General features: G+C 34.1%; 1 pseudogene; it reads right to left on the bottom strand.

The window, feature by feature from the left end:
- Nucleotides 1-58,607: 58,607 nt before the first annotated feature.
- On the bottom strand, nucleotides 58,608-62,089 carry LOC110743362 (annotated as a pseudogene).
- Between the last annotated feature and the right edge of the window lie 10,000 nt (nucleotides 62,090-72,089).

The following is a 72,089-nucleotide window of genomic DNA, read 5'->3' as shown; positions in this document are numbered from 1 at the left end:
ATCTGTTGGATTGTGGAATGTTTAGAGTGGCATGTGAGTCAGTCAAACACCACTGAAACCGTAACATAGGAAATCAAACAGAGAGCAGAGCTATAAAATAACAGCTCTGACTTCTGGGAGAAATATTTGTGTATGAATTTGCAGGCCCTCCAGATTGACTGTTGAAACTAATGATAAATATCCAAGTGATAAGTAATATACATATTTGAATTTGGGTGTTTGGGACAAATAGAAATCTAAAATGAGGATATATACACACATATTCACACCGAGTTTCATACCTACATATGTATATTACGTATATTACATGCCTACATACATATACGTGAGTATATATATATGTTATGTATGTCTATACATTGTATATAAGGTATTAGGTATATATGTATTATGCATATAATGTACGTAATACATTATATGTGTTCTAATGTATATATGTATGATGTACATATATACATATTATATGTGTATACATTACATACATATGTAGTATATTATACTTATATAAATGTATAGTATTTCATATGCAATATATTTACATATGTAGGTTGTTACATAGGTATAAATGTATTACATATATAATTTTAGAAAAATCATTTTTGTCATTTTTTAAATTAAAGATCAAAATTCTTGAAAACAAATAATCTAACAATGTGTATAATGTTTGCTGGTATGAGATCATTATATGTAACTTGTTTGGGAATTAATTGAAAGAATTATATAATATTTTTGTCTTTAAGAAGTTCATATTACATTAACTAATTTCCAACATTTGCATCTGAAATTTGTCTCCCAAATCTAATATGGTTGTCTGTTGTAAAAACTATAAGTAAGCCATAAATAAAACAAAATTTTAAATGTAGATATTATTAATGACACGCCAGTTTTGATTATTTACTTTAAAATATGATTGAAAAATAACAGTGAGAAGATACCACAAGATTTAACAATTATAAATGGCTTTGAAAAAATAAAGTAATATGCTCACTGTTTTTATGAATATGTTTATATATTTACATTTAAACATGCTTTATATGAAAACTTACACACATATTTATATGCATGAATAATCTAAACAAAGTATAGTTTCATAATTTTGCACATAGTAATTTAGAACCAAAGTTTAGATGAAAAACTAAAATAAAGTTTCATAAAAATTTATCTAAATGTATAGCATCCTATAAATAATACATAAGTAGATGAAAGCAATTACTCAAATTGCTTTACAAAATTTTGCAGACAGAACCTGTGTGTGTGTATACATATATTTGCATTATTTGTTAGTTGCAGGATACCATAGAAGTTACTCACTTATTTCTAAGCCTTCTTTTTGTTCATATTTTATAAGAATGTTTAGGAGATTATCTCAACAAAATCCTACAACAACATTTTGAAACTCATACTCTCAGCACTTCTAGATTTCATGTTAGGGCAACAAAGAACATATTAAAAACTTACGTCTCTCAGTTGAAAAATTATAGAGCTACGTCTTGATATTAGACAATCTCATTTTAGAGACTTGTGTTGTTACCCACATTATTACAGTTAGAAAGTATCCAAAAATAATGCACAAGTAGAAATAAACTGTAGTTAGTGATTGACCATCAGTTCTTAACCAACAAGGCCATGATTAAATCTTTATCCTGGAATGCCACCATTCACATTTTTTTTGGATAAGCAGGTTGTTTCATTGTCAAATGTTTCTGGCTGTATGCTGTCACACTTGTTTTAGCTGTTGTCTTCATACGCTGTGTGTATGTGTTTAGTATCATCTTTGAATTTTATTCCAGTGTCAGTCCATTTCTTCCAGTTATTCCTGATAATCCATGCCAACATAATGGTCATTTCTCAATATCAGAGCTAATATATCGATTGCCATGAAGTCACAGCCTTTGTCCTCTATAGATGTTCAAAGTGCATTTGAAAGAGTGCAGAAATCTATCAACAAGCCTACTTTAGGCATTTCTATTCATGGTTGCTCTAATAATTTTTTGTAATTCATGAACTTCAGAAAATATGGCTCTCTCTCAGTACAACTCTGATGACAATATGATTTGAATTAGGAAAGGGGATTCTAGATAGAATGAATGTTCAGGAAAAAAAGGATAGAAAGTGGCCTGTATTGGATTTATGAGAGCAAATAGTAAACAAATTCAGATAAAATGGAGGTAGATTCATTCAGTGAATATTTATTTGAGACATGAATACATGGGAGATTAGAAGGAGCCTGTTTGGAAATTCTAGACTAAGCAAATTAAATGAGTTATAAAAGCAATGCGGGCCAGGTGCAGTGACTCACACCTGTAATCCCCGCACTTTGGGAGGCCGAGACAGGCAGATCAACTGAGGTCAGGAGTTTGAAACCAGCTTGGCCAACATGGTGAAACCCCATCTCTACTAAAGATACAAAAATTAGTCGGGCATGGTGGTGTGCACCTATAAATCCAGTTACTCGGGAGACTGAGGCAGGAAAATCACTTGAACCTGGGAGGCAGAGGTTGCAGGGAGTTGAGATCGCACCATTGCACTCCACCCTGGGCAACAAGAGCAAAACTCTGTCTCAAAAAAAAATAAAAAATAAAAATAAAAAACTAAAAGCGATGTGAATTGTTTCTTTTGTTCTACATAGGTTATAGGTTAGAGACATTTAACATAAAAATATAAATGAAGTGTTTTATAGTGAATTGAGGTGAGATGCCTGTGTAAGTCTCACTTGTGTAGCATAATCATTAGAATTAAAATGTTATTTGCTATTACATTGTCAGTCCTAACCATGGTCATTTTTTTTCTTGAGGATAGTGTTTAATGTGAAAATACTGGATTCTTAACACACCCATAATTTCCAAGATATATCTAGCGTTCAGGAAGTGTTCATTGTGTCACCTTATTTACTCTTTAAATGTTCTATCATCTCATAATAATCAAATAGTTGGCTAATCGAATTGTTAGAATTATTGTTTGAGGATAATTTAAATTCACTTAAATGCTAACATTTAAAATCAACCAAATGTTCCACAAATGTAGCCCCTTTATTAGTTGGACATTTTCAACATCACGATGGTAACAATGGTGTGTGTGTGTGTGTGTGTGTGTGTGTGTATATACACACTACATATCTCATATGATATGTAATCCAGGAGTATTCTGGAGCCATGTCTTACTTTTTAATTAGTTTTTAAATGTCTTCAGTTCAGTGATTTTCATTTGGGTGCCACTGCTTGCTCTCTCTCGCTCTCGCTCTCTCTCTCTCTCGCTCTCTTGCTCTCTCTTTCTCTCTCTCTTTGTGAGACAGGGTCGCACTTTGTATCCCAGCCTGGAGTGCAGTGACATGATTACCAGTTCACTGCAGCCTGGAACTCCAGGGCTCCAGCAATCCTCTGCTGTCAGCCTCTCGAGTAGCTGGAATTACAGGTGCACACAGTCATGCCCGGCTGACTTTTTTTCCTTTTCTTGTGGACATGGAGTCTGACTGTTTTAGCCAGGCTGATCTCAAATTCCTGAGCTCAAGCAATCCTCCCACTTCAGCCTTCCAAAGTGCTGAGATTACAGGCATGAGCCACCGTGCCTGGCAATTCTTTTTTTTATTTTGAATATTCTTGGAGAAGCTGGTTGATTGCCCTGTAGATTCTCCATAGTCTTCATTTTCCTAAAATTATGGCCATAATATTGTTTCACATATTATACATTTTCCTTCATGTACTGTAAGTCTATAGTTAAATCTAGAAGCTTGGCCAGATTCACATTCAAATCATTAGGGCAAGCCTAGCTGCTTCTGAGTACTTACTCAGAAGTACTCATCTAATCCTTATAATGTCTTGTTTCCTTTTCCTTCTTTCAATATTAGTGGACATTGGGGATCATAAGTTTTTGATTAATGGGTGTGAAAAAGTGATATTCTCATATATTTTTTTTTTATTTTTTCTTTGTTATCTGGGATGCTACTGAAATGAAAATATGTCCTTTCATTTGCCAGTTTTCAAGATAATGAGTTGATCCCTAACACCTTCCAAACATGATTTTTTTTAGAATAATGTTAGCAAATTTATGAATTCAACTCATTGTTGTAACTTTTCTTATTGATATTCACGTTTTCCCATCTATGGCCAAAGGGAGCTTCTTCAGTGTTCATTTCAATGGCCTTTTGATCCTACCCTATTAATCTTTAATACTCTCTTTGCTTTCTGGTATGATAAGATGTTCAGGTCAATTTTGTACATTTCCCGTTCAAGAATTATCATCAATGGAACATAGATAGAAATCATCAAAATTTATTCTATAATTTTATAGTTAGAAAAATAAGGCCCAAAGAGATTAACTGACACCCAGTTGGAAATACCGATATTATGTTCATTATACTTGCAGTCCAGAATATGACTGATGTTTAAGAAGATACAGAGGAAGAAGATGTCAAACTTAGACACTTCAATCTTGACTTGCTTGAGCAAAGGTCCCAGGAGAGAGATGAGAGTGAATATATTGATACATGTAAGTAAATTAAATGCTTAATTAAAAGTATGCTTGAAAATCATTACAACTTTAATGCTGAAACAATAAACTTTACATTAAACTATCATTACAAATTAAAGCTTTAAAGATAGAACAATGTTGTTCTTATGAAGTTTCATCACAATACACTTTTTAAAATCCTTACATTGTTTGTATAAAAAGATAAAATATTCAATCTCTGACTACTATTCATTTTACGGTATAGTCAAAAAGAGAAAATTAGACTGTGTATTGTCATATAAAGTAGAAAAGAAACTAGACAGATGAGGGCCAGGAGTGGTTGCTCACGCCTGTAATCCCAGCACTCTGGGAGGCTGAGGCGGGTGGATCACTGAGGTCAGGAGTTCGAGGACAGCTTGGCCAACATGGTGAAACCCCATCTTTACTAAAAATACAAAAACTAACTGGGTGTCATGGCAGGTGCCTGTAGTCCCAGCTACTTGGTAGACTGAGGCATGAAAATTACTAGAACCTGGGAGACGGAGGTTTCAGTGGGCCAAGGTCATGCCACTGCACTCCAGTCTGGGTAACAGAGCTAGACTCCATCTAAAAATAAAAAAAGAAAAAAGAAAAAGAAAATAGGTGAGACAAATGTGGGCATTTAGTAAAGCAAAATTTTAAATAAATTGTTGTATTCATTACTTGATTCCAAAGGAAAAGAAAAGGACTATCATAAACCTACAAACAGATTGATTGATATGTATGGGAATTTATTTTATTGTGTGAACCACAACAATGTTCATGTTTTAGACATTCATTTGTTCAAAGATGAATATAATATATTTTAACTATAGGAAGTTTGGAGAATACATATCAGGAACTTAAATCACAGGATGTAGAGAAAACTGATGTTACCATTTTGATGTATCATCTCTCTTAATAAATACATTAAAACAAAGTGATATATTACTAAAGATGCAACATTGTAACATATTATTTTTATTCATATAGTATTACATATATTTACCAAATATCTTTCTTTCATTAAATGTTTTCCAGCAGAATTATTTCTGATATCCTCAAAGTGTCTCATCATACAGAAATAATGTATATTTGATTGTTTCACTATTTGGGAACTTTCAAAGTATTTCTTGATTTTCATTCTAATAAATATTGAATATTCATATAATTAAATTTCTACACACGCTTTTTCAAATTATTTCTTTCTGATATATTTCTGGAAATAGAACCTTTAAGCTGAAAGGAGAGAGTCGAAAAGTTGAAAAGGTATCTTGGTTTCAAAAATCTATAATAACCAGTCATAAGTATATGTTTCCTAATAATACATCATGATGAGCGAGGGCAGTTTCTTTAAAAGATAGTATTTAGATGAGTGCTTTTCTAATAAGTAGTGAGAACCATAATGTCATTGTTGCAATCAGTTCCTTTGGAAATCCACATCATGCCCTAAATTATTTACATGTCTTAAGGTTCTTGTTGCTCTTGTTGCTAAAGCCGTACTTGATGCAAATTATTTGCGTTACAAACTCTATTCTCTAGAATAAATTTATATATAGTATAAGAAACATCAAAACAATGGGCTCTAAAAAATCACATGCATTGAACATGTCTAATCTCATTTTGTAAGTAGTTTCAATAGATTATTGTTTGCATTTCCAGGCTCTTACTTTCACTGCACTTTATAAATATTCCTGAATTTAAATTGATAGGCTAAATGACAGTTTTCCCTTTTGCTAAACAATTACCTCTTAAAATCTTAAGTTGACCTTTAAAGAGTTATTTCATTAAAAACATATATATATATATATATAGTTATTTGCTGGTAAGTAAACAACAGAAGACATATTTGTAGTTATTCTACAGAAATAGCAGTTTATTTCACTGAGTTACTCACATTTTAATGTCACTCAGCGTTGGACATCGGGCCACAGAGGGGAAAAATGACTCTAAGATTTTCCCTTCCTCCCCATTGAGGTCTTGGTAGAAGAGCCCCAGTAAGGCCTCTGCCTAAGGCTTCAGATGAGGCAGTGAATGAAGTTGCCAGGGCTAGGAGTGTAAATGTATGAAAGAAGACTGGTCAGGGGGCTGAGTCCTTGACTGCAGCTCCCTTCAAAGACTTCAATGCACTGGCTGTGCACTCAGTCTGGTGTGGGGAGGGCAACTTCCTCCATGAGGCCTTCCCAGGTAATGCCTTTGCTACTACCTATAGTCAGGCCTAAAAATCACATATAGGTTTTTAACCAGTGGTGGTCTCCTTACCATACAGAATTACGCCCAAATAAGCCTGATTTAAAAATGGACCACATCTGATCAAATGACTCCATTAGTGAACATATCTGATATGGTCATCAGTTATGTTATTTAAAACAATTCTGACTTTATTTATTTTAGTAGATTATCTTTTTTATACATTATAGTCCAATATATGATTTGGACTGAAAAATTTAGCCACTTTTTAATAATGTCTATTTATGAGGATCTTTTGAAGACAGATGGAATGTTTTGCTTTAACACACTGATAAAGCTACATGTTCATAGTACAGCAGTCATCAATATGGAATAGTCAACTATAGGTTTCATTTAAGAAAGGAGTACAGAGTAGTTTTAAATACATAGGCTTTTCAAATTACACAGATTTGAGATCAAGTCAAAAGGCTGAGATTAAAGTCTATAAGCCTCATTTTGATTATCAACAAACACATTTCATAAAATTGTTATGAAAAAGAGATGAAACAGAACATGACAGATAGCATATTCTTAGCATCTATAGTATGGTCAAATAAATGATTAAAAAATGCTTCGGTTTCAATGTGCACATTTTATACCTATCCATGGTCCTGAAGCCACTTATTAGCTACGAGTACAGAATTGTGAATATCAGTCATGTCATAAGGGTGGTGGGAGGGAGAGGGGAATAATGTATGATACCCTTAAGGCTTAGATTCTCTGATAAAAACTGGAGGAATGACTCGCTCTTCACTGCTTTTTGAAGTTTTTTAATGCTACACAGTTCTCTAAATGTTTAAAATTGTGACATAAAGACTGTTGACCTTTTTGTGATCTAAGGGGTTTTGCTGTGCATTCCTCTGTCAAGAAGAGATAAAATTCATAGCATATTCAGTTTTTGTTAAGAAATGTTTCACCAACATCATTAATATTCTTGGTATGTGATTTCCATACCTATTTGCTTACCCACAAAATGTGGGCATTGGTATTGAAGACACGTCAAAATATCATAAAGGCAACACAGATGGTCTTCTTTAACTTTCACACTTAGGATAGGTTATGGACTTACTACAATAGCCAAGCATGGCGTTTAAGTTGAATGCAGTTTAACTCAAATATTTTATCTGTCTTTAGTTGTTATCAGAAACTAGTGATTTTAAATATAAATATATTCTCTGGCTTTGAAAAACTGAAAATTAGATCACTATTTAGGTACATATTTAATCCAACATAATTCAATGGAATAAGGAGTATAACCAATAGAATAGTAACGTGACCTGAAAACAAAGAAGAAGGAGCTGTTAATTCTTTCTCTATTGATTGGAGAATACTCTGCTTATGAGGTCACAATTGACTTTGGCCTTGACAAATAGATACGCTTGTCCAGGAAAAGAAAATTGGAAAAAGTCATATAGAATGGAGGCAAGAACACAAGAAAAGACATAGATTTTTCAAAACTGCAAAAACAAGCTGAATTAGGCCACGTATATACATTTCTTCAATACAAATGTCCTTCAAGGTTTTAAAAATATATTCCAGGCTATGGAATTTCACAAAATATCAATTTAACAGAATTAGAAATTATAATGACTGAAAATTGGTATTTAATCATAAAGCCCACAGCACCTATAGATATTATCACTAATAAAGTAATTCTGACTATGAGATTATTTACCATTCACTGAGATCATACAGTCTATTTCTGCTATTTCTCTATGGGAACTGAGGTATCCCTGAATCTAAGGCCAAGATCTGTCAACTACATGTTGGGGCTTCTCCTTAGCTGTTCATATAGATACATAATAAAAGCAAAAACATTTATTTACAAAGAAATACACTGTTTATTTCCTGTTTGATAAAAGGTACTCAAGATATTTTAATAACAATTTTTAAAATGTTGTGTCCAGTCAGGCACTGAGCATAAATATATCCCTTGAAAAATTTCCTACAACACAATTTACTCATATTTTTATGTCACATTAATTTGCATGCTGTTTTGAGAAGTCATCCATGAAATCACAAAGAATTGTACATTTTTTTAATATAAATGTGATGCATGGCTGTTTTCTGAAGAAATGAACTCCCACATATCTAAAATATAGTATGTATCCGTGACAGCTAAATGAGAAATTTCAGTGAAATGCCAAACAACATTTAGTTTACTTTCTTTTTATACATTTTGTCCCAATTACTTGTGGATTTACTATTTCAACTTGAGTTTATTCTGTCACAAGCAAATTCATATTGTTTACATTTTAAAGCAGTTGGCATCTGGGTTCTTTTTAATACGCAGAACTTCGTAAATGTACTGTGATAGTACCCCTTGGTAGTACCATCCATGCTGGGCAATGATGGGACACTCGGCTAAATTATATACCACGGTGGAGCCACGCTGAAGTTGACAACTGATTTAACACAATGAGCTGTTTCAACTGAGATAGACTGTGTTTTCCACCTTCCGGAGACAGTTATTTTGAAAGATACATTTCTTTTGTTGAGCTGAAAAGTACACTTCATCTTAATTATACTTGACATTTCAAAGCTCATACCAAGAGCTTTCTCTAGGGAAAGAAACAAACCACTTGTATCCTCTAGAACAGAAGAATAAAATGAATAAACAGTGAGTGAATAAACATGTTTTATTGAATCGTGCAATTTTTCTGGTGTTCGTTTGTTTGCCTTTTGTTTGTATCATGTATTTCTGAAAAAAGAACTGGGTGGGTGTAGCTTAGTATTCTCAAGGATAAGGTATTGCTGGAAGAAATGTTTTCAAAAATTAAGTATAAAATTGTTCATGTAAAAAGCAAGACACTGTGTGTTCTTTGTTACCTTATTTTGTAATTTCCGTTTTTTATTTTGGTTTCAGGGGATTCATGTACAAGAGTTTTACAAGGGTATATTGTGTGATGCTGAATTTTGGGCTTCTATTGTTCCTGTCGCCCAGATAGTTAACATAGTACTGAATAGGAAGTATTTCAACCCTTGTTCCCTTCCTTTCTCCCTCTTTTTGGATTTCCTGGTGTCTATTGTTCTCATCCTTATGTCTGTGTGTACCCAAGATTTAGCTCCCACTTATAGGTGAGAATATGTGATATTTGATTTTCTGCTTCTGCATTAATTTGCTTAGGATAATGGCCTTCAGCTGCATCCATGTTGCTGCAAAGGACATGACTTCATTCTTTTTATGGCTGTATACTCTTCCATAGTTTATATGTATTGCATTTTCTTTATCCGGTTAAACATTGATGGGCACTTAGGTTGATTCCACATCTTTGCCATTAGGAATAGCATAGCAATGAATGCATGAGTGCATGTGTCTTTTTGGTAGAACAATTTGTTTTTATTTTTATTTACTTATTTTTTTTGTATATTTACCCAGTGATGGGATTGCTGAGTCAAATGGTAGTTCTGTGTTAGGTTCTATGAGTAATCTCTAAACTGCTTTCCACAGTGACTGAAATAATTTACATTCTCACCGACAGTGTCTAAGCATTCCCTTTTCTCTGCAGCCTCACCAGCATCTGTTGTTTCTTTGACTTTTTAATAGTAGCCATTCTGACTGGTATAAGATGGTATCTCATTGTGATTTGATTTGCATTGCTTTGATGATTAGTGATATTTTTACGTTTGTTAGAGCAATTTTTTTATGTTTGTCAGTCGCTTGCATGTCTTCTTTTGAGAAGTGTCTGTTCATGTCCTTTGCCCACTTTATAAAAGGGCTATTTTTTTTTTCTTACTGATTTATGTTCCTTATAGATTCTGGGCGTTAGTCCTTTGTCAGATGCATAGTTTGCAAATATTTTCTTCCATTCTGTAGGTTGTCTCTTTACTCTGTTGACATATTATTTTTCTGTGCAAATTATCTAGTTCAATTAGGTCCCAATTGTCAATTTTGTTTTTGTCACAATTGCTTTTGAGGACTTGGTCATAAATTATTTGCCAAGGCTGATGTACAGAAGGATATGTCCTAGGTTTTCCTCTAAGATTTTTAGCATATGAAGTCTTATATTTAAGTCTTTAATTCATCTTGAGTTAATTTTTGTATTTGGTGAGAGATAAAAGTCCAGTTTCATTCTTCTGCATATGATTAGCCAGTTTTCCCAGCACCATTTATTGAATAGAAAGCCCTTCCACCATTGTTTATTTTTGCTGACTTTAGTGATGAATAGTTAGTTGTATATATGCTGGTTTATTTCTGGGTTCTCCATTCTGTTCTATTTTTCTAGTGTCTATTGTTGCACTAATACCATATTGTTGTGGTTGCTGTAGCTTTGTAGTATAGTTTCATGTCAGGTAATGTGATGCCACAGGCTTTAGTTCTTTTTGATTAGGATTTATTTGGCTATTCAGATTCTTTTTTCATCGCATATGAATTTTAGAAGAGTATTTTCTAATTGAAAAATGACTTTGATAATTTGATAGAAATGTGTTCATTCACAGCAGTGCATTTTCTCCAACGGTCCAAGGGGGTGAAATAAAATAAGTAGTAATAGCATCTGCCAGTTTTATTCTTCAGGTTCTTGAAATCACTAGAGTTTAAAGGACTTCAACTTTCTCCAATTTTAATTTGTATTCAATGCATATCGTCATTTTCTTCAGAAATATTTAATTTATATGGTTCTTATCATGAAATGTTTCATGATACATGTTTATCTCTGATGACAAGAATATAAACACTTATAGAAGGAACATATGTGAATAATATAGTCTAGCAAAATTCAAGTGATTTAACTTACAATTGAAAATAATTTAATAAAATATATTATGTATTTTTCCAAAGAACAAAATAAATTCACATTTGTAGTTCTACAAACTAGAAAAGTGAGCAAATTACATTAAACAGCAGAAGTATAATTAGATATCTATAATTTGTTTTTAAAATAATATGACATAGATACAGCATCCCTTCAATCCAACAGTAATTTCAGTATATGAATATAAAATTACTTAAAATATTTTGAATTATATAAATGCAAACATTTTTTTCTGAAGGTATACTTGTAAGAATCAAATATATGCAAATAATTTCTCCTTTTTAACAATTAAAAATATATGGACATAAGCTGTTTTAGTATGAGAGTAATATTTTTGAGAAGTTTTAAAAAAGCAAGTTCCAGAAGGTATTGAATTGAGATGTTTGCTTAAATCATCATTTTAAAAAACTGAAGAACAAATTGTGATTGTGTTATTTTGTATGAGTACGTTATTTTAAAATGTATTCTATATGCCCTCTCTATAATTCCACACATACCAAATTTTCTCAACAGCACTATATGTTCTTTTATAAAAATTCTGCTTGTGTCTGTTTTTCTGGGTGTATTTTCCATATTTCATTGATATTATTAGCATGCTACTCCAAAAGTGAAAACATTTTTCAAATGAAAATTTATAAATATGATGACATATCAACAAAACCTAGGGGTTAATTTATTGATGACTTACTAATTATTAATGTTTGTTTTGGCACTAATTACTAATATTCATTAATTATTGCTTAGTAATGAATTAATACTAACTAGTTGATTTCTTACTAGGTGATTCAATTACTAATATTAATTATGAATATTACTAATAATAAATATTCATTAAATCAATGCATTACTAGTATTCATTACATCACTAATAGTCATCAAATTAATGGTGGCATTTTGTAACTTTATTGTACCTGGGATTATTCTTGTGCTGGGTAAAAACTATGACAGATATTAGTCCTTGTCCTTGTTGTGTGATCAGATATTTTTCATAATATTTACATTTTTATACAGTAGGTTTTTTTAATGACTTCGTACTAGGCAAAATATACAATCTTCATTATATTGTTATAAATATTAACATTTAAAATAAAATTATTATACTTCTCTTTGAAATAGTCCCATTGGAATCTAAATGACAAGGGAATTTGATAACTGACTGCTATCCATGAAGAAAAAATATACATGAATGAACTCTTCTTTACCAACCTAAAAATTTTGACTATGTCACTTTTTCTTCTTATACTCATGTTTAAATGCAGATTTTTCATAGATTATTACCCTAATATATAATATGTTTTCAGCTGGAAAGTCTTCTATTTATTATCATACCATAATGTTATTCTAAAAAATTATAGATGAATATCGACTTGTGTTTTTAGTTCTTCTGAACATGAGTCTGTGAGTGTTAAAATATTTCCTCAGAGCTGAATTGAATAACTTCAATTATTTTAGTATTGAATTAGTCAAAACATGTATATTAGAAATTTTAAGAAAATGTCAAGCTTGAAATCAAAGTTACATCTAAATATGGGTCTTATACTATCTCTTTCTATATATTTTTAAATCGAATAGTTCATGTATTTATGAATATTACCTGGTGCTAGAATTAAACTGGCATCATCATCAATTATATTTCTGTACTACATTCTCATGGAAGTAATGAGAAAACTGTGTACCTGAAAGTAAGTTGATGCAAATAGATGATGTTTTGTTATAGCAACATTAGCAAACTTTTCAATCGTTTCTATGTTACGAGACAAAGTTCACATAATGTTGCCTATTAAATATTAGAATTATTTTTAGAGATATAGTATTTAACTAGATGATCAAACCTTTCTCCTAATTTCTTAAAAGCAACTGGTTTGCAAAAGTTTTGGCAGGTAAGTCATATAATCATTCTCTTTTTAAACTTTTGAAAACCGTACCCAAACTGGTTTTACCTAGAGCTTCTAAATGACTATTAATGATACTCGCTGTTTTTTTATTCTGAGATGTTTGATAATTGAGATGCAATCAGATGAGATTAGATAGTGTATTTGCAAGTCATATGCATGAAAAGTGACTTGTAACCAGACTGTATAAATAATTCTAACAATGAAACCATAAGACAATAAACAATAAGATTAGGAAATGCACAAAATACTTGAACAGACACTTAATGAGTATCTGTGAAAACAAAGAAGCATGTGCAAAAGATCTCACATAATTAACCATTAGGATATACTACTTCAAGTTATAATGACATACCATCACACACCCTTTAGAATGTCTAATCTGAAAAATGCTGACAATACAAAGTACTGGTGAAGATAACAGGTAAATGCATCTTTCATGAATTGTTGGGGATGTAAATAATGCACCAATTCTGTCAAATAGCTTGTCAGTTTCATTTAAAACAAAAACTAAACATATTCTTACTATATGAGTTAGCAGTCAGAATGCTGCACATTTTCCCCAGAGAAATGAAGACATGTGCTTACATAATAATCTATACACAAATGTTTATGGTAGTTTTTAACTTTAGAAGCCAAAAAATGAAAAAAACTTAGATGCCCTTCACTGTGTAAATGGATAAACAATCTGTGGTTCATTCATACCATGAAATTCTACTCAGCAAATAATAATAATGATAATAGAGGGAGAATACAGTATTGATTCACTCAAATTGGATACATTTTAATAACATTATGCTCAGTGGAAAACAGTTAATCTCAAAAGGTTACATATTTATGATTCCACTTATATAACATTCTCAGAATGACAAAATTTGAGTGCTTAAGAACCAATCAGTGGATGCAGGGTTTAAGGTTGGGGCACGGCATGCCTTGAAAGAGGTAGCGTGAATAAGTTTCTTTGGAGAGAGAGAATAACATATCCTGATTGTGATGGTGATTACACATATCGATATGTGATAAAATTTTATAGAATTATACACCAAAAAATGAGGGTATATGAAAAATTAGTTTAATCTAAATTAGGTCTGCATTTTAGTTTATAATATTATATGACTATGAATTTCCTCCTTTTGATATGGTATGATAGTTATTTAAAATATTATCCTTGGGTGAAACTGGGTGATGGGTACATGGGTTCTTTCTCCATTATGTTTTGAACTTCCTACGAATCTATTTAAATGTAAAAGTCAAAGTATTTAAAATATTAAAACTAAATTAAATTATTTAAATTGATATAAATTATTTCTATTATATGAATGATAACATTAGCATCTAAAATCTTCACTGATATGATTTTGCTGACAATTATTTCTGCTTTCTCTTGCTCAGGGTTTAGTTTCCTTGTGTGTTTTGTAAATCTTAACTGTGTGCATAATGGATAAAAAACTATTACTGTCACAATTTTGGAAGGCCTCTTTTGAAAACAATTTTCTATCTTATCTGAAGGTTGGATACTACCAAGATAGTGCAGGTTAAAATGAAAACCCTTGTAAGGGCCAGGTTGTGATTACAAATTTTTAGAGATGTGCTAAAATTTGGGACAGCCTGTTTGCCTTGATTTTTCTCAGGCTTATTCACTTTTAGTAAAAATAATGCCATTTGCATGTCAGATTTATGGAGAGTATATATTAAATTAATCACCACAGACAATTCTTAAGCTTTATTTCCTGTCCTTTATGCCAGAGGAGGCTATAAAAACTGAAGCTCTGATGTTCAGTCTTTGCTCTGAGAGTAACATCTGTGTCCAGTATTTCGCTGAATTTCTATAGCTGATTTTTTACTAAATAGACTACAGTTTTCTTGATGCTTGTCAATGCATTTTTTTAAAAAGATACTCGTTATGTGAGATATTTTAGTTGTGTTATTTATAAAAAACAGTTGAATTCCTATAATCTCACAGGATATCTTATTTGCCATTTTGCTGGATACAGACTTTTCTATTAAATTTTAAAAATAACTTTCAGTTTTGATGTTCATATTTTGTTTTTGAGGAAACATCCTTGGTATGAAGCAACAGAAGCAATTCAAATCTGTAGGTAGGAAAAAAAGCAAAGCAAAAAATAAAATGCAGTTATATCAACCTAAAATATAAGTCAATCCCTCTTATATATTTTGACTATTTAAATAGTAAGTAGTTGTATTGCCTTATCTTTCATATTCTACAACTAAGTTCTTTTCTATAGTACTCAAGGAGCCACTCTCATGAGCAAAGCCTACGAAGTGTATTTTTGAAACTCTAAATACTATAAATAAACATGAAATAAACAATGAGAAACAATATTGCTTTGCATGTGCCTAATTTAAAAAAAAACTTGGTTGTATTCAAATAAGTAATATATGTAAATACCATTTAAAGTCAGGCTCCTACATTTGAATTACAACCTCTTGGGAATGTTCAAGCTCTCTTAACCTCAAATAATGAGAGGTATTATCATATTCAGTTGGTGTGAAATGAATAAAATGTAAAGTGCTGTCTCCAGTTTTGAAAAACAGTTATTTAGCAGTGTGATCGATTTAAGCTTTTATTTTATAAATACAATAAAAACCAGAGGTCAATTTAAGATCCTCTTTCTATATTCAGTAACAATGCTATTACACTAACGGAAGGAAAAATGATCCTTTAAATGCCCACCGTCTATTTCCACTAAGCTCTCTGTGTATTAATTTAATGTTTAATTTTACTGCTTAAATTGCCTTTATACGTTCATTGATATTAGTATCTATATTAAGTCATGTATTTTTGGAAGGAATAAATTGGCTAGAGTATATTTTGTGACAGGTTGACAGGATGTGTGGTTGACAGGATGATCTTTGGATAATTAATAATTGGTATTGATATATATCCTAAATAATTACTAGTCGAAGTATGAAAAAATTGGTATGTCCTTTGGGAATTTGTGCTATACATGTAAAAGTGCATCTTTGGCATAAAATTTGCACTCTTAATATCTATACATATTCTTGAATGTAAATCAATTATTCCCAGTACCTTCAAATGGAATGTTTGAAAAGATTACCTGCAATTTTGTTTAATATAATGGTTTAGGTCTTTAAACTCCACAGTAGGAAAGCACTGATATCAGAGCAATTGCCACTGTCATTCAGCAAAGTATATTTTGTTTTTGCAGTAGTATAGAAAGAAACAGTGGGGCGACGTATCTCTCGTTATTACAGTCATTGAACTTTATCCAATCCTCAATACTAGAACCCTGTTACTTTTCAGTCTGTGAATATGAATGAATACAGTGTGCTTATTTTTTTGTTCTTTATTATTTACTATGTTAAAACTAACTAAACATTAGCAGTGAAAACTATGTGAATAATCTGTGCATGCATTATAGTAACCACAAACCCATTCCAGTGCAATGAGATGAATGAATTCAGTGAGAATGAGACAACAGACACAGCGTGGCAACAATTGAGAATATTACCATTGTCTTGTCTGCCATTTCCTATTGAGATGACTTAGGTTGAAGTCGAAGTCTGAGTTTTGTGCATTCCAAGATTGAAATATTTTGCTTTTCCAATTAAATAGACTTTTACAGCCTCTGCTTCTATTACAAATCTTAGGACAATGAGATGTCTGAAAAGCAATCTGGGAAGGCAGTTTCCTTAAGGTTACCAAAAGATTGCATTGCTTAACTTGAGTAATTTTGTATTTTCATAGACTATATGTATATATGACATTCATGAATAAAAGTTTTTTGTGACTCTAACATCATATTAATATAATGCAGATAAAATTGTGTTTCAAAGTCAATATGAGCATTTGTGTGAAGCCAGTGTGCGGGTCTGTGTGTGTTTGGATGCTTGACTTTTCCCTCAGCTAATTACCTGGTAAAAAGTTTGTGCTTTTATGGGTCTTTACAAAGTTGCCCAGATTCAAAGGGTACAGTGATAAGAGCTTGGACCTTACAGACAGAGATTTGTTCAAACATGGAGCTAAAAAATGTCAGTAATTTATTTAAGCCTTCTTTGTTCCAATACACTAGAAAATGGGCTCAATAAGAACAAGTTCTCAGAGTATGAAATCAGTGTGAAAGTGCTCAAAGCTAACTAATGCTTAGAATATAGTAAGGATTAAGTAAATATTAATTACCATATTTTCTCACATAAATGTGCAGAACAATTCTTCAGCTCTTGGACTGACCCAGTTATTTCCCCTTTCTCACTTGTAGTTTTCCAGAATAGTTGCAGAACATGCTGGAAAAGCCACATCTTGTAATAAGCTGGAACTGGCCAAAATAGGCCAGGCTCTGTTCCAGTCTTTCCTATAACAAGATGTCCCACAATGCTTTAGCCCAACATTTCATGTCACCCTGGGGGGTGAAATCCAAGGCAGGCTGCTTTCCGAGGTCCATCAGCTGCGGTGAAATAGGGCACACACAGATGAGAATCCATCCATTCTCCATGGGCAGTGTGCCTGAGCCTTGGGTGATCAACTTGCCATAAATTCTAGACTTCTATTTTCCCTTGCTGCATATCTGTGAGTAATAAAGTTGCATGGCTTTCTGTAAGCACTGTGTAAATGCTCAACCTCATCATACTAGTACGAGTAGTAGAAATTGCAACCCAAGATGCAATGGACTGAAGTGGCAACCAGAATACAGTGAACCTGATTCCCAAAATGTTAGAAATTTGGTGAAAAACTGAACAACCTATTCCTGCTATGACTCAGAGTAGCAGTCTACAAAACTGTTACATTATGACATTAGTCTTTATAATAGATTTTTTTCTTTTTAAGGATTTTAGTGCTATTTGACAAACTGCAGTGCACTACTTGAGATCAGAAAAAAATGTAGTAAATATTTTCTTATTATTCATAATATTTAATATAGGAATAGTTGAGCAATTTGTTATTCATGAATATGCATATATATCTTCCAGGTTACCTCAAAATAAAAATTGAATATAATTTTTACTAAATCATATAAGTGCTTTTGGAATTTATTTTAAATAAAATATTTATATAATCCTCTTGAATTTATTGACTCAAGAGAACATATTTAATTAAGTAAGAGTGATGTTTTCTCTGTTAAGATTAGAAAAGTATATTTTAGAAAACAGGATTTTATGTGGAAGATATATTTAAAATGAATATTTCAAAGTAAAAAACATTGTAAATTATAAATTCAAGATTTTTAGTTTGCAAAAAATGAGAAATATGTATAATGCAAAACCTTAGTCTGAGGAAAGGAACAGTAATTTAAAAAATTTAAAGAATATTATATACAGTTTTAAACTCAATTTTGGATTATGTATTTTCCCCCAATTTATGCCAATGCAATGCATGAGCTCATTAAAATTGACAATTTCAGAAACTTGTTACTGGGCTTTGTTACTATTTCTCTGTGGAGTCTCTCTATTCATTATGTATCCGTGTCAAGTCCTTTAAATATCATCTACAAACTGGAAATTCCAAAAATTACTGATCAGTCCAGTGATGTTCCTTCCCTGTGTTGCAAATCCAATGACCTAGTCAGCATCTACACACCAAGGTCCTGTAAGGTCTTGAAAGTAACATTTCCAAACCAAACTACTGGTTGTTATATTAGTTTTCTAGGGTCATCACAAAATACTACAGATTGTGTAACAAAAATATATTTGTATATATACAACAAAAATATATTTTCCCCCAGTTCTGGAGGCTGCAAGTCTATGTTCAAGGTGCTGGCATGGGTGGTTTTCTCCGGGGCCTCTCTTCTTGGCCTGAGGACGGCTTCCCTCTGGCTGCCTCTTCATATGGTCATCTGTCTGTGTGCACACACCTCTGAGGTCTCCATGTCTTACCTCCTCTTCTTTTAAGGAGTCCAGTCAGAGCGAATCGGGGCCCACCCCAAAGATCTCATATTAATTTAGTTACCTCTTTAAAGGCCGTAGCTCTAAATACAGTCATATCCTAAGATACTTGTAATTAAGGCTTCAACATATCAATTTGGGCATAGACACAATTTAGTCCATAACAATTTGTCTTCCTGATATATATATATATATTTTTAATCTACCAATCTACTTCTCACAAATTGACATACATTCAACTCAATTGCAAGCCAGAAACCTAAAATCATCTTGTATTCGCACTCTTCCTCAACCCGAGCATCTGATGTATGAAAAATTCGTATTGGTTTTACCACCAAGATATGTCTCAAGTATCTTCATTTTTCTTCCTCTCTGTTGCTGTAACCCTTTTATGAGTTACCCAAAACAATCAGCTAAATTATAATAATGTTTTCTATCTAGTGCTTGATGTTTTCCCTCCATGATCCACAATTGTTCTCCTGGAAAAAAATTATCTATGCAGCAAAAATCGTATTTCTCCCCTTGACTTCTTCTCCAGATCATACTGGCCTTCTTTGTTGAACTCAGAGCCTTTCAATTATTGTCCCCTTGCTGAAATACCTATTCCCTCATATTCCCTAGGTCTGTCTGGTTCTCTCTCTCTCTCTCTCTCTCTCTCTCAATCTCTGTCTCTCGCTGGCCATTTTCCTTACCTTCCTAGGTATCCTTTTAAATGTCACCAGGCCTCCTCCCTCTTTTTGGTCACTCTAAAGGACATCCCATGATGATTCTCTATGAAAGACTTTGTATATTTCCTTCACAGTTCTGTTCATGCTTTATAAGTGTTTCATTAAGTTGCTACTTTCCTTACCCATTATCTGTCTTTCCCACCCACTGGAGAGTTACTTCCATGAAGGCAAAGAAGTGAGTTTTTTTGTTTTGTTTTGTTTTGTTTTATTACAAGTGGAATCTAAGACTTAGTACAGTGCCTGACACATACTGGGTTCTCAATCATCACCCAGTGAAAGTACTCTTAAGTGAAGCTTTTCTTTTTTAAGAGCTGATAATTCTATTTATATCAATACAATCTTCATCCCTTAATATCTATTTTATGTGCATGTTCTTAAATACATTTTATAAAGAAGAAAATAAAGGAAGCTTTAAATACTTAGCCAAATTGGGTTTAAAATCCTGTAATATTTGAGATATGAGTCACCTCTTGCTTATGAGTATTCTTTCTAGATATATGTGATTAGTAGAGAATATGTTTATAAGTGGTGTTTTTAAATCAAAAACAAATTTATATTTCTTTGTATTTTAGTTCATTAAGATCAGAATGAGAGGGAGAAGGCAGTAAAATTGTGTTGTTATAGACAAATAGGGTAAGTTAAAAAACCACCATGCAAAAGGTGTCATTATTCTCCACATATTTAAAGTGGTGAAGCAATAGTGATTTCTCTCTAGGGCAAGCACAAATGACATAATAGTTTCAATCCAGAATTCTGAGTTAATCACGTACTAAAAGACATCTTAAATTCTACAGTGAACTAAAACAAAACCTTTTATTATTAACAGCATTTTAGAAAATTATACATTTGGATTACTTTAGAAAAATATTATCTAATTTTTAAAACATTAAAATATTATGTAATATTATTTAATTATATATTCTATGTCAGAACTACTATTTGAACTGGCTCACAATATAAGGCCTTGAAATTTCCCATTATCCTTTATTACAGAATCACTCCAATGCCCACAGTCCCACAGACACTTGGAAAGAGCCACCAAATTGCAGTACTAGGGTCACTGGAGAAAGCAGCCAGCATCAATGTTGCATATCTAGCCAATTCACCCCAAGGTGAATTGCAGAAAATTTTACAGACTCTAGTTTACTAATTTATATATCAGTAAAGGATAATGCAATTGTTTAATATGGTTGTATAACATGCATTATTAACTCTAAGAATTCCCCAAATACCCATGTCCATATTTTAAAACGTGAATTTGAAATATAAATCATCAGAAGTGGAAATTGGTTGAGAATTTTGTCTGTGTAGATGCAGATCTGAATTACCTTGATGTATACTCTTCTGTGTCTCCTTTTCTGTTAGAAGTGGTTCGTGTTTGCAGCTAGGGAATTTTGTCAATCTGCTTTTCCCTGAGGAAAGTTAGCGTGCATTGAAGACTTTTTTTTTTTTTCTCACTTTGAACTGCCTCTTTCTCTTCTTCCCCTTTTGTTTTCAGTTCATGGTGCTTACAATCTTTGTGCTCTTCCTAAAAATTTATTAGGGTTCTGTCCATTAGACAGAAGCCAAGGCTGTGAATCTTTGTGGAGACTAGTACCTATTCCATTTGAGTTAAATATTGCCAACGCAGGTACCACATACGATTTTTGGAAGCCTGTCAGTGTGACTGAGCTGGTATATGAGGCACACGATTAAATCTTTCTAAAATCTTAACAAAAAGTATGACGATATTAGAACCACACTCAAGTTCATCTTTACACAGAGGCTACTTTCTTTCTTTTTCTTTTTTCTAATATTCTTGCCCTTTTTTAAAAAAAAATGTTTTTTTTTTTTTTTTAAATTATACTTAAGTTCTGGGATACATGTGCAGAACGTGCAGGTTTGTTAACAGGTATACATGTGCCGTGGTGGTTTGCTGTACCTATCGCTTCCTCAAGGATCTAGAACTAGAAATACCATTTGACCCAGCAATCCCATTACTGGCTATATACCCAAAGGGTTATAAATCATTCTACTATAAAGACCCCTGCACATACATGTTTATTGCAGCACTATTCACAATAGCAAAGACTTGGAGCCACTTTCTACTTGTAGAGGTTCATGCCATCTGGAGACACTGGAAATGGAAAACAATATTATTTTTAACACTCAGTGAGTCCTACCTTATGTATTCTCTAATTTTGTTTTTAAAAAATTAACAATAAAAACATCATGTCTTCCATTCATCTTTAACTATGTTTTAAAAACGTTTTAAAAAACATCCACACATGCACATTTTCAATATTCTTTCTGAATGTTTTCTTAGCAAATCCATCAGTTTATTAGGCAAATTTTATATTTTCTCTATTACTGCAGGTGACAGTGCTGCCAAAACTTCTGCCACTACTTAACAAGCATCACCTTTTAAGCCTCCAATAACAATATCCCATCTGTATTTCCACTCTTCACCAACAAACTCTTAGAGTTCCTTCTCGCCTTCACCTACCACCCGGTCCAAAGGCATTGCCACATATTTTAACATTTGTTATATCAGCTTCTGACTTTCAGGTACGAAATCCTGTTCTTGTTCTTTCTAAATGTGTAACATGCTACCCTGAAACGTATTTGCTAATATAATATTCATTTTATTTTATCTCATGATTTTGCCAATCAGGAATTTGTACATGTCTGGCCTGGTAATTCTTCTGCTCGAGATCAGTGGAGGTCACATGGTGACACTGAGCTCAATGAATGGCTGATCTGGAGGGTCCAAGATGCAATCATTCATTCGTCCTGTGCCTTAGAGGGAAAGGTTGAAATTGTTCAAGATAGCCTCTGCAATAGTCAGACTTATTAAATGTCAACTACAGACAGTCAATGATGGTGCCCTAAGACATCAAAGGGAAAGCTGCAGCTTTTAATGACCTTAACCTCAGAAATCCTCCAAAGTCACTTCCACTGCATTCTATAAGTCAAGCAAGTCACTAAAATCAGCCCAGATGCAAGCAGTGACGAATTAGACTTCACTTGTCAGTGGGAATAGTAGCAAAGGATTTGTGTCATTATTCATCTGCTACATAAGCCATTCTAGAAAATGCTACATTCTATAGGCCATGCTCTATAATGTGCAATATTTCAAAACCTTCGATCTCACTTATCATTGATATAATAGATTCTCAAATTGGCTATTTTTCAATTCATAAAATGCATCTTGTTTATTTAATATAGCTTTTTTCTAGAATTCTATGACCTTATGAATTAGGTTAGAAATTGTACTAGCAAGAACTATACAAAGGTAAAACAATCTCTTATCACTAGCAAGAAAACTAGCAATTAAATAAAACACGTATAAACCATGTAGGCTCTGTGAAGGAAAGAAATGAGGTATTTGATACAGGATGACTAGAGGATGTCCTTTTAATCAACCAAAAAGGAGGAGCCTGATGACATTGAAGAGGAGATGTAGACATCATACTTTCTTTTCTTACATAAAGCTATAGCCACCATTGATAGAGGTGGTCATTTTTATTATTAATATAATAATGTACATCCCGTGAGCAATCAATACATGCTCTTTAGACAATGTCCTTTACAATGACAATCGATATAGTGCAGATATAAGATTAAAGGATTTTTCTTTGTTTGTAAGGGATGGAAATACCAATGGCAAAGGTGAGTCTCAGCAGCAGATCCAGTTGAAAACTCCGGATATTAAAATGTTTTAAGAAGCAGTAACCAGGAAAAAAGATGATTTACTGCTTTCTTCAAATATTGGCATTATTTATAAATAATGCTGTAAATATTTGTACTTCTTTTAAAATGCTAGCTCTTCATATTCATTCTTCTCTATTGTATGAAACATAGTTGCCTTAAAATCAAATGGTATCATTTATTATTTTAATTACATAAAATAAAACTTCATTTGAAATTCTATCTATTGTGGGGAATAACTTTTAAAGAATTATCAAATTGCTTTATTTGTTTTAACCTTAAGTTATTAAAATTATTCATCACAGCTTTCAAATAAATTTATGTTCTTGGATATCTGACCATATCAAGTCAGTATTTTCTAACTTTCTCCCATACACCCATTCAGAAAAAAACTACATATTATTTTATGAAAGAACATAGACATAATGAATTTACTTTATTATTGTTATTTTTATGGTATGTGAGGTAAAACTGTAATTTTTAAAGCTAGCAATAGTTAAGACATTTCTATTTTATTTACAGAATTATTCTCCCTGTTATGTCTGTGAGATTTCAGCTCTGTGTTTGCAAAAGAAAGAAATGATCTCCGTTCAAAGTCTTATATTCCTAAGTAATCCAGGCATGGTCCAGTGATAACAAGACCATTAAGACTTGCCAGGTGTAGTGCTTTGCTATTGATCACGTCCTCTCTAGTTTTCCATTTCAGGTAATAGCCTAGATAAACAATCAAGCTCAGAGAACAGGTCACTGCTATTTCTTTCCCATTTGCTTCTTTTCTGTGCAATTAGAGTTATACTCGGGATATGTGAAAAATTATTTTAAACTCTCTATTGTCAAATAACTGTGACAAATCTGTGATAAGTATCAGAGTGACAGACTTCCTTTAGAGATTCCCATGAGTCTGCTTTTTGTTCAATTTCAATGCTGTTGTCTCCATACCCATAAGCTCTTCTAAGGGAACTTTCTAACTAGGTCACCTACTGAAGGGATCATTGTTAGATGATTAACTTTTGTACCAGGCGTGAGCCATCATGTTACCAAGGGTAACCTGTCATCAGATGAGTTGACAGATGTCTAATTCTCTAACACAACAACAAAAAAATTGGGACAATCAGATTGTTCTTTTTTCTAAACCTGAATTGAAATTCTAGGAGAGGTTTAATGGATTTCATGAATCCCAGACAATGCCATGTCAAGGGCAAAGAAGATAAATGAGCCACAATAGCATTTTGAGGGGAAAAGCCTGTGTCTCAGTGATTATGTAGCTGATCAAATAGTTACATATTTATAAGGCTACTGAAAACGTAATATTTTCACAAATAAAATACTTAGAAAATAAGCCACCACTATATGATTTTAAATGAATCTGAAAATGGTCATTAGAAAACTAAGAAATTAGGACTCTAAGATTAGGAAAATCTGTTATATAATATATATATCTGGTTAATAGTGTTTCACAATGTTTTCATGATTGAAATAATAGAATGTAGACATTGAAATATTAATTATTTAACTGTATAACAATGTCATTTTCTCATTTTTATCTATAGCTAATATACTTACAATTTCTTAGTTTTCTCTCTGAAGCTTTATTGTTAATATAACCAAGAAGGCAATTTAAAGACTACTATATTCCTTATCTTTATTTTATAAGAATTCTTAAGATGATAAAATACTAACTTAAAATATAAATGAAAAAAACCTTTATGTATTAAAATGCAATAAAGTACTGTTTGTGTTAAGTAAAAAAACACAAGGCATAAAATAGTCATTTATGTAAAAAAAAGTAAAATATACATAAATGTTTACCTATCTCTGAATGGACAAACAATATATCCATTTTTAGTGGAAATGTGATACCTACTGATACAGACAGGTTGTTTTAGTTTGGATCCTTTAAGAAGCAGATGCCTACATTAGATGATATGCAAGAGATTCTTTAGGGGAAATATCTATAAAAGATAAAGTGGAGAGAGCTGAGGATGGTGAGGAGAGATTTCATACTGCATGAAGCCCTGATCCATTTGAAGGAGAGATAGGAGGAAGGCTGATCAAAGAGGAAGGTCTGACTGCAGCTCAGTTCTGTAAGAGTCTTTGTCAACCTAATTGGGAATTCTTGAGCTAACATTCCTCTTTGGAGGAGTCTCACTTCTCACAGTAAGATCCTGAACTAGTAGCTCTTCCATACTCAGTCACTGGCTGGGAACAACCCATAGAAAGCGCAGTTGCAGCAGAAATGTGGTTGGGGATTTGAATGAGCAGCCACTAGGACCATCAGTCAGCTGAGATCCCCTCAGCAGGATATGTAAGTAGCACAGTTTTATAGCTACGGCACAGGTGTGAAAGATGAGTTAATTCTCTGTATTACCAAAACAATAATAAATTTTTAAAAAGGTAGATATTAATATAGACAAATATATTTGAAAACAAAAAACAAAACTATACAAAGTTTTGTTGTTGTTGTTGTTTAAAATCATCCTTTGGTGTCCAAGGGAGAGAATACAGCCATGGGTTCTTAGTTTCTCTTTCTGGTTGGGCCAGTAAAGCCCTCATTCCTCTTTTCCACTTATCACTGGAGACAGAAACTAAAAACCATGGCTTCAGGCTGCTAAAGGTCTAAAACAAAACAAAATTTGACAACAGCAATAACAACAAAATAAGGTGGTTTATAAAAGCTTACAACAGTCAGAATACTTTTAAAATCTATAAAATTTAAAAGAAAAGAAAATGATTTGTATCAATAGAAAGCCACACGAACACATGTCAACACATAAACCATGAAGGATGAAACAGTTTGATAAAAAATTAAACACATTTTTTGTTTTTAAAAATTATGTTGCAATCGACAGAACATTAAATGTACCATTTGGACCATTTTATGTGCCCAATTCGGTGGCATTAATTACATTCACATTGTTGTGTAGGCATCACCGCCATCCATCTCCAGAACTTTTTCGTCATTCCACACTAAAACTCTCGACACTTTCAATTCTAATTCTCCAGGACCCTGCCTTCTGAGATTCTGTAACCTCTGTTCTGTTTTCTGTCTGTATGAATTGATTATTTTGGGTACCTCATATTGAGTGAAATTATACAATATTCATCTAAGTAATATGCTTGTAATCTTATTGAGGATTCCTTGTACATGATGACTCATTTTTATCTTGCTTCTTTAAAAATTCTATATTTTCTTTTAACTTTCAACAGTTTGATGAGACTGTGTCTCTGTGTGGGTTTCTTTGGGATTTTTATACTGAAAATAGATTGAGTTTCTTGGGTTTGCATTTCTTGTTTTTCCTCAAATTTGAAAATTTCTTACTGTTACTTCTTAAAATAAGCCCTGTATTTCTCTCTGTATTCTCCTTCTGAGACTCTGTAATGTATATTTTTGTCTGTTGAATACTGTCCCATAGGTCCCTTGGGCTTTTCACTTTTTTCTCTTTTCTCCACAGACTTGATAATTTCAAAGATCCTATTTTCAGGTTTGCTGATTATTTCTTCTGCCTGCTCAAATCTACTGTTGCCACCCTTCACGGAATTTTTCAATTCAGATATTGTATTTTTTATTTCCAGAATTTCTGTTTGGTTAATTCTTACCATTTCTATCTTTTTGTTGATAATCTCATTTTGTTAATATATTTTGCTGATTTCCTATAGTTCCAAGTCCATATTTCTTGTTAAGCTCTTTGAGCATATTGAAGAGAGTTGTTTTAAAGCCTTTGTCTAGGAGGTAATACATGTGGTTTTAGAGACGATTTCTGTCACTTTATTTTCTTTCTTTGAATCAGCCATGTTGTTCTGCTTCTTTACATGCCTTGTGATTTTGGTGGAGAAGGCGGGTGGAAGAAACAGCCAACTCTCCCAGTCTTGCAGACCAGGTCTGTGCTGGAGCAGTTCTTTTCCAATAAGCTAGATATGTTCTTTACCTTGGAATTAACATAGCATTAAGGCTTAAGTTCTTCTCCAGTTTTCTTCTGAGCATGAGTCTTGACTAGGTCTGAGTGTGACTTTTTAAAACGTCTCCTTATACATGGCTGATTTTCAGTGTCGTAATTTCCAAAGGGATCTTACCCCAGCTTCTCCTTGGAGTCTTAGGTGGTCTGCTGTATGTCTCTACCTGTAAAGTCTTTCTCCAAGTATCTGTGGGAATTGGTCTCCCTGCTGCTTTTCCAAACCTTGGATCCCAACCTGAGATCCAAGTTTGTGAATATAGAGGCTAGTCCCCCGGGGAGTCCCCAGACAGGTGAGAACATTGCAGGACATGGCTGTTTTGCTCTCTCTGGTTCAAGGGAGGGAACTAGGAACTAGAATGCCACCTCCTCCAGCTCAAAACCATGTTGCGCAGAAATGGGTGGGGCAAGGGCAAGTAAAACACAACAAAATTTGATACTATTTTGAATTTGGCATTTTTCTTGAATAAGCATTCCTTTGGTCGGTGAAGTTTTTTGTTTTCCTAGAATTCTTACAAAAATTATTTTAGCCAGTTTCTGTTTGTTAATTTGATGTCACTATGAGGGAATGAGGACTTGGCCCCTCTTAGTCCAATGTGTCACTGAAAAAAAAAATGTATTTTTAAGTATTAAGTTAAATGACCTAAGCAAATCCATGAAGAATCAAAATCTCTTAGATGGAGATAAAATTAACCACCTAATGATTATAAAATAAATCATGAAAGCAGAAAACATGCTTCTTATTATCTTCTTATCTTAAGGCAATTTACTAAATTCTTTATGTCTCACTTTAGTTATTCATATATTGAGGCTAATAACCTCTCGGAGGGTTGCTTTGAGCATTAAATTGTTTCATACATGGAAAATATTTGAAAGAGTACATTGTACATAGTTCTCAAATGAAGTGTAGCTATTTTTATCTTTACCATTGTTTCACAACATCATTATATATGAAACAAATATTTAAAATAGCAGATTGATATACATTGTTTTTATTAGAATGACCACATAATTTGTAGTCTAGGTTGTTATTTTGAATTTGAAAGTAACATTATTAAGAATCATAACTGAAAAAAACAGTAATAAACCAAGACTCCTCTGGGTATACCGGCACATAATTATTATAAGTAATTTAACATTTTTCTGCCAGAAAAATTAATATAATAATAAAACCTACCAGGCACTTATAAATATGAAATAATGTATATTGAATGTTTTATCTTATGCATATATTTGATAAATACTACTCTTTTACATAAAATAATGACCCCTTTAACAGGAATTATAAAAATAAATGAGCTGAACTACATCTAAAGTGGTTAATTAACAATATTAAACAAAAAAGAGCAAGTTTAAACAAATTTATTAAAATGACATTAGAAATTAAAAACAAAATAGTAAACATTAGAAATAATACATATAAAGGAAAGTAATGCTCAAGAATAAAGAAAATTTTAATTCATTAAAATGTAAAAATTCAAACATGGAATATAAATGAAGAAACAGTTAATTATAGATACAGCATAACTTCTTTAAGTTAAGGAAGCAATATTACTATAAATTACAATATTTCAGAATCTCAGAAATTTTTGCAAAAGTAAAATACTCAATTCTATACTTGAATTAGGCGAGATAGTTTTACCTGAGATTTCTTTCACGTGTTATATTAACTAATCCAGAATACAATAAAGCAGGGACGCCACCCCCAAGTTAGGAACCAGGCTGCACAGCAGAAGGTGAGCTGGTGGGTGAGGGAGCATTATCACCTAAGCTCCACCTCCTGTCAGATCAGCGATGGTCTTATTCTCATAGGAGCGTGAACCCTATTTTGAACAGCAGATGTGAGGGATCTCGGTTGTGCACTCCTTTTGAGAATCTGAGGTGGAACAGTTTCATCCCAAAACTATTCCTCCGACCCCTCCACCCCGACTATAGAAAAAATGTCTTCCACGAAACTGGTCCCTGGAGCCAAAATAGTTGGGGACCTCTTCAATAAAGGATAAAATTTCATCAAGCAAGTAATTGTGAAATTTGCAAGGGACACACACATACATACACATTTCTACTTCTACCCACGTACAGACATATACACTAGCAAAATCTCACTTACAAATATGAATGTATTTGACACCACTTAGTCACGTTAAGTATAGGCACATCTTTTGATTCATTGATTCTGTGTTTATATCCCAGGGAAATACTTGCAGACATAGAAGGAATCGGTGCCAACCTAGATGTTTATTATAGAGAGAGTAGGGTTAAAAACAGAATGTCAAACAGCAAGCAGAAAACACCAGTTTAGATGTTACTTTGTAAATTTTGGAGTTCATAGCACATTGTGCCTAGTGAATGGAGTAGAAAAAAGATACATTTATTCAACATGATATAGTTTACAAAAATTTAACATGTAGGTACACAAAACAGAAATACAGAAGTTATAAAATTCACATGAAAATACATGCAATGCATATTAAAATGGTTGCCTAAGAAGAGAATGTTGAAGGGCTTAGGGTATAGATAAAGATGAGATTAGATAGATAGATAGATAGATAGATAGATAGATAGATAGATAGATATAGCTAGGAGCAAGATACACACAAATACAGATAAATGTATATGTGCACACACATATATATATCATGCATGACTTGACTGTATTTTATCCACTTTTATATTTTATTTAAAGATTCACTTTTCTTAATGCTATACATCCTATCTTTATGCTTTAAATTTCAGTTATTTGATAATTATTTTAATTGTACTGTAAACTAACTTCAAATAGACAATGCTCTAAAGTAAAAAAGAAAATAAAATAGACTAAATTATCTCCTTCATACGTCTTACATTTTAATGATGTATGTGTATATTGGTGTGTGTGAAATAATGCATGTAAATATTTAGAACACTTTCTGGTCCATACAGAGGGAATAATCAATTTTGTTACCTTAGCAATTATTATTATCAGTCTTGAATATTCCAGTAACAATAACTGATAGAAATGAAAATACATATTACATAAAGATTTACATATCCAAGTACCCTAAAGAGAGTTAAATATAATTTATAAACCTGTAAAAGATTTCCCAATTACATGTAAGAGTGAGAGTTAACATCAGGTCTGATCTGACCCAGTTTTGCATAAAAGATATACAGTTTCTGTTTCTTTTGAAAGTTCTGTATTAAAATAAATGAGGGTTGATGTGTGTCTCTTGTTTCCTGTTAGCGAACACTTGGCCTGTGGTAGCAGTGAGCTGTCATACGAGCCATTGACGTACATGAATAGGGTGGTATAAAAGACTGGCAGGAAGCTAAGGCTATGGACGCAAATGTCTTCTTGCTCTTGAGCCATCTCTGTACACTGTGTGTGTGTCAGGAGACACAGGAAGATGCACCCTTGGGCAGCTGCTGGGCCTTCTGATGACATGACAATGCTCTCTATCCATAAAGCTAAGTAGACACAGTATCAGATTGAAGCATGTTGTACACTGTAAGCCTGTTTGTCAATTCAAATTCATGACAACTTTGTGCTGGTTCAAAGTATAATCCACACTATTCAATAAAAATTCCTTCAAATGCCTTAATTGAAAAATAAAAACAGCATAATCAAGGACTAAAATATTTACAAGAGAAAAATTACTAGTGAACCAGTAACACATAGGAAATATTCAAGTAGAATTAAAGAGGAAATCAAATTATCACAAAAAAATTATGTAATTTTTCTTGTCAAAATTGTGTAAACGCGTCATGTTATGTTGCAGACATTGTATAAAAATATTCAAATGATATCTGCAACTCTCTCTTTTTCTCTTTCTTTTTTCTCTAGTTATATACAGAGACATATAAATAAAATGAAGGCAATAAAATTTTGACAGTAGTTAATATTCATTAAAATCTTATATGATTCTTATTCTTTATTCTTTACATTTCAGTAGTTCCCAATAATTCAAAAAATTGTTATTAAAACATATGGTTTTTATAAGAAAATGACAACATTCGGCATTGTTTACCTAAGAATTCATAAGAATGAATTCTAGTTCTTACGGCAAGGTTGGTCTGTTAATTCTATGGAGCTATATAGTTCTGAAAAAATATCTGTGGATGAAACTATTACTATTATTAGCAAAAACTATAATATTTTGCTTTAAAGATATAAGAAGGACTTCTGCGCTTGACAAAGAAGAGAAAGTAAATGCTGAAAACATTTCTACACTCAAATTCTAAGTTCTCCATATACCTTCTTATACATTGTAATTTATCAATACACTTCTTAGTGAAATCTTTATTCTGTGACCTTTGGTATTGCAGCTACATTAACACCAACTTGCACTTTACATCCTAGTAAAAACTGTATGCAGGACATTTTGTCATTTTCATTTTAATGACATTAGAAGTTTCTATTTCCTGCCAGTCAGTGTGAATGCCTCACAGTAGAATTTATCCATGTGTCGACAGTTGTTCGTTTCTAGATACAAAAGCAATTGATAAGCCAACTTTACTTTAGTAAATACCAAGTAAATATTGAGAAAGTTACATGATACTCAGAGGAATATAATCAACTATAATACTGATTTGCTGTTTTTAATTCATTTAAATATAGCTTGGAAGAGAAGAGTAAAACAAATGCATTGAATGAAGATCTCACAATGACATGAAAAAGGGGCAAAGCTTTGTGTGCTGGAAAACTTAGAGGATTCTCCTTCTTTGTGGAAGGCTTGGGCTGGGCCTTAAAGATTGAGGACTTTTAGGAAAGATAAGACTCTGTCCAGTCAGGAGACTATCTGAAAAAAAACTCCAAATCTGTGTCATGTATGTGGGAGCTGCATGCAAGACAATCTCAGGGCTTGTTAGTTATCATTAAATTATGAGCTTCTGGAGATAGCATTTGGCCACTCTGTAAAAATATATTGATAGTAATATAGTTTGGTTTTTATTTAATAAACTAAGAAGAAAAGATGAGTTTGGAGTCAACAAGCAGAAGGGAGAAAGCAAGGGCAAAGGGAAGGAGAAAGAACAGAGACATAAGAGAAAAATCATGTAAGCAGACGTGAGAAAGGTAAGACTGGAATCTTTGTACAATAGGTCTGTTTTTCTAGCGACTTTTTAATTTTAATAAATTCAATTTTTCTGATTTCAAAATAAGGTATATATGATTTAAAATGTCAATTATGTTTAAAGTAAAATTAATATATGAATAATAAATTAATACTAGTAATGACTGCCTAAGCCATACATTTGGACACAAAGTATAGTGCAAGAGCACCTGGGAGTCCCAAAGATCCTTTCAGGTAGTCAGGTCAAAACTACTTTCGTCATAATGTTAAAACTGTATTTGACTCCTTCACTCTCATTCTTTCCTGTGCATTCTGTTGCAGAGGCTAAATGTATGCCATTGATCTGACAGATCGCTGAAAGTGTGTCTGTGGATTCTTGTGCTTCAAAAAGTTCCGCTTACATTCATAATATAACAAATATAAGTAGTTAGGTTTGACATAAATAAAAGCTTTTGACATCATCTATAATTTTTAAGAGCCTATGACATGAAGTTTGATAACCAGTGACTAAAAATTTCTTATATTCAGATCTGATTATTTGTAGTTTTCTTGTGTGTGTACGGGTGTCACTTAAAAATAGTGACATCTAAAAATATATGTCATTTAAAATATATACACTTATATAATAAGTGTAAATATATGGGTGTATATATATTTGTGATATTTTAAACCTGCCTATTTAATTTAAATTTTTATTATAGGTAATCATTTTTAAACTTTATATATATATATATATATGTACTTTTTACTAATTATTTAATAGATAAATGGATGTAGTATCTATTAATAACCTTATTTGGATATACTGTATAGATATTTGTTGTTGTAAAAAAGATATTTTGGACATCTACTTGTGTTAATTATGTAAAAATATGTATTTATAGAAATTCTTGTATACATTTATACATATTTATAATATTTGTATTATTTGTACTAATGAAATATTTTTCTCTATAGACAGATGTGTACTCCTTATATGTTTATATTCTTTGCCTATTTTAAATAATTTAACAATTATTTTTCACATATATGCACTCTTTGTATATTACAGGTAAAAGATTAATGTATATTACATTTTCCACAGAGATATCATCATTTTTTATACATTGTTTTAATATTTAACCATATTTTTATGTGGACAAATTTTATCATTTCAGTACTCTCACAATAATGTTCCTTAACAGCAATAATGTTGGATTCATCAACCACAAATCCCAATTTTATGCTACTAGGAGCACTCCTTTCACAGTTGTACATCTATGGGCAAGTTGGGGTTCAAACGAGGACTAGACTAAGTAGAGTTTGGAACCAACTGAAAAAAAGGATAAAAGTCTTCTTCATGAGTCCTGATCCTCTTAGAACTAGTGACTAGGCACCTTCTTTACCAACCAAAAGGGAGGACAACCTGGAGACAAGCATCCACATCCCCACAGAAGCACTTTTCCAGCCTTTTGTTCTGCCTTGCCTTTTCCCAACTGATGTTTAAATGGACTCAAATAATACATAACCTTTGGTTCTGGCTTCTTTCATTTAGCAAAGTTTATTTAAGATTTATATTTGTCATGGTATGAATTAATGGCTTATTCCTTTTATTTCTGAGTAGTACACCATCGTATTGATACTTCTTTATCCATTCACCTATTGAAGGCCATCCTTGTTTACATAATAAGTCTAATTATCAGTTTATAAAGTATCATTAATATATTTCCATGTTAGTAGATACTGTTCTATAACATTTTTTAAGGCTGCAAAGTATCCAATTGAAACCCATTTTCTGAATATACTACAATTTGTTTAAATAATTATTTTGGTTGCTGATAATACTTCACAAGAAAAACAACAACAACAATGACTTTGAAACAAAACCTTGGCTGTCTCCATGACTCTATCCTTACTCAAATTTTCTGGAAGTAAACCTGGAGCAGTGAAAATATGTGAATTTTAGGGCATTTGGACTCAAAATTGTATGGATTTTTTTTTCTGTAAATCAGTAATTTCACATTTAGTTTTTCAGAAAAAAGTATTAGGTTTAACACAGTGACAGAGAAATGTAAGATATGAGAGCAGGAGGAGGAAATTGCGCTTCTGAAATTTTACATGGGACCAAATTGTGTGAGTAGAGTTAATGCCAAACTAATACATTAGACCAATTACAGCAAACACCTGACCCATAAGGATAACATTATTCATATTTCTTAGGACTAATTCCTTTTAGGTAAAGCTGTGCTTTGTCATATATTCTTATAAGAACACTTCCTATCAGCCTACCCCTTACCAAAATCTGCATGTAGAATCTTCCGTAATGTAGTATTTCAATCAGTACAAATATAGACGATGTGTCAATTCAGTGAAAACATCGATCAAATTAATACTTTGAATAAAAATTAAAAAGTGACTAGTTTCCTGGATATTTTTTTCAAAAGATTTATCACTTGTCCTAGATATTATCTGAATGTACTTATGTTCTGTTTCCTGCCCAATGAATCAGCTGAAGCCCACAGTTGAATTCATACATTCATACCAATATATTTTTTTCCCTTTAGCCCCTTGGAAAGTATGAAACCAACAGAACATTTTATGGCTACTTTCAACTCTCATATACAGCTCTGAGTCTATGGTAAAGAAAAATTAATTTATGATTTTTTTACTAGCTTGCACTTAAGTCATAAAAATCTTGCATTTTAAAGAGCCATATAAACTTAAGTACTTTATTGAACTTCACTCCTTAGCTCTTAAATGTATATGTATTTTTTTTCTTTTGAACTAAGAGGTGGCATATTGTCAGGAGTAAATAAATCCTGAAATTTATGAACGTAAGAATTTCATGTATTTCAATTTTCAGGGAAGCTTGACCTCGGCTAAAGCTCATTGCCCAGCCCCAGTATAAAATTACATATTTAAATTTCGCTTCCAGATACGTCACCAATGCAAGAACTGAGATACACTTGTTCATTTTCTTTGATAATGTTATCGATTTTTCTTCTTGGATTAATTCAGCTATGCATAAACTAACTGTATTATATTTTAATCCTTTCAGATTTTAATCATTTATGATTCTATTTCACCATTACTATATGAAAGACACTACTCCATCTAACCTACCTCAATAATGTGAGCTTATTTTAAAGTTATAAGAATAGAAATCAATTTCCACAATGTGGAAGTAAAAGAAGTTGTCATCTAAAAACGTTGATAATTTTATTTCCAGAATAGATTGAAACTTAGAAAGATATGAAGCCTGATGATTGATATCAAAAAATGCAACATCTTAACCTGCCTTTTTGGATCTTATGTGATTTGTATGAGTGGGTTTTATTATCAACAAGTTCCACTGGATAATAAGATAATAAATATATATAACACTGATTTTAACAATGTTAAGGGTAAATAAGTAATACTTTAGGAAAATTACATGCACTCCATTGATAAATACTTAAATTAATGGCATATAACAATTGCCATCTTCTTTTATGCATAAAGGAATGGGCCATAGATGAATGCACTGTTCTGTTATTAAAAATGCATTAGACTACAAAGCCCATCTCATGATGTAGGAAGAATTAAGAAGGTTTCTAATATCATTAGGCAGAACTATACTTAAATCACTACCAAGAATTTTAATATTCTTTGTACTGTGAAGCCACATATATTAAATTACTATTACTTGTTTTTTGTGAACATTAGCGTCCTTCATAACACTACTACTAATAATAAACACTACTACTAAATACAATGGCACAAAAGAGGCAATATAAATAAAGTTTTAAAGTTGAATTTTTAGTACACATAGTAATATATTTTTGAACATTAGCAAGAGTTACTTAATTATATATATATATACATACACATATAAACATTTTGTGTGTAAGCTTTTATATTAATTATATTCTGCATGTATCCTTTAGCAACTTGCTTAATTTGCTAAATATTATTTTGTTTAATTTACAATATTAAACACTACCCTTTAATCATTTCAACTAGTAGAAATAAAGTAGGAGCTGATAATCAGTAAAGTAAGACCATAAGAAAGTATTGTAGCTGTCAAGTAGATGGTTAATCCACACAAGGAAAAGGGAAGAGGAGATGGGTGTACAAGTTAGGCAGTATGAACTGACAGATGCCACCTTAACCAGGACCCAAGGCAGTCCTGGAACCATGCACACTGAGGGATGCACTAATATATTCCATATACTGGTTATAACCATGCACTAATATATTCCATATACTGGATAATCCAGATACTGAATGTGTCTTCTTGTGCAAATGAATAAGAAAAGTTTCTCTCATTGGTCCTTTAAACTCACTGTACCTTCTTCAATTTAGATGTCATCTTGGGCAGAACCCACAATTTTCTTGTAAATTTCATTTAGATCTCTTGGAGAGTTACTATTCACTTTCAAAAGTTAAAAATACAGCCACTAGAAATTAAAAACCTTGATCTCACATAAAATGCTATCATTCTTTACTCACCAGTCTTAGGAACCAACAATGGGATTGGGATTTATTAGTTAATGGACCTTCCTCAGCATCCTCCTTCTTCTCCATCTTCTGCCTCCCTCAAATCAGGGCATGAGAGATAAGGACAAAAAAAACATAGCTCTATTTATAGTTCCTCTTTATCTAGAAGTGCCCTCAGTCATGGCAGGCTTTCATGAGAATATCCCAGGCTGGTTTCCTCTGATACAGCAGTGTTCTCTCTAACTGGCAGTACGTCCATCCAATACTGCTCTCAGAACCCGTCCTGTGGACTGGAAGAGAGAGAATGGAAGAAAGAGAATGTGCTGGAAGAGAGAGAATGAAGAGGAACAGTTCCTGCCTCACTCACAACTTCCTGTGGGGAGGCCGTGAGTCAATCAAATACAACTCTCTGCATTACTGATTTTACCCACAGGAAACCGTGCTGCTTACAATGACAAGTGCTTAAAACACAGACTCTACACTTTGTTATCTCATTCAATGTCCTGCTCCTAAATGGTAATTAACTTAATACCAAAATCTGTTGCTGATAATATTTCTATCCTCCTTAAAAAACTACAAAGGCTTTTATAAATGTGAACATCTATAATTTCATCCCCATTTCCTGCCTGTGACTGTTCTATAGTATTTTATATCTCCATGTTTTTATGCCCTTTAAATGAGTCACTATTAATACGATGGTGTTTGTACAGTCATTAGCTGTATCAGTTTCTTTACTCACAACTACCTCTTGGCCTCTTGAATTCAAGCTATTTTTTTTTTTTTTTTTTTGGCTTCAATTTCCTATTTCTGAAGTTTATTTTAACTGGTAGTTCTGTGATGAGGTTCTGTGAGTGGCAAATTATCTTTCTCTTTTCCCTTTTTAAGTCATTCACTTGAATTTTAGTTTAGATATGTTCATAGAATTCTATGCTAAGAGACATTTTATTCCAGAATTTCCTCAGCTTGCCTTATTAAGAAGTTTGTTAGTGCAATTACACTTCCTTAACTTTTAATTTTTTCCATTGTGTTTTATAATGATGAGTTTTATTTAGGGTTGATAGGGAGTTTTTTTCTTGATAAAGTTACATTGAGCTTGTTGAATCTGAGAAATCATATAGTTTATCACCTCAAACAAAAATAAGCCATTATCCGCCTTTCTTTCGTCTCTTTCGTTTACAGTCATCCCTCAGTGTGCATGGTTCCAGGACTGCCTTGGGTCCTGGCTAAGGTGGCATCTGTGAGTTCATACTGCCTGACTTGTAGACCCATCTCCCCTTCCCTTTTCCTTGTGTGGACTAACCATCTACTTGACAGCTACAACACCTTCTTATGGTCTTACTTTACTGATTATCAGCTCCTACTTTATTTCTACTAGTTGGTGATTTTTTTCTCTTGCAAGCTCAGCTACTCATTTAAAATAATGTTTACTATATATCATCTTTCTCTTTTCTAGGTATTTGTGGCAGGAGAATTTCAGTTTTTGCTAGTATAATTTTTTATTAGACCTGGAACTGATTTTAGCTACAGTTTACAAAATGTTATATAGTGTACATATGACTTCTGAATTAAATTAGGCTTCAAGCATTTTTTCAAAATTCATCAAAAGCAAATTAGAGACATTATTCTAGTGATCACGTAAGATTCTAGCATATGGATCAGACATTGATTATATATTGATTTTTCCATTCATCGAGCTAGAATTGTTTACTGTAATTTTTGTTATGATAGCTAAGAAAGGTGGCTTAGTGGGATTGCACCACTGTACTCCAGCCTGGGCGACAGAGCAAGACTCCATCTCCAAAAACAGAAGGTGACTCAGAAGCTAACTCCTTGGTACAATTTCCCCACCGTTTCTGTGAACTTGACCATTTTTGTTTTACCTATACTTTATCTTAATTTCCTAAAATATAACCTGAAGAAATAATTGTATCTGCCTTTTAGAGTTTTTGTTTTGTTTTTACACATTGTGTGAGTTAATACATTGTCCTGTCTGGCAAGATTATACTAGAGTAAAATACAGATCGAAATTGCAGTGGCTTGGCTGGAAAAAAAAAAAAAAAAACATTTATTTCTCATTCACATCAAATCTGACATGTTTCACTGGAAATGTCCTCTGTTACTTCAGGAAACCAGGCTCTTTTCATTTTGTAATGCTTCTGTGTCATCCCAAACCATGTGTTACATGGCTTTCAAGGCCCTCTCAGCCGGGAAAAAGAGGAGGGGACCAGGCACGCTGGTTTATAATGGCCCTAGCCCGGAAGCAACCCACATCAGACCTTTCCACAGTCTACGAATCAAAAACAGTAACATGGCCGCAGTGTAAATGGTTTGCAGGCTAGATAACAGAGGGGCGCACATGGAATACTTGATGAGCAATAACTGTCTTTACCATAAATATATTAAAGTTTATATTGGAGCCTTGTCCACATTAAACACTCAATATATATTAGCTCTTATTATTATTATTTTAAGTAGCACTGTGATTAAAGTATTTACAGATAAAGCTCTGCTAGAGTTATGTTATTTCATTAAGATTCCTAGAAGTATATCTGTTATTCTAAAGGATATAAATATTTGTGGGTTTTTATAAAGGTTGTCAAATTCATTTTGAGAATAACATTGTTACAAATTGATGACAAGCATTTGTTTGGGGATGTCCATTTCATCAGATAAATTACAATAATAAATATGTTTTCCCAATATGTCTGTGAGTTTTTAAATCAACTTTCTAATCTGCCTTCATTAATTAAACAAATTGGATTTCCTCTTCATTTGCATTTATTTAATTACTTGTGTAAGGTTGAACACTTTTTTCTGTATTTATATTGGTCATTAGATTCTTGTCTAGAGAAAATTATCTGCTGTAAACTCTTTCCATTTATCTATTCATGTCTGCCATGTTTTTCTCATCAATTTGTTTTGCCTCTTTTTTAATCAAACATTCATCTTTTATGAATGGTGGTTGAAAATGTTTGCCTTTGTTTTTCACAGGTCTTCATACTCTCATGTCTTTGTATAGGAAATTCCTAAAAACATTTCAAAATGTCATTTTCTCCTTTTCATATTTTTTGGGTATAATTTTTAACACTCCTCACAGTAATCTCATGAAGTTTATATTAGCATATTTATTTTTTGAATGAGGAAACTGAGGCTCAGTAAGGTTAAATGAACATTTCAAAGGCATTGTGGCTTGTATATGGCATAGCCACGACTTCGATCAACTCAGTATTTAAGATTGTTTTTCTAAAATCACAATGTACACATAGCCCCCTGCAGTTCACAGAATTGTGTGCCCCTACTCTTCAAAGATGCTTCTGCCGTAATCCCTAGAACATTTGACTATGTTCCTTTCCATGACAAAAGGGACTTTGTAGAAGAAATTACGGTTGTGGCCTTGAAATAAGGTTGCCCTGGCCCATTCTGACCACATGAGCCCTTCAACACAGAGAACCTTCTCAGGCTAGACTCAGAGATATCCAGTTAAAGACAGCCAGAGAAACGCCAAGATTGAGAAGAACTGAGCAAGCTGTTGCTGGCTCTGAAAAGTAGGGCTCAACCTGACAGACCAGACAGAGGCTCTAGGAGTTAAAGGGTGCCCCCAGCTCACAGCCAGCAGGGAAACAGGGACCTCAGAATGACAACTAAAACGTAGTGGATCCTGCTAACAACTTAAATCAGCTTGGAAGCTGATTCTTCCCAGAGTCTCCTGGCAAGTACCCAGCTGGTTAAGGTCTTAATGTAGACCTCGTGAAACCCGGAGCAGAGAAATCAGCTGAGTCAATCTGACTTCCCAGCCACAGAGCAGTGAGCGAATAAATTTACATTGTTTTCAACTTCTACATTTGTAGTCATCTGTTATTCAGAAATAGGAAATGAAAACACCCTTTCAAAATTGAGTGGGATATACAATTTAACCAAATCATACTTCCTAACCTACCTCATTAAGATATTGTTCATTGTGTATTCTGCTATGTAATAGTGTTGTGTCTGCTAGGGCATGCTTCTGCACACTTGCCCAGAAAACCTAAAGAAGCTGTGTTTGGTGTACCCAACCTATTCCTGTACCCTCCCTCGGTCTTCAAGGTTGATAACCTATTTGCCAGGTTAACAGTGCTAGGTCTGTAGGACTCACTGATACATGGTAGTCACATGACTATAAATGTGAACTTTTATGTTCCTGAAGTATTCTCCAAGTCGCTCTTGATTTTAGGGGTTATATCTCTGATTTTAGGGGTTATTTCCTAGATAATAGTCCTTTGTCAGTTATGCTATTTGCAAATATTTTCTGCTCAAACTATAGCTACCTTTCATCCTCCTTAAATGTTCTTTTATAGTAATTTCATTGAAGTCCAGTTCATCATTTTTTTTCTTTATGGGTAATATACTTGATGTCAAGTTTAAGAGCTTTTTGCTTAGCTCTAGATTCTATTTTTCTATACACACACATACATATATAGTTTATTAGATATGAGAAGAATTGACATCATTAATATATTTAGTTTTTCAATCAATAAACATGGTATGTTTCTCCATTCATATATATCTTCTTTGATTTTCTTTATCAGTACTTTGCAGTTTCCTTCATTTATTGAGAAATTTGAATCACATTGTACTTTTAATTTTGGCGTGCACAAATTCATTATTAGATATAAAAACACAGTTGATATTTATATGCTTATATTGTATCCTATGAGCTTGCTAAGTCACTTAGACTCTAGCAATTTTTCTTTTTTTTTTTTGGTGAGGGATGATTACTTGCTATTTTCTATGTATCTGCAAATAGAGAAAGTTTAATTCCTTCCTTTCCTAGTAAAATGTTATTTATTTCTATTTTTTTGCCTTATTCCACTGACTAGAACTTCCAACACTATTTTGAATAAGTGACAAGAGGTGACATCCTTGACTTTTTCCCCAGCATAGGGAAAAAGTGTTTAGTCTCACCATTAAGAATGATGATGGCTGTAGATTTTTAATGTTTTGGGTCAAGGTAAGGAAGTTCCTTTCTTTTTCTCTGAGAGGTTTGTTTGTTTGTTTGTTTGTTTGTTTTATTCATGAATGGCAGTTGAATTTTGGCAAATGCTTTTCTGCATCAGTTGATATGATCATGTGATTTCTTTTTCTTTAGTCTGTTAATATGGTAGATTACGTTGATTCATTTTCAAATATTAAATAAGTTGGAATCATAGAAATAAATTCCACTTGATTGTAGAGTATAATCCTTTCTTTATATTTCTCAAATACATTTGCCAACATTTTATTAGAGTTTTCAGTTTTCATATTCATATTTATATATTTATATTTTCATATATATCATTTTCTTTTAGCCCAGTCTTTTTCTGATTTTGACATAAAATAATAAAAGATTCACAAAATGAGTTGCGAAGTATAACTTCTTCCAATTTATGAATGAGATTGTTTAAAATTGGTGTTATTTCTACTTTAAATATTTGGTAGAACCGCAAGGGAATCTCCATCTGTGCCTAGAGATTTCATTACTTGCCTTATTTAATTACAAATATATTTTATAATAGTTACAGGGTTATTCCAACCTCTATTTTATGTCAGGTGAGTTGCAATTGCTTTCATCTTTTTAGGATTATATCCGTTTTGTCAAAGTTGTCAAATGTATGTCTATAAAATTGTTTGTAGTATGCAACAATATTGATATCTAAAAGTTCCATAGTAATACACTCTGTCTTATTTCCCATGTTTGTAATTTTGCTTTCTCTCTCTTTACATTTTTTTATAAGTCTTGCAAGAGATCTGTAAACACATTTGTCTTTACAAAGAATCAGTTATTTGTTCCCTTTATTCTTTTTATCTTCCTGTTACATGATTTATTGGTTTTTGCGCTTATCTTTATTATTTTCTTTCTTATTCTTGCTTTAGATTTACTTTCCTGTTCATTTTCTAAGTCATTTAGTGGGAATTTAAATTATTGATTTGATACTTTTACTCTTTTCTAAAATATGAATTTAGAGCTATTAATTTTCCTATCAGTAATACTTTAGATGTGCCAAACACATTTCAATGTGTGGCAGTTTCATTTTCACTCAATTTAACATGTTTTTCTTTTTAAATTTCCTTGAGCCTTCCTTTTTGACTCATGGATTAAGAAGTGTGTTGTTTAGTTTCCGAGTGTTTGGAGGTTTTCATGTTATCTTTTCCTTACTGATCTCTAGTTTGATTTCATTGTATTTGGAGAACACACTCTGCATGATTTGTTGTTGTTAAGTGTGTTGAGTCTTGTGTTATTGCGCAAGATATGGTCTATCTTGATTACTTTTAGCAGTTTGAAAGACTGTATGTTCAGCTATGTTTGGGTGAAGTATATTCTAAATCTTAATTAGATGGTGTTGATGAATTCTATTAATTTTTTCCCGATTTTATAGCTAATTGTTCTATCAATTGTTGAGATATAAATGTTGTGTTGTCCAACTATAAATGTGGATTTGTGTTTCTACTTTTAGTTCTATCAGTTTTTGCCTAACAGGTTTTCTTTGTTGTTTGGTTTGGTACATACATAGTTAGGATTACTATATTTTCTTTTTGTTTTAATCCTTTTTGTTATACAATGCCTATATTAGGGTTCTCCAGAGAAACAGAACCAATAGGATATGTACATACATAAAATAAATGTCTACCTTTTTTGTTTTATTCAGGCCTGTTATGGTTTGAGTGTCCCTGCAAAAACTCTTATTGAAATTGTATTTCCTAATGCAGCAATGTCAGGAGCTGGAACCTCTAAGAGGCGCGGCCTAATGGGAGGCATTCAAGATGCGACGACTGCACCCACGTGGCCAGATTGGTGCTGTTCTTGAGGTGGTGAGTTCTCGCTCTCTGAGACTGGATTATTTCTCACAGTAGTAGATTAGGTACCCCAAGAGCTGGTTGTTAGAAATCAAGGTTCTTCTTCAGGTTTGCCTCATTTGCCTGTGTCCATTTCCCCTTTGACCTGCCATGTAATGACACAGCACAAAAGCCCTTGCCTAGCTGGGCATGGTGATGAGCCCCCATAGTTCCATCTACTCAGGAGGCTAAGGAAGGAGGATCCCTTGAGCCCAGGAATTCAAGGCTGTGGTGAGCTATGATTGCACCACTGCACTCCAGCCTGGGTGACAGAGCAAGACCCATTTCTAAAAATAAATAAATAAATAAATAAAAATAAAACAAAAAACAAAGGTCCTTCCCAGGTGACAGTGCCATGTCCTTGAGCTTCCCAGTCTGCAGAACTATTTAGACCTCTTTTCTTTATGAATTACCCAGTCTCAGGTATTGTGTTATCACAACACAAAATGGACTAAGACAAGGCCCTCAAGGGACTGGTTGCTGCTCACCCATATTGGTGAGGGCAGTCTGCTTTAATCAGTGTATTATTTAAATGCTAACTTCTTCCAGGAACACCCTCACAGATACATCCAGAAATAATGCTTAGCCAAATATTTGGGAATCTTGTGACCCAGTCAAGTTGACACGTGAAATTAACCATCCCAATGCCCCTTCCTTTCTCTATTAAATATTTTTGCGATGAGGTTTCCTTTCTCTACCATTAAAGTAGCCACTCTTATTTTTCTTTGATTAAAATTATCATGATGTATCTTTTTATACCTTGTTTCTTTGAATCTGCCTATAGCGTTATATTCGAAGTGAGTTTGTCACGCACAGCATAGAGAAGATGTATATAGTAACTCACTCTGCCAACAACTGACATTTAATAGAAATGTAATTACGATTTATTAAAACTTAAGTCTGCTATTCTGCTATTTTACTATGTTTCTCATTTGTTTCTTTGCTTCATTTCTATGATTTCTTTTAACTGCCTGTCTGTGGGGTACTGGAACACTATTTAAAATTTCATTTTTTAAAACCTAATATATGTTTGATTGTAATTCTTTGTATGGCTTGTTTTGCTATTTGCTCTAGATGTTACATTATGTATAAGTAACTTATTTCAGTCCACTCATGTTCATTTCAACAGTTTGAGAGAAGTGTGGAAACTTTACCTTCTTTTAAATGTACTCTCCTTTATTTATAGTCTAATTACTTAACAGTTTTCCTCTACATACCTTTCAAAACCCATCAGACAGTTTCATATTTTTTTGCTTCAGTAGTTAAATTTAAAAATGAAAGAGGAGAACAAAAACATAATATATAAGCTCATATTTTTGCTTAGTGTGTTCTTTCTTCCTGAAGATTTAAAAATCTTTTTGTAAATTGTTTTCTTTCAGTTTATGAATGTCCTTTTGTCATTTTTTTAGGGTATGCCTACTAGTGACAAATTCTCTTATGTGTCCTCATTTGAGAATGTCTTTAGTAACTCTTTATGGTTAGTGAGTATCTTCACTGACTTTAGAATTCTGGATTTATGTTTATTTTCTTTCAGTACTTAAAAAGTATTGTGTTACTTCCTTCTGGTATGTATGGTTTCTGATAAAAAAAAAAAACTTCACTGTCGTTTAAATTGATTTTTTCCCAGTAAGTAAGCTGTTGTTCTTCTCTGGTGGCTCTCAAGATTTTACCTTTAGTTTTTAGAATTTTAGTTATAAGGTATTGTGGTATCAATTTCTTTGGGTGTATCCTGCCCGGGATTCCTTAGCTTCTTCAATCTCTGGGTATATGTCTATTGCTAAATGTTGGAAGTTTTCAGTCATTATTTATTCAAGTACTTCTCAGCTCTACCCTCTGTCTTCTCCTAGAATTACAATGACATATATATTAGATCTTTTTTTGTCCAGGGAGTTTATCGTTCCACTCACTGATGTTCGGTTTTTATTTTTTCAGCCTCTATTTCTGTCTGTTCTTTATAGTAGGCAATTTCTATCATTCTAACTTTCATTTCATTGATTTTTTTTTCTTTTCTTCCTGGATTCTGCTGCTGAGTCCATCCACTTCAACTTTTAGTTTAGTTATTATATTTTTCAGTTTTAAATTTTTCATTGGATTCTTCTTCATATCTTTTATTTCTTTGCTGAGACTTTCTTTGGCTATGTTTTCTAACATTTTCAGCTTTTTTCTAAGGTGCTCATAATTGTTCATAGGAGCATTTTTATCATAGCTGTTTTAACATCCTTGTCATATAATTCTGGTATCTCTGTCATTTCAGTGTTGGCATTACTGATTGCTTTTTAATTCAGTTTGAGATCTTCTTTGTTTTTAATATGACACAGGATGTTTTTATTAAAACATGAACATTTTCATTTCATGTTAGGGGACTCTGTTTCCTATTTAAAATGTCTATTTTTACTGTCTCTCTTTAACATTGCACCGTCAATGGATTGGGATAAGGGGTGTGGCATTGCCTTATTTATTTCTCTCACGTCAAAGTAGAAATCCAGGTTTCCCATTCAGACTCAGTTAACACCCAAGGTTGATTCCTTTTTAGGGCTATACAAAGGGAGGCATTCCATCCCACATGTGATCTCCGTTTACACCAAGCTGGAAGTGGCTTTGTCCTAGGACAATGATGACAGTCCTTACTTCCCACTAGGCCACCTTGGACAACACCAGTGGAAAGGCAAAGGCCTCAGTGTTGCTCCGTGGGATTAGAAGCTCAGGATTCCCAGGTGATCTCCACTGACACTGTGAGGGAAGGCCTCTTCTCTGCCTCCTTCATGGTCTTCCCATGTTTGGTTTCCATGTAATGTGCTGGCTTTTCAGTTGCATTTCGTGTAAGTAATAAGAAAAAGCATGTCTTCTCCATTTTCCTGGAAGGGAAATGTACCAGTGATATGCATCCCTGATATATTTTTATGTCAACAGACACACACACATACACGCACATATATATATATAGACATTTTTAGTTCAGTGATATTTTTCAGTTTTAAATTTTTCATTGGATTCTTCTCTATATCTTTTATTTCTTTGCTGAGACTTTCTTTGATGATGATGACGATAATGATGATGCTTTCTAGCTTTTTTAGTTTATTGAGTTCACTGATTTTGATTAAAGTGCAGCACTGTACTGAATATCTTTGTGTGTATGTCTGCTGGTGTGTGAAATGTTTTTATTGCATTGAAACCCAAAGATATTTATTATTATTGACACAACTTAAAAAAAAAACTTTATGAATATCTTTTTGTAATTTGAGTTTTCTACTTTTACTTCACATTACGCTTTAAAAAAATAATTTTAAAAAACAATAAGGAGTCTCATCTGTTCAAAGGTAACTGAATAATTTGATAAGCCTACTGGCAAGCCATCTACTTATCTATATTTATATGAGAAAGTATGTATTCATATTTCCTTTTTAAGCTCTTTATTATTAGAAAATCATTGGTTTCTCTCCTTTCTTTTCTTTTTTTTTTCTTTTGAGATAGAGTTTCACTCTTGTCACCCAGGCTGGAGTGCAATGGCGTGATCTCGGCTCATTGCAACCTTGGCCTCCAGGATTCAGGTGATTCTCCTGTCTCAGCCTCCTGAGTAGCTGGGAATACAGGCATCTGCAACCCTGCCTGGCTAATTTTTGTATTTTTAGTAGAGGTGCAGTTTCACCATGGTGGCCAGGCTGGTCTCAAACTCCTGACCTCAGGTGGTCTGCCCTTCTCGGCCTCCCAAAGTGTTGGGATTACAGGCGTGAGCCACTGCATCCAGCCTGGTTTTTCTTGAAGAGTTACTGTTTTATGTATTTTCTATTTAAAAAGATAATTTCTAAATGTATTTAGATATTTATATAAGATATATTTTATTCCACATTTCAATGGGAAAACCAGTAATAAAATATCTTTTAGTTATTTCCCCAAGAGAGATGAATGGTCATTCCCAGGTCAATGTACTTAAAAGTGGGTCCTGTCACTGACCCCAGGACATACAATGTTTGGGACTTGGAAGACTAAGGTGGTTGTATTAGGCTGCAGAGGCCTGGGTATTCTTGAGAAACACAAGGAGACTTGCCAGTGATATTCTAATAAATACTGTTTGGTTTCCTTTCTCCTTTTTATTTTTTCTCTTTGTCCTCACTGATCTTCCATTTGTACTTGTGATTGCCTGTTAAATAAAGCTTAATGCATCTTAATAGGTTAGAGGGAAGAAGAAGGAAAGTATAGACATGGAAACAAATAAAAATTAGAGCTAATGCTAGAAAGCAAAATATTATAAAATAACCTTATATAAAATATACTTTCTTATTTCATGTCAATTCCATTTTCACCTTTTAACTCTACCTAATTTGCAGTTTGACTTTTCTCTCTTCTTCCTACTTTCTTTTTACAGTTGAAGACTCTAACAACTAACCAATTTTTGGTATTATTTGCAATTGTGAGAAGATCCCAGATTTGAGGATGATATCTTTCAAATTAGTCATGATAACCCAAATACCTGTCTACCCAGGTGTCTCGTTCCCACATTGGAATTAGTCAGTGCCCCTCGGTTCTTCAACTCTTCATTCACTAACACCAACCTCTCTTATAGGCTCTGCTCTAGATGGCATCAGGTACCAGGGAATGTAATCAAAGTGACAGGATGTCAGAATACTAGCGACCCCAAACAATGTACATAGTAGTAGACAGCACATTGGTAGATGCTGTATTTTTTTAAGCCCTGAAGAGTATCTTATTTTATTATCAGATAGAAGAGGGGATGCAGCATACATACTTCAGACTTTGAATATCTCATTTTAATGGCAAAGGCAGTCAATAATCTACCTGGACCCAAGAAGCATGCAAGCTTGCAGGCTCAACGCATACTGTCATCTCAAAATGTCAAGACCTTTACGCGGTAAGCTTACTGTATATCTGTCACTCAAACTTCAAAATGTCTTCCCAGGTCTCCCAAAGCATCCCAAAATACAGCCAGTTGAAACTCATTTAGTTACAATTTGTTTCACTCACCTGTAACACTTTCCATCATAATAAAAGTGCCTTTGATTTTTTTTTTTTTTTTTTTTTTTTGAAGAGACGTGGTTTCACCATGTTGACCAGGCTGATCTTGAACTCCTGACCTCAGGTGATCGACCTCAGCCTCCCAAAGTGCTGGGATTACAGGCGTGAGCCATTGCACCCAACCTGTCTTTGATTTCTTATAGTTTTTCTATTTTGCAATATATTTGTGGTCACAGCAATGTAAATATCCTGTAACCTCAGAATTATCTTGCCAACCTGGGCAGTTTTTACACAAATACCAATATCCTCCACATACCTATGACCAAAGGATCTGCACAGATCTTCTTAGTAAATATGTTCTAATTATATGTTAATATATTATGCTTTATACGCATTTGTGTATATTTGATTTTGGATTGTTGGCCTGTGTTCTGCTTCCCAGAAGCAGATGCAGAGATGTAGTGTGGAGTGTGTAGTAGACAGGATAATGGTCCTCCACAGACATCTACGTCCTCATTCCAGAAACCTGTGAATATACCTAGCATGGCAACACACCATGTAGATATAAATAAGTTAAGAATGTTGCTATGGGAAGAATATTCTGGATTATCCAGGTGGGCCCAATGTAACCACAAACATCCTCATAAGAAAGAGGCAGAAAGATCAAAGTGAGAGGAATATTGATGATAGTAGCCGACATTGGAGGGGCCATAAGTCATGAAAGGCAGGTCGCCTTTAGAAGATGGACAAGGCAAGGAACCTGATTCTCCCTCACAGCCCTCAGAAGGCCTCTGTCCCTGCCAACAACTTGCCTTGGGACCTCCTGACCTCTACAACCAAAGGATAATAAATTTGTGTCATTTTACATCACTAAACTTCTGATAATGTGTTACAGCACTGTTACAATAGGTAGCTAGACAGACATGAACAGAGCAGGAGAGGGCTCCCCCTCTGACTGCCCCCCATACCAGGAATGTCAGACAACTATCAGGTGATGGTCAGGCAGTTTTTAACTCTCTCTCTAAGTCACAGCCAGTGCCAGGGAAAGGTAATCTCCTAATAAACAGAAACACCTGAAGCTGGTGATCAGCAGCCTCTTGACAAGATCTCAGGACCTGGGCGAGTGGACTCATACATGTGCACTAAGACACAAAATGGCAGAGTTTAACTGGTATAGGGCCTCCTAGGGCCATTCGGCTGGTAAGGGAAGAGCTCCTCAAGTGAGCATGCGCATAACTCCAATAAACACGCTGTGCATGCTCCCCTCCCAAGTGCCTGCAGGCACCTGTGCATGCAGACAGCCCACTGCAAAGGAAGAATCAGGGAAGAAAGAAACCCAAGAACCTGGAGTATGCCAACATTTTTATACTCAGGTTACTCAGGTTTATCCCTGAGTAAAAAGGTTAAACCCCACACTTGATGTCAAGTCACCCACTCGGCCCTGTTCCAAATATACTTTACTTTCTTTTCATTCCTGCCCTAAAGCTTTTTAATAACTGTTCCTTCCTGCTCCAAAACTTGCCTCAGTCTCTTCTTCTGCCTCATGCCCTTCAGTTAGATTCTTTCTTCTGAGGAGGCAAGAGTTGAGGTTGCTGCAGATCTGTACAAATTCGTCACCAGTAACAGCAAAAACAAAGCAATACAGGCTGCAAAAGTTGATTAGCCATGAGCACATGTGAAGGGGAGGGATGAAGCAGGATTGTGCAAACACAAGCCTGGATTGGTACATTAGGTACCACAGAACCAGCGTCGCCAACCAGAGTGTCCCACATTACTCTGGTTGGGATATGACAGAAGTTTCCAACTTCATATCCCCACTGGGTTCAGCAACCAGATAAAGCCCGTCCTGAGGAGACTCAGCCTTGAGTGAGGTGGCCCTTGGAGACTGTAGCAGACCCTCTCATCTGGATGCTGTCTGCTCGCTGGGCTGGCTGGAGTGGGACAGGAAGCCCTTCCCTGGAAAGGAAGAAGTCTTGTAAATCTGTCTTCCTTAAGGAAGGCCTTCTTTGAAAAATCCGATGTCACATCACCATGTATAGTGCACTCCACACAGGTCTGGATTCTACACATATTCCTTTCTTTCCCATTGTGTAACAGCTGCCCTGCCTCCTCCTCGTGATGAGGGTACACGACCTCTGTGATGACAATGAGTCATCTTGTGCCTGCTGATGCCTGGACACAGGAGGCCAAAATGTCCAGGTGGCGACTACAATTTATAATTTAGTTCTGAAAGGTTTGAATGCATCGGCACTGTCTAGAGTGAGGGGAGAGGACACAGCTCACAGCTGACAGTGCACACATCTGAACAGGAAAGTTGTGTGTTCTATTTGCTGACCAGTTAAGCCCTCTCTCTCTTTTTCTCTCTCTCTCTGTTTTGTAAGAGACAAGGTAATTCTCTTTCACTCAGTATAGAGTGCAGTGGATTAATAGTAACTCACTGCTGCATCAAACCCCTGGGCTCAAGTATTCCTCCCACCTAAGCCTCCTGAGTACTGGGATTATGAGCATATGCCACCTTGCCAGGCTAATGTGTGTGTGTGTGTGTGTGTGTGTGTGTGTGTGTGCGTAGACAGCATCTCACTATATTGCCCAGGCTGATCTCAGACTCCTGGCCTCAAGCAATCTTCCTTCCTTGGCCTCCCAAAATGTTGGGATTTTAAGCAACTCAGCAATCATTCTCTTAAAAGAATCAGAATTTAAAGGAGGTATTCTTCTAGGGATGGGATACTTACCCCTACACGTCTGGGGCTGGGAGTGTAGGTGAATAAGTGATTGAGGGACTGGCATAGGCTGCATCACTTTTCATATTTTCTCAGCAGAGCAGGACAATGAAACTACCTTGATTTTACTCCTTGAATATCTGTGCCCTGCTCTTTTTTCATTTATCTCTAGTATGAAATACAAGTATTATTGTTTCAATGCACTGTGGGTGAGGTACAAGAGTGAAACTTGAAAGTTTGCTTGAGCCTATTTTTGCACAGTTGCCTCTTCAGGACCCCTCCCTGGGAGTATTGTCACCTACCCAATTTCAATCCCCGCACCTCTTCTCACCCTACAGAATCCAGGCTACGAAGGCTTAGGGATTTTCAAAGCATTCTTCATAACTTTTGCCACTTCTGGAATCCAAATTGCTGCATTTAGATTTTGTGGTTTTTCCAGAATTGATTTTGGATGAGAGAGTCAATTTGTCTACTCTATTCTGATGGCCATGCCCAGCATACGGACTCCCATTACACTTCGATACGAGTATGTAACTATTTTCTTAACTCTGATTCTGATAATATGAAGGCTGTCAGAGAATGTAGACTCTACAGATATCTCTTATTTGGAGTCATAAAGAAAGACACTGCATCACTTGCTCACCCTTCAAAAGTGACTGAAGATTGAAGGCAAAAGGATGAGAAAGAGCTGGCATTAATGATAGCCTTAGGGTGAGTTCTCATTTAAGAGATATTTGTAGAGTGCTTATTCAGTGTGGAGACGATGTGGCTTGATTCCAGGTAAAATATGCAACCTCTGCTTGCAAAGAAATAGAACCAAATCATCTGAGTGCACAGTTCATAATCTCAATTAAATTAATGGGTTGGTTTGTTTAGGTAGAGCAGAGCCAGTGGCGCAGTGTCTGTCTTTAATTATAAAGTTAATAAAGACAGATCGTGTTATCAATCGCTCCCATGGAACATAATCACGCTTTATAACATGAGAAAATTAGAAGTGACTACAATTAAAGGTAAACTTAAAGTAATAGAATTTCTGAGCTCAGTTAGAATCCTGTTAATCTTTTAACACCTTTAATGTCTGAACTTAAAATCTGATCTCTTCTCATGTTAAAATTCTTTCTGACGTCAAAGCTAGCATGGAACATTTGACTCAACTCCAGTAATTCTTGCTGGCTTCTTATTTATTTATTTGTTTGCTTGTTTATAAGTCTAAGATGGCTGGATTTCTATAAAGTTTTTTGTCTATTTAACAAAATGTTGTTAAAGTATTTATCCACTTATTAATCAGACCACATTTAATTTTTACCTTCCTACCAGAAGTTACATGCTATAATAAGAATTGTGTGGAAAAAGAGAAATAAGTTTGCAAAAACCTTATAATATGTTTTCACAGAATAGTACTATAAAAGTCATCCAGCCAAGTGCGGTGGCTTATGGTTGTAATCCCAGCACTTTGGGAGGCTGAGGTGGGTGGATCACAGTGGTCAGGAGTTTGAGACCAGCCTGGCAAACATGGCGAAACCCCATCTCTACTAAAAATACAAAAATTAGCCAGGTGTGGTGGTGTGCGCCTATAATCCCAACTATGCGGGATGCTGAGGTAGGAAAATCGCTTGAACCCAGGAGGCGGAGGTTGCAGTGAGCTGAGATCACACCACTGCACTACAGCCTGTGTGACAGAGTGAGACTCTCTTTCTCTCTCAAAAAAAAAAAAAAAAAAAAAAGTCATCCAAGATATACTTCCAATGTGTGTGCCTGTGTATTGTTTCGGGCTGAAACTTGAGTCTAATCTTCACCTTTAATATACATTTCAGTAGATTTGTTTTTGTTCTACCCTTGCTACATCTAATTCTTACTGAATATTTAATGTAGAGACTATGGTTACAAACATGCAAATATCTTTACCCCATTGTTACCTTTTATAATATTAAAAGAGTGGCATCATGGGCATAATCCAGAAACACTGCTACCTTGAATTACTAGATATAGCATGGGCAGTTTAATAAGGCATACCTAGATTCTAATTTCAGCTCTCACACTGACTGAACTAGACAAGTTGGTGTCCATGTGGTCATTCTCTGTTTCCTTATCTTGAACAAACGATAATGCTTAACAAGTATGATAATGTAGACTTATGTCATAATGAAGTACATGTACAGTAGAGTATCTTACAGAATTACCAATGGGTTGGTAAACAAATTATGAAATTTTCTTTCTTTTTCTTTGTAAAATATATGAAAGTGTGTGAGATTTTTAGGTTATTTAATCTATATTAATCATATATAATTACATAGCATATTTATACTGTATCAATCCATTCTTATACTGCTATGAAGAAATACCTGAGACTCGTTAATTTACCAAGAAAAGAGGCTTAAATGACTCACAGTTACACGTGGCTGGAGAAGTCTCAGGAAACTTACAATCACAGCAGAAGGCACCTTTTCATAGGGTGCCAGGAGAGAGAATGAGTGCGAGCAGGGGAAATGCCAGATGCTTATACAAACTTCAGATCTTGTGAGACTCACTCTCACAAGAACAGCATGGGGCAAACCACTCCCATGATTCAGTTGCCTCTATCTGATCCTGCCCTTGACACATGGAGATTATTATTACAATTCAAGGTGAGATGTAAGTGGGGACACAGAAATGAATCATCTCAGTAATTATATATAATATTTATACACACACACCCCGAATTTTTAAGACTCTTTTTAAAAGAATTTTCTGACAATTTTGAATTGCACACAATTAAAAATTTCTTTTAACTTATAATGTGTGACTTTTTCATATTCAGATACATCACAGTGCAAATAAAATTTATATTTTCTCCATAATTAGCTACTTAACCTTATCCAAATGTGTAATATATTTTTACTGATTCTGTGCCCATTTATCAGTCTTACCCTGTAACAATGCATTTATTATTCTTATTCAGTTACACATATGAATCCCTTAAAAACTCTGAGGTTTTAAATGATATTCTTCTTTTATTCATCTGTGTGTTCTGAAGAGAAGCTAAAAAGAAATAGCCATTTAGGGCTCAATCAACATCAGTAAGACTGAGCACATCTTAAGCTTCTTATGTCTTATATCAATTTGAAAATCTTCACTTAAAACTTTATTTTCCCACTATATTTAAATTTGTTTCACTGGCATCAGAATCCAAACACTTTTCCAATCTTGGAATCTCTCATAGCCCTCCATTACCATGTTCATCAATTAATTCTGCTATTTTGTCTTTAACATATTGTTACCATCCATGCTATCATCTCTTCAAAATTCTCATGACTTCAGTTCACCATGTGTTTATATTTCATCTGAATTATTTTACTCATTTCTCTCTGACATCCATGCTTCTAGCCCGTCTCTTCCAATTGCATACACCCTACCAATGCCCCTTGAAAAATAAATTACTTCTCATGGTAGATTACTTGCCAAGACATTTGCAACAGTTTCTCTTATCCCTGTATGCAGCCCTTTTATAATGGGATATTACCACTCTTTTGTTTAGTGCTCTATTTTCCCAATGCTTGAATCTGGGATCACAGTGTAACTTATTTTGATTAGAGGGAGGTAGCAGAAGTGATGTTTTGCAGTATCCAAGTTTAGAATTCTTGCACCTTCTGTTTTTGCTGTCTTGGAACACAATGCTACCCTATGAACAAGTTCAGACTAGCCTGCAGGAGCATAAAATCACAGGCAGCAGAGACGCACTGACCCAACCATGGCCTTCTAGACCAACCACCTTCCTTATAAGCCACCATTTCACTAAAGCTACAAAAATGATCACTCTTAAGACAACCAAAAGAACCACCCTGGACAAATTGAGCCCAAGACAAACTGCTCTCCAATACAGCCATGAGGAAATAAAATGGTTATTGCTTTAAACCATTAAGACATTAAGAACTGGTATGGTTTTTACTCAGAAACATAAGTGAAACAGAAATTGGTTCCAAGAAATGAGTGTTGTCTCAAGAAAAATCTAAAATTTGTGACATTGGCTTTGGGATTGGAGGCAAATAGATGCTGCTGGCCAAGCCTAGTTTGATATCCAGGTTGTCAATGAAGGCCAGCAAAGGAACTTGTTGAAGGCTGGAGAAATGACAATTTGTGTCAAGTATTACTGAACAGTTGGCAAAAGCATTGTCTGTGATAACTTAGCACATAGAACCCACTTAAGGAACTATATAGAGAGAATGTGGAATATGTCACTGGGTGCTTCTATTTACAATAAAGTACTATAAGTGAGTGACAAGCTTAAAAAAAAAAAAGAAAACTTTCAGTTTTTTAGTAGAATGGAAAATAAATATGGGGGATTTAATATTTGCTAGTTTGGAAAATAAAATTGTTCTTATTTCTAGACCCTTCAGACTGCAAGAAATTTTCATAGTCAGAGTCTTTTTTATAAAGACCAAAACCTGGGTATGACTATGAAAAGCTTTATCAAGACCTAAAAACCATTTAAGATGGTGCCAAGTGGACATTCCAGCCAGGTGAAAGGCTTCTGAGAATATGTAGGATGTTGTTTCACAATACCCAGACACACTACACAAGGTAGAGAGAGCCAGTCTCTAATAAAATAATTGTGGATCTGACTTTTGACTAATGGAGCAACTTATAACCTGATACACAAAATGCCCTGTATTAGTCTGTTCTCACGCTGCTAATAAAGACATATGCCAGACTTTGCAATTTATAAAGGAAAGAGGTTTAATTGACTCACAGATCCACATGGCTGGGGAGTCCTCACAATCATGGTGGAAGGCAAAGGAGGAGCAAAGTCACATCTTACATGGTGGCAGGAAAGAGAGCTTATGCAGGGGAACTCCCATTTATAAAACCATCCGATTTCGTGAGACTTATTTACCAACACAAGAATAGTATGGGGGAAACTGCCTCCGTGATTCAATTATCTCCACCTGGCCCTGCCCTTGACACATGGGGATTATTAAATTCAAGGTGAGATTTGGGTGGGGACGCAGCCAAACCATATCATGCCCTCAGTGATTACAAGGGAGTCTTCCAAACTGGACTCCAAGGGAACCAAGAAATATTAAAAGGAAAAGGTTTTGGGTGCTCAAGCTTCTGTGAGTTGGACACAGTTTAAGAAAGCTTTTTAGCTTTGAATAAACGAAACACAGTCCATTTCTTATAAATACGAAACAGTGTATCAGAGAATACAGCAAAGATCCAGATGATTTGCTAAGAACCATGGAAGATATGTAAGGAACCACATCTGAGGATAATGACTTGATTCTCATCCAGGAGAACCCCCTATCCCTGCAATATGACCTTGCAATGGATGCCTGTTTGGATTTCAGAACTGCCATGCACCAGCTCACTGTCCTTGGGGAGCGCACTGCTGCCTTGCAAGAATCTCGGTTGAATCTGCAGACAAATGAGAAGACAAGGAGCAGAACAAAACAGACCAGGTTCATTTCCTTGGATCAACCAATAGAGCCATGGAGAGTTATGTGAGTGACCCTAGGCAAAAATTAAAAAAAAGAAAAAACAAAACAAATACTGAGTCCATCATAGATTACTGTGCCATAGAATTACAAACAGACAAAATAATTCTTGTTTTAAGTCACTTACGTTTTAAAGTCTTTTGAATTTTTTTTATTTTGAGTTCTGGGACACGTGCAGAACAAGCAGGTTTGTTACATACATATACATGTGCCATGGTGGTTTGCTGCACCTATCAAACTGTCATCTAGGTTTTAAATCTCGCATGCATCAGATGTCTGTCCCAATGATCTCCCTCCCCTTGCCTCCCACCCCCCAATAGGCCCTGGTGTGTGATGTTCCCCTCCCTGTGTCCAGGTGTTCTCGTTGTTCCACTCCCTCTTAGGAGTGAGAACATGTGGTGTTTGGTTTTCTGTTCCTGTGTTAGTTTGCTGAGAATGATGGCTTCCAGCTTCATCTATGTCCCTGCAAAGGACATGAATTCATTCTTTTTATGGCTGCATAGTATTCCATGGTATATATGTGCCATATTTTCTTTATCCAGTCTATCATTGATGGGCATTTGGGTTGTTTCCAAGTCTTTGTTATTGTAAAGAGTAAACGTACATGTGCATGTGTCTTTATAGTAGAATTATTTACATTACCCTTGGGTATATACCCAGTAATGGGATTGCTGGGTCAAATGGTATTTCTGGTTCTAGATCCTTGAGGAATCGCCATACTGTCTTCCTCAATGATTGAACTAATTTGCACTTCCACCAATGGCATAAAAGCATTCCTGTTTTTCCACATTCTCACCAGTATCTGTTGTTTCCTGACTTTTTAATGATTACCATTCTAACTGGTGTGAGATGGTATCTCATTGTGTTTTTGATTTGCATTTCTCTAATGATCAGTGATGGTGAGCTTTTTTTCACATGTTTTTTAGCCACATATGTCTTCTTTTGAAAAGTGTCTGTTCATATCCTTTGCCCACTTTTTGATGGGATTGTTTTTTTTTTCTTGTAAATTTGTTTAATCCTTGTAGATTCTGGATATTAGCTCTTTGTCAGATGGATAGATTGCAAAAAATTTCTCCCATTCTGTAGGTTGCCTGTTCATTCTGATGATAGTTTCTTTTGCTGTGCAGAAGCTCTTTAGTTTAATTAGATCCCATTTGTCAATTTTGGCTTCTGTTGCAATTGCTTTTGGTGTTTTAGTCATGAAATCTTTGCCCATACCTATGTCCTGAATAGTATTGCCTAGATTTTATTCAGGGGTTTTTGTGGTTTTAGGTTTTTCATTTAAATCTTTAATCCATCTGAGTTAATTTTTGTATAAGGTGTAAGGAAGGGGTCCAGTTTCTATTTTTTGAATACGGCTAGCCAGTTTCCCAGCACCATTTATTGAATAGGGAATCCTTTTCCCATTGCTTGTTTTTTTCAAGTTAGTTGAACATCGCATGGTTGTAGATGTGTGGTGGTTTTTTTTTTTTTTTTTTTTTTTTTTTTTTTTTTTTTTTTTTTTTTTTGAGGTCTCTGTTCTGTTCTATTGGTTTATATATCTGCTTTGGTACCAGTACCATGCTGTGTTGGTAACTGTAGCCCTGTAATATAGTATTGGTCACTGCCAGAATTAATATTTCCTATATTTTCCTGTCCAATTATCAAAATATACCAGTTGGCTTTTCTTCAGAATAGAGCTAAATGTCCCATTACCCACAAGACCACTCTGACATTGGACATTTTCACTCATTCAGTGAAATACACCCCAACATGTATATTGTCATTATTGTCTGCCTGATAAAAGATATAATTTTGTTATGTGAATATTCAATTGGTTCAATTCATAACCTTTGAATTAGTGGCAATAAAATATCTATAATTTAACATGAGTATAAAAGAACTCTTTTGAGTTAAACCTACTACATTCTTCCTGTAACACAACTATATTTTCTTCAATTATATTTTTACCACATGCTGAGTAAAATTCCTATTCTATTTCCATCATGTCATTAGATCTACTTTCCATTTAACTTTGATAATAACAAAAGAGTCATGTTCCTAGATTTCAAATTCTCAGTCTTTCTATAGTACACATATTGAGAGGATTTTTGTAAGTCATCAGTTCTCTTAACTGTCTTTATGTTGATGACATCTAAGCACTGCAAAGATAGTGAGGGAAGCACTAGTAGTAGAACCTCTACCTTTTAAAATTACTGTCTACTGCAGTTCATTGATGTCCTTTTAGAAAGCCTCCTTAATCAAAACAGTAAGTAACTTGCAGGCTGGTAAAAGCCACTTTCAACCAGCTAAATCATGACAATAAAAATAAATTCTCACATGGTTGGTGAAGTATACTGTTTATAGTAAGACAGATGCTTTCTCCAGCTTATTTGAAAAAAGAGCAGCATTTTTTGTTTGTTTCTATTGATGAGTGTATCCAACCGTAAAAGATGCATTTTCTTGGATTTACCATTTCCTTCTGATGATCATCACCAACACAGTGAACTGGGAAATGCAATTTCTAATTTGAATATTTTTGAGAGCAAATTAAAAACAAAGTTTGATCTTTTTTAGGGCATTAAGATAAAATGAAAACTACAGCTTATAAAAATACTTCATTAAGCAAAAAGATAGAAAATATAATCTACAAATAGTCACTGAAATTAGAAGCTTATCAGTAATCAGACTATATTACACAAGAGTAAATGAAGTAACTCTGCAGATTTTCAATCTGAGAATACCTAGCTGGAAGATAGCGTTTTAAACTGAGGCTGTTAACAACAGACTTTAAAGTGTAGCTACTACAAAGAGGTATTTTTGTGATTATCCCTTTGAAGTTGTGATCCAGCTATCAAACATTTTGAAGAGTATTGTTCATCTGTAAAATAGAATCATCTAAGGCAAAAACAGCAGGAAATTCAAACATCAATTCTAATTTTTTTTTTTCTGCTCAAACTTTAGACTATAGAAATGACAATTTTGTTGTCTGAATTCTTCCGTCTCACCAATTCTCAGAAAAATATTATGCTCCAAGTAGAAATCAGCAGGTATAATCATAAAGGGAAAAATGTGTCAATATTTTCTTATAACGCTCAACTAAGACTTTTAACAGCAAAATTGTATTATTCATAGCAATGAATGGCGATTTGGGGAAAGATTACACAGAAAATCTGAACATAAGCTGAAAGCCACCTGTATCCATTCAAAATACTTTGGGTAATTATATGTATAAATTGTACACTAGCATTAATGTAATTTGCACCTTGCCTATGAGGGCAGATAGTGTTTAATAATTGAAATGCAAATAATGACTTCGTCACAAAGTGGAATTATGTAATATCTTTAATTTATAGAGATGTGTGCGTGTTTGATAAGCAGTACACCTTTTCTTAGGAAAACCAAGTTCGTACTTAGAAAATCGGTGAGTCTGTTTCTATAAAATGCATTGGTACTTCATGTGGACTGCAGGAGAATATAGAGAATTAATACTCACTACTATTATGTACCACTTTTTTTTTTTTAAGCAAATAAAGGCTTGTTTTATTTTAATGGCTGATCTGTGTAATCACGGAGGCCAGTGTGTACAGACTAAAGGGGAGCTTTTATTTATTGATCTCTTCCTCCTTGGACAAAGTCTTGATGATCTCCTTCTTCTCGGCCTGGAGGCGCTCTTCAGGGCAATTGCGTGCTTCTTGGTCATAGACCGGCTGGCCTCAGCCGGGTCAGCCAGGAGCTTCTTGTGGGCCTGGTCTGCCTTAGCTTGTGGCTGTGTTCCCTGAGAATCCACTTGTTTTTGAACACATTCCCCTTCACCTTCAGGTACAGGCTGTGATACATGTGGCAATCAGTCTTCTTAGATTCACAGTATCTTCTGAGCAGCAGGTGCAGAATCCTCATTCTCCTCATCCACGTGATCTTCTCTGGCATTCGGGCATTGCCTGTACCCTTTCGCTTACCTATGCCCACGTTGCCTGCCCTCACGGCCGGCCAAGGTGTTTCTCTGGCATTGAGCCTGGGAATGGACAGGCACAGGCTTAAGCTTGATCAGACCGTCTCTGATCAGCTTCCAGATCTGCTGAAGGGAGTTGGCAATGGCGATTTCGTTGGTCTCACTGGGGTCCAACCAGACCTTCTTGCCACAGCGGAGGACGCTAGAGGCGAGTCTCTTCTGAAGCCTGAGCATACTGATGGCCGCCGGTCGCAGCAGCAAAAGGGACATCCCACTTTCTAGCGATTTTAGTATCTCTGGCAACCAGAAATACTGTTTCTTAGACAGCTCTGAATACTTAACATTCGTGGATATAAAATAATTTTTATTTATTTTCAAATGCCCTAATGTCTTACATGCATGGTCAGTCAAAATGAAGAAAACCGGTTTGAATAACTCAACTGGAGTTAAGAAGACATAACCAACAATCAAAGATTTTCTAGAAATAATAAAGCAGTAATTACAATATATGAGTGTAGGGGCAGCAAGACTCCACCTCTATCCTCTCGAGGTCTCGGCTGGGTCTGATAATTAAATTGACGTAAAACAGATTCACAGGAGAAAAGCATAGAAATTGATTTCATAGAAGTTTCATGTGGCATCAGCACCCTTATAAAGAAATGAAAACCCCACAGAGGCCGTTAGAGTCAGTTACCCGTATAGTGAATTAAACAAAGAATGGTAAACTGAGAATTTGATAAGACACAGGGGCTTAGGACAGGCTCTTTACTTGGACAGACAAGGGTTAGTTTAACAAGATTCCTTGTTGTACAGAATTCTCTTGGCCTCACCTTTCCATCCTTGATGATAAGACCATTGCCTTTTTTCTAGTATAGGAAGGATACATTCTACGTAAGAACTTCATCTCTAACTTTTAAGACACAGAGCAAAGGTCAGAGTGATCCTCTTGTACCTGTTGTTTTTCAAATTCCTTTAATTTAAATAACCAGTAACCAAGGTGGCATACTTTTTATTAAATTTTTCAGTTTATAATTGACATAATGATTGTACATATTTATATGGTACACTGTAGCGTTTCTTCTTTTCAGAAATATATATTGTATAATTCAAAGATATTAACTTTTATTTATTAATTTAGATTCAAGGGTAATACGTGCATGTTTGTTACAAGGGTCTATTGTATAATGACGGGGATTGGGCTACCAGTGTATCCGTCACTGGAATATTGAACATTTTACTGAATAAGTAATTTTTCAGCCTTCGCTGTCTCCTCTACTCCCCATTTTTGGAGTTCCCAATGTCTATTATCTCCATCTTAATGTCCCTATGGACCCATGTTTAGCTCCTACTTAAAGTGACAACATGCCATATAAGATTTTCTGCTTTTGAGTTAGTTCACCTAATATACTGTCCACCAGTTCCATCCATGGTGCTGCAAAATACATTATTTCATTCTTTTTGATGGCTGTACTGTCATAATGTAATGTTTTAATGCATGTATACATGGTATAATGATCAACTTTGGGTAATTATTGTATTCATCACTTTCAACATTTGTAATTTCTTTGTGGTGACAACATGCAAAAACTTCTAGCTATCTTAAAATCTATAATACATACTTATTTGCTATAGCAGGTGGCATATTTTTACCTCCTTCATTGAGCAAAATGCAATATTCTGTTTTCCAGGATTTTCTACCAGTAATGTTGAAATACTAATATTCAGGAATGTGTTGTTAAAAAGTGAGGTATAAGTATCATTTCATCCACATTCCATAATCAAAAGCTCCACCTGAGAAAGATCCATGGTCCAAATGTTTCTTCATCTACTGGAGTCTTTCTAGGGATGATTACTAGAGGATGAGATTTTTGTCAAGATAAATCATCTTAGAGGAAAATGAGTCAAGCTCTAAGATAATGGTTCTGGCCCTGGAAGAATCAGAGAGGCTTGTGAAGGAATCTAGCCTAGAGGAAGAATTTAACTGAGTTGGAATGATAGTATGGGAGTTAGAGTTACAAGACTCTCCTCTAATTCTCCCCACTTTGTTTCCCTTATCACACTCTGAAACCTCATATTATTTTCCATTTCTCTTCTCCCTGCAGTCATTCTAAATCCTCTAGAAGTAATAACAGGGGCCAAACTAGATCTGGAGATACAAGTTATTAATAAATATGGAAGCAGTGTTTAACTTCACTAGCAACCTTAAAATCTTCAGATAATTTAAAAAGTGGGATTAAAATATATTCCAAAAAAATCAATTTTGTTTCCCTCTAATTTTAAAGGCAGTATAAAGCTCACTATTTAGGTCTAAAATATAGATGATTCAGATTTCAAGTATATTAGTAGAAAAACTTTATTACACCAACAACATACTTGCATTTTACTGTTATGAAAGGCATCATATACCAGAATAGCCACAACCATGTTATAAAAACTCCACTGAACTAAAACTAGTCAGCAATATAGTTGAACACATTTTGTAAGATTAGACAAACTTGTTTGTATACACAACTAATTCACAAAATTGTTTTCAGTATCAAGGAATAATAAGCAATGGCTTTGGGTTGTGTTATGTTAATCAAGAGTAAAAATTTTGAAAGTCTAAATGAGAAAAGAATCTCCGAGGTATCCAGTGCTCTAAAATGATTCAGTTCAGGAGTTCAAAAGGAGCAAGTAACTCAGCTCATCTTGCACTCTGTTTGCTCTTGTAATAGAAAGTAGATCACAAAAGGTTAGGTAACTTTTGTAAAATTTTCTCAGTATTCTGTGGACATAGAAGGAACAGAATTACTGTACAGTAATTGATGTGAAAATAAATAGAAGATGCCTTTATGTTTTAATGTTATGACTTTTGTGAGTTTTCTGAAAGTGTAGGAAATTTAAAAAAGAAAAAAAGCAAACCATCACCACATCTACAACAAACCTCCCTCGATGTATCTTCTCAAAGTTCTGAATATTGATAATATCCTATGTTAGTCAATGTAATAATGGTCCACCAGGAAATGCAATGTGACATATCTATGAGGAGAAATAATATTAAAACTTGTCACCTTGCAGAGTCATAGACCATGAGAACAGAGTACGGTATGAGCATGCTGGAGCGGGTAGTTCCTAAAGACCCTTTTTCTATTCCAGATACTAAGCATTTGGTTCCTGGATCATATGGGAGCTCTGAGAGAAAGGAGGTGAGCACTTGAGAGCTTCAAACAGTTGCAGCTTACCACAGGAAATGGAGGTGTTTTCATACTGTAATCACACATAAAAGTATACTGGTGCACTTTGGGAGGCTGAGGTGGGTGCATTACCTGAGGTCAAGAGTTAGAGACCAGCCTGGACAATGTGGTGAAACCCTGTCTGAACTAAAAATACAAAAATTAGCCAGTCATGGTGGTGGGTGCCTGTAATACCAGGTCCTTGGGAGACTGAGGCAGGAGAATCTCTTTAACCTGGGAGGCAGAGGTTACTTTGAGCCGAGATTGAGCCACTTCACTCCAGCCTGGGCGACAGAGTGAGACTCTGTTGAAAACAAGCAAACAAACAAACAAACAAACAAACAAAAAAAGGATATTGATGTTTAATGGCTGAATATCAGTCCCTTAAATGCCAGCGCATCTTGGCCTTCACAAACATGTTACTGCTCTATGCCAGACACTGTAGAGGTTTTAAGAATACAACAATGAATAACACATGCTTCCCCTACTAAGGGAACAAATAACCTTGTGGAAGAAATTAACAAGGTAGGCTGATAAAGTCTGTAATGGAGGGTGTTAATGAATTTGAATGTATAGAAAGAGGAATAACTAATCCCCCAGGAGAAATAAAGTTGGGTCACAGAAATGGACATTTGATATTGGTCTTGAAGAACATGTAGGAGTTTATTAAATAAAGGAAGAAAATAAAATCTTTCCCAGGTAGTAAAATCTCAAAGGAAAAAAAAAAAATGTATTTGGAGCGTTAATCTACTGAGCAAGATTGACAGTTGTTACTGAATTCAAGTATTGGGCCTAGTCAATATCGATGGCATTACTCTCCCAAATAAGGCTGATTCATGCTTCCCCTCATTTTGGCACTTTTTAAAGGATATAAGGTAATATAATATACTAATATCATGTGGTAATATAATATACATGTGCCAAGAACTTGTCTAAAGAAAATATGAATATATCAGAAAATACATGAATGAAACACACAGCCATTAAATAATCATATAAATAAATAAATATGTGTATATATAGTTACCTAATAAAATGCATAATATAGTGTTAAAAGAAAAAAGCTACAAATTGACATGTGTTACATGATCTAATTTCTCAAAAAATCAAAACAAAATTTAAAAACTCTAAACATGTACATGTGTATGTGTAAAAAACATTAGCATAAATATACTCCATAGGGTTATTTTGAAGTACTGGCATTGTGGATGCCTTTTTCTTACTATACACATTTTTAAAAAATTATTCTACAAGTAACATGAGTTGTTTATTAAATACATACATAAATTTAAAAAGAAAACCACATTTTTTATATGTCTGAATAAGAGGCATAAAATGATAATTAAAGCAGAATGAAGTATAAGAGCAAGCCAATTTAATAAAAATAAATTAAATAAAGACATTATGTGTCTTAAATTATCCTATAGCATTGATATGGATTCTTGAACTAGGATTAGAGATCTCTTTATGAAAATTTAATGGCTTTCGTACATTATGCAAAGTAGTTTTTTTGCAAGTTCATCTACATTTACCATCCAGATTAACTTCATGCCATCAAAAATGTTAATTAAATTTCTTATGACTCAGTTTCCTCTGATTGCAACTGTGAATAATATATCAAAACCACTCTGTAGCTCTGCTCTGAAGACAGAACATAATTATGGTTATAATTTATACATATTCCTTGGAGTGTGTCCCTACCTCTTTCTCAAAATGCACAGCTCTCCTGGCAACAAAGTGTCGTCTCTGGAGAAACGAAAAGGTCTAGCAATATCAATTCTTTAATATTACAACTTGAAGAATGCCAGGGACTCTCAATAAATGTATCAGCATTCTTCTTCAGTAGCAAGACAATTTCTTTACCATTTATTGCTTTAACACAAGTGAATAACTCTAGCTGTGAACTTCTTTATGAACAATTAAAGTACTTGGTTTCCTTTGCTTCATAATAATTACTGGCACAAGCCAGCCAGAAAACATAAATATAGTTTAGAGGTTTGGTGTTCAGATATCCATGTCATAAAGGAGGGGCAAATTAGAGAACTAGGTATAGGTTTAAAACTTATAATTTATGCGAAAACAAAAGTTGCAGTATGAATTCAGATCTAAAAAACTGGAAGCAGCGCTTCAGTGTCGGGAAGGAATAGGGATGCTGACTTCACCAGAAACCAAGGAATGTGCACTAATTCTTAAAGAGGAAGCCTCTATTTTTGCTGTGTTTTAATATGAGCAGATAAAAATAAGTCATTAAGATCTGAAGTGATTAGAGCCACTTGATAGAATCTAGTACTGGAACTACTACCAAGTAGTTCTAATTAGAAGACTCAGATCTAGCAGAAGATATTGGTAATTGTAAAAGACCAAAGTGTTCTGTCAATAGTGTCTCTTAAATATTTCTTAAATCTGTCTTCTGACTCTGCCTTCTTTTAAACAATCACAATCTCTGCCATGGGCAAATACAATAGACACCTCTCTGGTCTCTCTCCTTCCATTCTTATTCCAAACTCAATACATTTTCTACACTGCAGTCAGTATCCTAAAATACGCAGACTCTTATCATGTTGCTATACATTTTTAATTTATCTAAAAGTTTCTTGTAACTTCTAAAATTAAGATTAACCAAGCTCCCTCCATTTGCAGCCTACTTTTTGAAAATGGCCCAATTGTGCCATAGAACTGATATTTATAGTTTTTTTGAATAAATATTAAAAAATGACTCTACTACTCTTGAAACTTGTATTTGTCTTACCTTAGTTCCTGCCTCAGGACGTTGACCCCTCAGGCAAGGAACTGAAACCAAATCACCAGATCCAGACAATGCGACTCCAGCTCTTTCATTACTCATAATTATTTCCTTACCCCTCCCTAATTTCTGTTTTCCCACAAGTAGCTGCATTCCTTCCCTGCTATATAAACCTCCAATTTTAGTTGATTGAGAGAAACAGATTTCAGCCATTTCTCTGGCTGAAGTCACCCAAATAAATAAAGTCACCTTACTCCCTGGCAATAGTCATTGTCTCATTGGCTTTCTGTGCAGTGATGGATGGGACTTCCACGGAACCTCTGGCATTTCAGTAGTATCTCCACTCTGATTTCACCCCAGCCTCTCTCTGGGTTGTCTACAAACCAGGATCCCCAGACTCAAGACTGTTATTCACCCTCAAGATGTCCTATATTTGCTCCTTTTTCAGAGCCCTGATACATCTTATCTCTCCTCCAAGCTAATCTCCCACCTTAGCAATTTCTAAAATGCCTCTAACTCTTAAGATTTTGATTCAAAGAGTGCTTTCTGAGCCACGACTTCTCTGATCAACCCTTACCCCCAAAATCACGTTGAATATCCTTGTATCCAACAGTTCTTAGGAGAGCTCTAAAGTCCCAAATAATTTAAATCCAGTCTGTTGATCATTGCTAGTGGTGCTCCAAACCTAAAATATTCAGCTATTGCTTACTTTTGAATCTGTATTGAATGGATACAGGCTGTTCATAAACTAGATAGGGAAAATGTTAAGACGCACAGACTCAAGACATCTTAGCCAACCTGTGTCAAAGGATGCTTTTGTAGAAATTTAGGACTTTTGACCGAAGTTAATTGTTTGTTGCTAATTAGTATTATTTAATGTGTGCAGATATTTTAAATGCAAAATGGAAAAGTGCTGATTGGTTCAGACACAGTTCAATATTTGAACACAATATTTTCTATTCTGACTTGATAGATATATAACTAAGAAATTGGACAAGTGAATTTGGGTAAAAAGATAGTTATAACTCATATATTAGTAATGATTAATTTGCATGACTTGATGATATTCCATCAAAATGCATTTTTACCTTTTTAATATACTTTGTCATTTGACTTTTACACCTCCTTTATGTTGTTTTTTTAACTTATATTTCTTTTGTCAACAGTTTCCTTTTTTGTGAAAAATGTTAATTTAATTTCTTTTTGCCTTAATGTTTTCTTACTGAAATATGTCTGTGAGTTGCAGTTGCTATTATTTATTTTCTTTGTTTTATTTCATTTTTCTTAACGCTAGGACTAACAGCCTACTAGAAAAATTTAGAGCGTGTTGGAAGTGAAAAAAAGATGCAAGGGGTACATGGAAAATAATTTTATTTTATCTTTCTCAACAGTAAGGGAGGCAGAATTTTACCTCTATCCTTTAGGTTTCTAGCAAGGCCTGAGAATTAAGTGGGCATAAGTTAAATTAAGAGGAGGAAATTATACAAATATAAAGAAATGAAGACACAACGAAGTGATAAAACCGAAATGCCTTTATATTAGGTTGAACAAAGAGAGGCAATCGTGGAAAAGTGACTAAATTATATGGGGAGGTTAAAGAAAGATAATAATTATTCTAACAAGTTCTATTTGTACCAAATTATTTCAGCTATGATGACATGCCATTGAAGAATGTTTCATTTTTCCTGATACAGGAAAGGAATTTTTCACTCAGGAGTGTTTAATCTCCTGTTTTCAGGGAGAAAGAGATCAGAATGTCCTTCTTGCATCTGCTGTTTTTAAGTGACTTCAGCTCAAAGTAATCCTCATGTCAAAGTAGCATGTTTTGGAGGGTGTATTTTTGCCACTCTTCAATATCAATTTAAATTGGCAGTCCTAGAAAGTTACCTCAGATGTTAATATATCACCTGTGTTTTGTTATTTGTGTAACTGAGAAGGCTACCTAAAAAATCCAGTGATAGGATAGAAAGATCATGAGACAATTTCATGGTTGACAGAAAAATGTAATGATTCCTTTCAGAAATTTGCTAGAAGAAACATTTGATAATTATTGGTTTCAAGAAAATATTTGATTACTGGAATTAATTCCACAATTTTATCTTTTATTTGGAACAAAAAGCAATCTTTGTTTAAGGAAGAAAGCATATGTGTTTGTATCACACAATTCACAAATATTTTAGATAGATTTTCCTGGTTAAAGGAAGCCACACACATAACCTCAAGAGGACAACATCAAAATCAATTCATAACAGAATCTTTCAGAAATGAAATTTCTTGTGTGTGTATTTTAATTGTAGAACTTGTGTTCTGTCTGTATTCTATCAACAATTTTCACTAAAGAAGAGCTATAAAGGGAGTTATGTCTTGAAATCTAACATTTTATGTATCCTTAAATATTTACTACAAATTGACAATTTATAATTGTATAAATTTATCTGGTACAAAATAATATTATAATTTATGAATATAATGTGGAATAATTAAATCAAACTAGTTAACATACCCATCACTTGAAACATTTCTTTCTGTGGTCACAACATTTGCAATTTATACTCTTAGCAATTTTGAAATATACAATTCTCAAGTATTAACTATATCACACTGTGCACTAAATTCAAGGAATCTAACATTTTAAAACAGGATGTTAAAACTGAAATTTGAATTCTGCTGTCTTCCTTTCTATCTATACTGAATTGATAAAAAAGAACACAAGAGATTTGCAATTTAGGGGTTAAAAGAAATGAGGCAAGTGGCAGGGGAATGTTGGAAACACATTTTTACTCTTTGAAAACAGAATAACCTACAGAAATGCTTTGTTGAACTGCTGAACAAGCAAGAATTTTGCCATCTTGTTGGATAATCTACTGATTAAAAAGTATTTTTCCACGTAGGCAATCATTTGTATCTGTTGCCTTGGGCAAGGTCTCCATACATTTCAAGTTGTACTTTAAACTTCCTGCCAAAGACAGGTAGAATGCATCAAGTCTTGTCTAAATCTTCTTTCTTGTGAAATAATCTACCACTGAGTTGTTCTTGAATATTTATTGGAGTGTTGTGAGGCTTCAAGACACAATTACTTGATTTACTTAGCAGGAAATGAGACACTGATCAATCAAGCATTCTTTGTCCCTGATTTAAATTCATTCTAGCAACTGTAACAAAGCCCGGTTTTAATAACTTTTGTAAAATTCATTTGTTTTACAGCTAAAAATTCGGACTTTGGTTCATTAGTAATTTACATTTAGTATTAAAGACACAAATCACAACAGGATACTGTACAATTAGGGCATCATTTCTAAATGTTTAGAAAGTTAAACATTGACAATTTAGATGAAACTAAAAGAGTTCTTGATGCTCTATTAAGGTTATCAAAGAGACCTGGCAATACCTATAGAATAAAAGTACTTGGATTTGAGGGTATTATACTGAGTAAAACTAACCATTAGCCCCATCTGCCAACTCTGATAGTTAATCATAAATACTTACGTGTGAGTGCACCTGTGCATGAACTCCCCCTAACCCCCACCACCACTCTCTGTCTCACTGTCTCACACACACACACACACACACACACACACACACACACACAAAACATCAACAAATAAAAATTAAGCACTTTCTGTATTCTCGGCTCTGTGCAGGTAAAGAATAATGAAAAACAACTTGTGCCCTGAAGGGCTCTGATATCACCAAATGGTGAGAGACATGTAAAATGTAATTTTTAATGAAAGGATGACCACAATGACATGCATCCAGATAGTGCAGAAGTAGAAAGTAGGGTTTTGTAATTTCTTTCAAGGTGTTGGTGAGTTTTACAAGAAATAAGTGTCCATGTGTGTCTTTAAGTGAGGAAAAATGTGAAGTCATTTTAAATTAAACATTCTGGGAGAAAAAAAAAAAACCAATAGTGGGTGTCAGGTCAGAAAAAGCTTCCATGGAAATAGAATAGTGTTCAAGGTTCTGAGTAGACAGCTCTATAAGCTGAAAACATTTGCTAAATTAATTGCTTCTGTGAGTTCTAAGATAGAGTATATGGCCCAAAGTAAGTCTCAAAATAATCAATTTTATTCTTTTCTGGTTTTAAATAAATCAATTATTGCCTTTATTATTTTCTACTTTCTTATTTTAGTTTGATACTTCTTTAAAATAGCCCCTGTTGCAAAGAATGTATTATTCTTTTTTAAATCAACATTTCTGTATGTATGTTTAGTTTTGTCTCAAACATTATTTCTAAAGGATTTGTAATAATTTTGTACACAGGAATAATGTGTGATCCTAATATAAATTTATATGTATGTTAAACCAGAGATTTTTTTTCTTTTTTAATTTCAAGCAGTTGATAATTTGTCTTTTAAAACTATTTTGCATTTTTAAATACATAGACATAAAATATTTTCAAAGAGATATATATATACACACATCTATAAATGATATTATACAGACATATATACATAATATCTGTATATCACATTGATGGATGGTTTTGTGCTCCTTAGTTCAACTAAAATCCTTATGACCAGGAAAAATTAGGTGTGAGGGCACATTAAAAGGTATGGAGAGCAGAATCTATTAAAAGAAAGCTCTCAGCAAAAACAAACAAACAATCAACAACAACAAAAAACAACCAAAACAAACAAACTAAAGAAAAAATGGGTCCTGCCCACAGGCCCCCACCTCACAGATGAGCTGAAGAGGCCAGGCTCCTCCCCCTTGCATAAGGCATGAATTCCTGGTGACTCCACCCAGTTCTCCCAGTTTGCAGGTGGGCCCTTAGTTGGAGCCACTCCACATTGATTTGTTTCCCCGACTGTGCATATGTTAAGAGATAGATTTTTTTCATCATTTGCATGTTTAGTCAAGCGCCCGTGCACAATGACTTGGGCAGCATTTGGCTGTCTCCTGCCTCTATCATTCCCCACTGTAAAACGTACCTCTAACTGCTCTTAGAATAAGGGTAAGGGGTAAGGATGAAGATGGATCTTAACTGCTTCCTGCTGGCAGGGGGCGCTATTTGGGAAATCAGATCTCCCTCAGAGGCCTATCTAAGGGTTCCTGGCAAAACTGGTCATTGTCTGAGGCTCTGGTTGCATGACAGTTTGGAGTTTGATGGACTG

This window comes from Papio anubis, chromosome 3 (genome assembly GCF_008728515.1).
Source record: "Papio anubis isolate 15944 chromosome 3, Panubis1.0, whole genome shotgun sequence".
Classification (NCBI taxonomy): Eukaryota; Metazoa; Chordata; class Mammalia; order Primates; family Cercopithecidae; genus Papio; species Papio anubis.
Note: the sequence above shows the minus strand (reverse complement) of the source record. Positions and strands in the feature narration are given on the sequence as shown.